The following is a 72,089-nucleotide window of genomic DNA, read 5'->3' as shown; positions in this document are numbered from 1 at the left end:
CATTTGCTCTCCTTGTTTTTCTGTATAGTTTTAGAAGGATTTATTAAAAGATTTAGATGTAGGTGACCGATACTGTCCTATAGATGTCCTGGAGGTTTTTATCTTTTATGTCTTCAGGGATGTTTTTAAAATTGTTTTGAATCTTATTATTTCTTTTTAGAAGTTAGATATCAGGTAAAGTGCCTATATATTGACAGTAAGTCCTCTCTTATTTTTGCTGGCAACTTAAAAATTTTCTCTTTTCCTTCGTTTTCAGCACTTTTGCTATGATGGGCCTTCTATTTCCTCCTGCTTGTGGTTCATGGCGCTTTTCAATTTATGGCTTGATGTCTTTAATCAAACCATAAATATTCTCAACCATTATATTTTTAAATATTGAGGCTGACCCAGTTTCTCTCCGCTCTTCTTTTGCAACTCGAATTACATGTATTTTAGGCCTCTTCTCTATACTCCTTGTCCTCTTCTTAGTATTTTTGTTTCTTTTATCTTCCTTTTTGATATTTTTTCTTTCTAGATATTTTTTCCGATCTGTCTTCATTTTACTATTTCTCTATTCAGAGTGCCTAATGTGCTATTAAACCCATTTATCAAGTTCTTAATTTCGGTTATAGTACTTTCCATGTATAGAGTTTACATATTCTTATATTTTTTAGTTCTTTGCTGAAATTCTCAACATTTTCTTTTCTAGGGTGACCAACCCTCCTGGTTTACCAGGAATGAGGGACTTCCTGGGACACAGGACTTTCAATACCAAAACTCAGAAAATTCCAGACAAATTGGAATGAATTGGTTATCCTACTTTTATCTCCTTAAGCTTATTAAGGAGCATTATGTTAGAATCCGCCTTGTATAACCCCAACATATATAATCTATTTCTATCTTTTTTTTTTTTTAGACGGGGTCTCGCGCTGTCACCAGGCTGGAGTGCAGTGGTATGATCTCAGCTCACTACAACCTCCGCCTCTGAGGTTCAAGCGATTCTCCTGCCTCAGCCACCAGAGTAGCTGGGATTACAGGCGCCCACCACCACCACCCCACCACGCCCGGCTAATTTTTGTATTTTTAGTAGGGATGGGTTTCACCATGTTGGCCAGGATGGCCTCGATCTCTCTTTTTTTTTTTTTTTTTTTTTGAGACAGAGTCTCACTCTGTCATCCAGGCTGGAATGCAGCGGCACGATCTTGGCTCACTGCAACCTCCTTCTCCCAGGTTCAAGCGTTTCACTGTGTTGCCCAAGCTGGTCTCGATCTCCTGAGCTCAAGCAATCCGCCTGCCTCAGCCTCCCAAAGTGCTGGGATTACAGGCATGAGCCACCGCACCCGGCCTTTCTACCATTTTCTTCCTGCTGCCTTTCTTTTTATGATATCTTGTCTCCTGGTATGTTTGGTTACTTTGAACTGTGTTGAAAAATATAGTTTTAAAGTAGTTTATAAAAATAATTTGAAGCCTACCATAAGGTTATTCTTTGCCACAGAGAATTTATGTTTGTCAGATGTGTGAGGCCATCACTCTAGGAAGCCTGATACTTTAGAAAAATGGGATTATCTTAATCTAATGATGATTCCAAGCTGAGACAAATCTTCTGCAAGAAGCTGACTACATCCCTTTATTTTTAATTCTAAGATTAACTCTTTGAGTCCTCAAACAAAGCATTGGGGGTTTGCCAAGGCCATCTCATTTTGTTGAGCCCTAGATTCCAATCTCTGTTTTACTAATTCTGTAAGACTATTAAAAATACTACAGAACTTTTAAGCTGTTCCCTCCACTTTAAGCAAATACATTCTGTTTTAAAAAATTTAAAAATTGTTAATTAAAAAAATCCTTAGCTCTTCTTTCTTCTTTCAGTGTTACATAAGCAAAAGAGAAAGGTAGATAGAGAGTAGGGAAGGAATCATTAAGTCTACATTCCTAGAAACAAATCATTCACAAATTCATCTATTCTTTAGGCTCAGTTTTTCTTTTTCCTATTGCCAGAAAAATCTCCACTTCTCAGAGCCATTACCTTTTGTTCTAGCTAATTCTTAAAGCTTCAAAGAAGTTCATACAGCCAGAAGAGGAGAAATCTGAGCATTGCTTTTCTTGGGCTCGCTCCTGCTTTCTCTTTAGCCTCTCATTGCTATAGGAATTGGGGCAGTCATGAATATCTTAGCTCACTTGCTGGAAGTGCTTCACCTCCCAGTTTCAAGTTGGTCATATTTCCTGTTTATCCCCTACTGTCTAGCTTTGGAAAGTTACATTTCCTTAAGGTAAAAGAGGCAGACTGTGGTCATAGTTTGGTCTGATTAGTGCTGATATCCTTTGCTAAAGAAGGTGATGAATCAACAAAGATTGAGTGAGCAAAGATTAATCCAATAATCAGAACATGTTGGAGAAGCTTTGCCTTTTGGCCAGAGCCTGAGAAGCAACTGAGGTTTTGGCAAGATTAGAATAATGGACATCCCTTGAGGCAGCCACGGATTTCTAAAATATGCAAGAAAGCCTTTCCCTCCTCAGAGGAGTCCTTCCAGTAATCTTCCTATGCCCTCTTTCCAGAATGGGACAGAGGTGCATTTCTTGTGGCACAAGATACTTCAAAGGAGTTGTTTAGACTCGGAAGAATGTGCGTTTGTTTTTATAACCTCCTGGGTTGTAGTTATGAGTTAGAGAGAAGGGAAGCACACGTTGTTTTTAGGTTTTCTGTAAGTAACCACCACAACTCCTCAACAACAAAAGCTTCCCTTGTCACATTGTCCACTTGGGCACACAAAGATCTTTTCCATATGTAGGTAGTTGGATGCCATTCTCATGAATTGATTAGTTGAATTTGAAGAAAAAGGTGTTTTTTGTATCAACGTCCTTCTCAGATTTCTATTGTTGGGTGTTGTCTTAATTAAAATAAAAATTTGATTTGAAGTCCCTTTCTTAGCGATCTCTGGTTTTGTTTTATGTTTGGTTTAGTTTCATTTCCCCCTTTCCCTCTGCTGTTTGAAAATTAAGTTTATTTTAAATGCAGAGAATGCCCTGTTTATTCAACCAAATGGTATCTTTATGTGGAAAAGGAAAAAAAAAAAAATCCAGACTGCTTTCATTGCTGCTTGACTGTCTCAGCTGAATAGTTCTGTGGTTTGTTTTTTCTCTTTTGTGTGCATTTTTGCTTCCAGCTGTGCAGCACACATAAAACTGCGCTGTGGTGAGACTCTTTGATAAACTATGCTACTTGAATGTTCATTGAACAAACAATTGCTCATCATCTCTCAACATCAATGAAATAATATTGCAATGACTTCTTTTTTTTTTTTTTAAAGGACTTGAACAACTGATTTTCCATTCACATAAAATTTGTCTTGGGTGTGTGCTTGTGGGAGTTTTGTTTTTGTTAGGAGTAAGGACTGTAATATTTCTTTTGATTGTTTTACGTGCATTGTGATAGTTTTCATTTTGCTGCGAATTCTATGTGTAAATACTTTTAGAATTCTCAGTATTTGCAAATATTTTCACCCAGTCTGTGGCTTGTCTTTTCATCTGTTGGTAGTCTTTTTCTGAAAAGTTTTTAATTTTAATAAAGTAGAGCATATCAATTCTTTCATGAATCATGCCTTTGATGTTATATCTAAAAAGTCATTGTCACACCCAAGGTCGTGTAGATCTTCTCCTGTGTTATCTTCTAGGAGTTTTGTAGTTTTATATTTTACAGTTAGGTCTGTAAGCCATTTTGCATTAATTTTTGTGAAGGGTGCATGCTCTATATCTAGATTTGCTTTATATTTATGTTTCTTGGCAAAAATTGTATATATTTATGGTGTACAACTTGATGTTTTGATATGTATTTTTTGTAGAATGGCCAAATCAAGCCAATTAACATCTGCATTACCTCACATACTTATTTTTGTGTTTATGGTGAGAACACCTGAAATCTATTCTCCTAGCAATTTTCAAGTATATATAATACATTGGTATTGACTATAGTCACCATGTTGTACAGTGGATCTCTTGAACTTATTCTTCCTGTCTAACTGATATTTTATATCATTTGACTAACATCTCCTCAATCTACCCTCTACTCCCAGCTTCTGGTAATCACCATTCTACTCTCTGCTTCTATGAGTTTGTTTTAGATTCCACATATAAGTAAGATCATATGTTAACTGCCTTTCTGTGCGTGGCTTATTTCACTAAAATAATGTTATCCAGGTTCTTCCAGGTTGTTACAAACTACAGGTTTTTATTTTTTAAAAGGCTAAATAGTATTCCACTGTATATATATACCACATTTTCTTTATCTATTTGTCCACCGATATACACTTAGGTTGATATCATATCTTGGCTATTGTGAATATATTCATTTTTATGCATTTCGATGCCTAGTTGTCTCTGCACTATTTGTTGAAAATACTACATTTGCTCCATTTTATCACCTTTGTTCATGTGTCAAAGATCAATTGACTATATTTATGTGGATTTATTTCTGGGCTCTCTCTTCTGTCCCACTGACCTATCTGTCTGTTATCTTGCTAATACCCTATTGTCTGGATTACTGTAGCTTTATAGTAAGTCTTGAAGTTGAGTAATGTCAGTTCTCCAACTTTATTTTCCTCCTCCAATATTGTGTTGGATATTCTTGACTCTCCATATATACTCTGGAATCAGTTTGTCAAACACAGAAAAATGAAACTGGACACCTATCTCACCATAAACCAAAATCAGCTCAAAACAGATCAAAAACTTATACATAAGACCCAAAACTATAAAAATACTAGAAGAAAACCTAGGGAAAATTCTCCTGGATATTGGTCTAAGCAAAGAATTTATGACTAAATCTTCAGAAGCATGGGCAACAAAAACAATAATAAACAAATAGGATCTAACTAAACTAAAAAGTTTCTGCACAGCAAAAGAAATAACAGAATGAAGAGATAACTGGTTGAATGGGAGAAAATATTCACAAACTCTTAATTCAACTAATATCCCAGCTAATGTCTAGAATACACAAGGAACTCAAGTCAACAGGAAAAAAATCCCAAATAATCCCATTAAAAAGTAGGCAAAGGACATGAATAGACATTTCTCAAAAGCAGACACACAAATAGCTAACAGGTATATGGAAAAATACTCAACATCACAAATTGTCAGAGAAATGCAAACCAAAACACGATGAGATCTTGTTGCAGTCAGAATGACTATTATTAAAAACACAAAAAATAACAGATGTTGGGGAGGATATGGAGAAAGCAGAACTCTTATACACTGTTGGTGCAAATCTAAACTAGTACAGCCACTATGGAAAAAAGTAAGAAGATTTCTTTAAAAACTAAAAACAGAAAATGGAGAGGGGCAAGATGGCCAAATGGAAGCCTTCATAGTCATCCTTCCTGCAGAAACAACAAATTTAAGTTGAATATTTTGGTGATATTTGGTTAGCCATCATAAGAAGCAAAAATCAGGTAAGTGACCGTACTATCTGGTTTTAACTTCATAGCGCTGAAAGAGACGCTAAAGAGGGTAGGAAAGACAGCCTTGAATTGCCAACACTACCCCTCCCCCAACACCCAGCAGCAGCCATGTGCTGTGGAGAGAGAATCTATGCATTTTGGGGAGGGAGAGTGCAGTGATTGTGGGACTTTGCGTTAGAACTCACTGCTGCCAACACTGGGCAGAACACAGCTGATGCTTAAGGAGGGAGCATTTAGACAAGCCCTACTAGAGGAGAATCGCCCATCCTAGCCATTGGAACTTCAGTTTTGCAAGCCTTACCACTGTGGGCTAAAGTGTTCTGGGTTCTAAATAAACTTGAAAGGCGGTCTAAGCCACAAGGACTGCAACTCCTAGGCAAGTCCTAGTGCTGCGCTGGGCTTGGAACCAGTGGACTTGGGGGGCATATTTTCCAAAGTGAGACATGAACTAGGGCAGTTAAGGGAGTGCTTGTGCCACCCTACTCCCAAACCAAGGCGGTGCAGCTCACACCTCTGAAAGAGACTCATTCTTTCTGCTTAAGCAGAGAAGAAGGAAGAGCAAAGAGGACTTTATCTTGCAACTTAGATACAAGCTCAGCCACAGTGGGATAGGGCACCGGGCAGAGTCATGAGGCACCAATTCCAGACCCTAGCTCCTGGATAATATTTCGAGACACACCCTGGGACAGTAGAGAACCTACTGCCTTGAAGGGGAGGACCCAGTCCTGGCAGGATTCATAACCTTGTGACTAAAGAGCCCTTGGGCCCTGAATAATCAGCAGCAGGTAGTACTTGCCATGGGCCTTGAAAGAGACTCTGAGACATGCTGACTTCAAGTGTGACCCAGCACGTTCCCAGCTATGGGGGCTATGGGGAGATAGTCCCACTTGGAAAAAGCAAAGGGAAGAGTAAAGGGGACATTTATCAGTTAATGGATGTTTGGCTTGTTTCCACTTTTTGGCTACTATGAGTAATGCTACTGTGAACATTAATGTGCAATTTTTCCTTGTGAACATATTTCATTTCATTTTGATGTATATGTGAAAATGGAATGGCTGAGTAATATCATAATTCTATGTTTATATTTTTGAGGAGCTGACAAACTGTTTTCCAAAGTGAGTTCACCATTTTACTTCCCTACAAGCAAAGAATGAGGGTCCTTATATTTGTACCTCTTTGCCAACACCTGTTATTGTCTTTTTTATTATAGCCATCCTACTGGTTATGAAGTGTTATCTCCTTATGGCTTGGATTTGCATTTCCTTGAAAACTAATGATGTTGAACATGTTGTCATGGGTTTCTTGGTCATTTGTACAACTTTGGAACAATGCTAAGTCTTTTGTCCTTTTAAAATTGGGTTATTTCTTCCTTTACTTTTTCTAAATTTTCCCTTTTGAAAAGCGTTTTGAGACATCTGCTTGATCTAATGAACATTCTTGTTTACAGTCTTAATGATTTCCTTCATACCAATCATTTCACAATCCTTTCAATCTAACTTTATATAATGGCCCATCTAGCCCTTTGGTCATTTTAATTGCTTTTTCCTGATCTTCCTCTGATTTTGTAAAGTTTTTCCTGAGGTATATGGATAAGAATTTTAGATGAAATTTTATTGCTGTGTACAAAGGAAAGGAAATATTTCTTTTTCCTGAGGATGCCCCAGCATGAGTCATATTGGATTTCAAACTATTAAGGAAGTATTTGAAATGACTCTTGTGTCCTTCGTCAGTCATAATTAAAGCCTCGCATGTGCTAAATTAAGTTTATGTATCCCTTATGCAGGTAGAATGGAGAAGAGAAAGCCTGGAATTTTTAATAATAATCAGGCCTGTTCAAGAAGGCTGATTTTGCTACTTACCATTTTGTGACCTGGGGCAAGTTACTCAACCACTTCATAAGTAAAACTGGGATAATCATAACCACTTCAAAATATTGTTGTGAAGATTAAACTGATGATGACTGAAAAAGAGCTCATAAGGTAACTAACAATAAATCACAAATGCTCAACAAATATTAACAACTTTCCCATGGGCCTACATAAAAATTCTTATTAGCTTCCTTTCTACTTGTTGCTTTTGTGTGCTGTTATGCCATTTCATTTTCCTACCACTTTAAGTCCATTTCTAAAGCTTCAGGTTTTACACTGATTACAGGACATAATAAAATTTACAGGTTAATCTAATGCTAGCACTGATTTCCCAGATACACTTTGCATGTTCTTTTGTTATTCTGAGAAGTGTGCATACATGCACGTGTGCACACACGCACGCACACACACACACGTGCACATACCCACACTCAGATCTTTTCTGTTCGGATAGCAAAACAGTCTCTGCCAGTGAATGTTCACTTATTAAAAATCAACTTTGGCATATCACTTTTTTCTCAGCTTGTTGAATAATATCCACTTTCTTCTTAAAGTGACTTTTTCAGAACCTTTAGTCTTCATTTCCAGTTTTGACTGACTAAACAGCTGTTGCCCTGAGATTTCATTTTCTTTGTAGCATAGTTTCCCTCTTTCTTGGACCTCATGCTTCTTTTTTTCATAGATCCAGTTTCATTCACAGGAATACTTTTCAGAAAGGGTGTATAAAACAAAAATCTGACTGTTGTGCTGGCCATAGAATTTTAGATACAAAACTCATATCTCTTAGAACTTGGCTTATTTCCATCTAGCATTCTCATAAGGACACTAGTAATCTGCTTGCTGTTCATTTGTAAATAAACATGGATACCCCTTCTCTTCTGAAGATTTCAGGATATTTCAAAATTTTTGTTATCCTAAGATGTGTCTAAGAGTGGGATTTGATTGCAGTTTGGAGACTAGCATCTTTCTTTTTTAAATTACTTTTCCAGCTTTATTGAGGTATAATTGACAAATAAAATTATATATACTTAAGGTGTACAATGTGATGTTTTGATAGACATATATAGTAAAATAATTACCACAATCAAGCAAATTAATGTATCTATCACCTAGCATAATATCACTTTTTTTTGGTGATGAAAACACTTAAGATCTACTCTCTTAGAAAATTTCAAGTATATAATACAGTATTATTAATTCCAGTCACCATGCCGTACAGTAGATCACCAGAACTTACTCATTCGGTATAGCTGACATTTTGACCAGCATTTCACCATTTCTCCCACTTCCAGCTCCTGTCAACTACCTTTCTACTCTCTGCTTCCATGAGTTTGATTATTTTAAATTCCACATATAAGTGAGATCATGCATTGCTTAGCATAATATCCTCTAGGTCTATTCATGTTTTCACATATGTCAGGATTTGCTTCTTTTTTGAGGTGGAATAATATTGCATGGAATATATAAGTCACATTTTCTTTAGCCATTCATCCAGTGATGGCCATTTGTGTTGTTTCCGTATTTTGGCTATTGTGAATAATGCTGTAATGAACTTAGGAGTTCAGGTATTTTTTTGAGTCCTGGTTTTAATTCTTTTAGATACATACCCACAAGTAGGATTTCTGGATCATGTTAGTTCTATTTTTAACTTTTTGAGGAAACTGCACATTGTTTTCCGTAATGGTTGTAACAATATACATTCCCACTAACAATGTGTAAGGGTTCCCCCTTTTTCATATTCTCATCAACACTTGTTACCTTTTGTCTTTTTGATTACAATCATTCTAGAAAGTGTGAGTTATTACCTCACTGTGGTTTTGATTTGCATTTCCAAGATGATTGGTGCTGAGCACCTTTTCATATCTGTATATCTTCTTTTGAGAAATGTTTATTCAGGTCCTTTTCTCACTTTTTAACTTTTTTAAAAAAATTTTTACTATTGAGTTGTGGGAGTTCCTCATCTACTTAAGATGGTAAGCCCTTATCAGATACACGGGTTGCAAATATTTTGTCCCATACTGTAGGTTGTCTCACTGTGTTGATTTTTTTCATTTGCTGTGCTTAGCTTTTTATTTTCATGCAGTTCAACTTGTCTATTTTTGCTTCTGTTGCCTGTGCTTTTGGGGTAATATCCAAAAAGTCATTGCCTAAACCAATGTTTTCCTCTTTGTTTCCTTCCAGGAGCTTGACAGTTTGTGGTCTTATGTTTAAGTCTTTAATTCATTTTTTGAGTTGATTTTTTTATACTGTGTGTGAGATAAGGGTGAAATTTCATTAGTCTGCATGTGGATATACAGTTTTACCAGCACATTTATTAAAGAGAGTATCGTTTCCTCATAGCATATTCTTTTACCCTTGTTGAAAATTAGTTGACTGGGTTAATTTCATTCTATTGATCTATGTGTCTGGTTTTATGCCAGTATTGTACCATTTTGATTACTGTAGCTTTATAGTATAATTTAAAATCAGTAAGTGTGATGCCTCTAGTTTTGTTATTTTTGCTCAAAATTGCTTTGGCTACTTGGGGTCTTTCTGGTTCATATGAATTTATGATTGTTGTTTCTATTTCTTTGAAAAATGCCACTGCAATTTTCATAAGAATTGCATTGTATCTGCAGATCTCTTAATGTTTAGCCTATTGGGGATTTTCTGGGCACTAAGACTATGGATGTTCAATTCTATTCTCTGGTTTTGGAAGTTTTCTGTCATTATTTCTTTAAATAAGCTTTCTTTTCCCTTCAGTTTCTCTATTTCTTTTAGGACATCCATAATGTATATATTGGTTCGCTTAATGTTCCCATTAGTCACATAAGCTTTCCTCACCCTTTTTAATCATTTTTCCCTCTAACTTAATAATTTCAAATAACTTGTCTTTGAGTTCAGTCATTGTTTATTTTCCTCCATGACTGAGTCTGCTGTTGAAACTCTCTATTACATTTTTCAGGCCAATCATTTTATTCTCAGCTCTAGGATTTCTATTTGGATCTTTTTAATGTTTATTATTTCTTTGACAGACTTCTTATTTCATTCATGTGTTATTTTTCTAATTTCACTTAGTTGTCTATCTCTGTTCTCTTGTAGCTCATCGAGTTTGTTTAACACATTTATTTTGAATTCTTTGTCAATCAGTTCATGAATTCTTTGTCAATCGGTCCTTTACTTTAGGGTTGGTTACTAAAGCTTTTATTAGTTTCTTTTGGTAGTGTCACATTTGTCTGGTTCTTTGTGATCGATGTAGAGTGGGGCTGGAGTAAAGTCATGAGACTTTCCTAAGACAACACAGTTGGGTCTGAAGTCAGCATGCTTGTGACCTAGAGGCCTGGATACTCCTGGGTCCCTTGGCCAGGGGGATATGACTGCTTCTGGTCTGTAGCCAGAACCACAGATGGCAGGCCTGCTAGTGGTGCATGGACTTGCTTTCTCAAAGCAACCCTCCTTGGTCTTGGTCTCTACTGGGCTTTTGCAACCTTCTACCTAGATTCCAAAGTTTCCAAAAAGACAGTTCATTCCAAGGATAGCAGCCAAATATTTGTTTTTTTTGGTGGGACATGGGCTGGTGACCTCTTATTCTACTATCTTTCTGATGTAAACACTAGCGTCTTTCTTAGGCTTTAAGAAATCTTTTTTTCCTCCCCCCTTTTCTAGTCCTCCCATGTCCTCTTCCTTCTTCTCTTCCTCCTCCCTCTTTATATTTCCTCCTTTCTGTTTTCTTTTTCTGGAACTCCTATAAGACAGATGTTGAACTTTTGGTTTTATCCCTGATGTTTCTTAACTCTTCTTTTATATTTTCTTTTTCTGATATTTTTATTTTAGTTTCAGGGTAGTTTCTTTGGCTTTAATTTTTAGGACTTCGGGATTATACTTGGATTTCCATAAACTCTTTCTGATACTATGATGCTCATTTAAAAAAATGAAATCTCTTTCTATTTTACAGATCCATTATATTTGACATTTCCTGATGATATTAGTTATATTTTCTAAAATGTTTTCATCCTATATTTGAATAATAAATACCTATTTCTCATAGTCAGTAATTGCATATGAATATCTGTCTTTTATTTTGTATTTGATTTTTTTCAAATATTTGGTGATCTTATTGTCCATTTGAAACCTTATGAAAGGTTTCCTATATGACTTTCTACATGGTTTTTTTTTTCCCCAATCACCATCTCCCCTCAATTTTCAACTTCTAATTCTGTGTTTGTGGGCAGGGCTTATCTTTAGTCTTAGCTCTCAGGCAAACATTTGTTCAGCTCCTGTGGAAGCAGTTTGGAGGTTTCTTGAAGAATTAAAAATAGAATTATCATTCAACCTGCAATTCCATTACTGGATATATACCCAAAGGAAAGTAAATCATTCTGCCAAAAGGACAAATGCATTCACATGTTTATTACAGCACTATTCACATAGCAAAGGAATGGAATCCACCTTGGTACCCATCAACAGTAGATTGGATAAAGAAAATTTACCCAATTTAGTACATAAACACCATGGAATACTATGTAACCATAAAAAAAGAACAAAATAATATCCTTTGCAGCAAGCTGGATGCAGCTGGAGGCCATTATCCTAAGTGAATTAACACAGTAACAGAAAACAAAATACTGCATGTTCTCACTTATAATTTGGAGCTAAACATTGGGTACACATGGACATAATGATGCGTACAATAAACACTGGGGACTCCAAAAGAGGGAGAGAGAGGGCAAAGGTTGAATAACTATCTACTGTGTACTATGTTCACTATTTGGGAGATGGGTTCAATTAAAGCCCAAACCTCAGCATCAGTGCAACAAACCTGCACATGTACCTCCTGAATAAAAACCAACCAACCAAACAAACAAAAAACCACAAAAACAACAACAACAACAACAAAAAGCATATTTAAAAACGAACAGATAAGCAAAACTCACTGTCTCAGTCTGAGAGCAAAGGGAGAAAAAAACAGAGAGATTAAAAAAAAACCACTCAGATCCATCGAACGTGCTAACTAGAGATATGCTAGAGAAAAAAGATAGCAACAAACTTAGTTGTTCGAATAAAGTTCCTCCTAAAAAATTGGAGAAATTCACATTGAACACACAGGACTCTACTGCATAAAAAGAGTAACAGAAATTTATGTTACTTCATTACTGTAATATTAAAAACTGAGGTACATGTGGCAGAGATATGTAGTGGTCAACACTAGGCGTTCAGAAGGCAGCCTTCAGAAATGCCAATAGCACCTTCAGTTTAAGAACCTGCTGGGTCGACTGACCCCATGAAGCAAATGTAGGGACCAGTGCAAAATTATCCCAGGAAGTAGGCTTTGTGGATGTAAGTAACTCCAGAGCATAGGAAATAAAATCACTGGATGGAGCCTGCACTCAGGACCAACAATAGAAAACTGTAAATGGAATGAGCATTAACGGTCTTGGATTCAGCAGGTGGGAAAGAAAGACACCTTAAGCTTGTGGGACGCCATTGACACAAAGTTCTGAGTTATGTAAGAAAGCTAAAATATCACAGATGCCCTTCACTGGGAGAGTAGCATAGAAGGATTCACTCTCCCTACCCCCTTCAGATATGCTGAACACAATTCCACAATTAACCTCCTGACTTTCCATTCTGAACCATAGACATCAACTGGCCTCTGCGTGAGACAGAATGTCTTCTCTTTCTCCAGATAACCCAGATGATCTTCTATAGAATTTATGGGAATGAGATCATATGCAGATAAAATCAGCACTGGGAAGTTAGATTGCTCTTTTCCTCTTCTAAGAGGAAGAGTCATATCCGTGGGTGACCACAGTCACTGAGGTTACATCAAATGACTTAAGAGAACAAAAGCTCTGCAGATTGTGATAGTTGGCACTTATCCCCCACTAAGAACGGAGTTTCCATTCTTAGTGACTTCTGCTAGTAACACTCCTGGCCTCTCTCTGTACCCCTCAGTCCCATGTCAATGGTAAATTTGCTAGAAAAAAGTGAGCTCAACAACATCTTTCTCTTTTATATCTTCCAGGAACACATTCTGGTCTGTTCTCTGCCACACAGTAAGGGACCTGACTCTAGCCTGAGGTTATCTGACTCCACGAGTAACTGAGTAGGAAAGTTTGTCTAATTTAGAAAAGAGGTATAGGCTAGCCCATTGAACCATAGAACTAAAGGCATGAACTTCAACCAGTTATCTCATAGACATAGTGCTTTCCTCTTGATACGACTGACTCCTATTACTGTCTTCCACTTGATTGAGCTTGAAAGAAGAGAAGGAGCACTGTATTAGTTTGCCAGCGCAGCCATAACAAAAAGCACCACAGACTGATCACTTAAACAACAGAAATTTATTTTCTTACAAGTCTAGAGGCTAGAAATCTGAGATTAAGGTGTCTGTAGGGTTGATTTATCCTGAGGCCTCTCTCCTTCGCTTGTAGATGGCATCATTTTCCTGAGTCTTCATGTAATCTTTCCTCTGTATCTGTCTGTGTCTTAATCTCTTCTTCTTTTAAGTCACCTGTCACATTGGGTTAAGGGTCACCCTGATGACCTTATTTTAATTTAATTACCTCTTTAAAGACCTTGTCTCCAGAAGCAGTCACATTCTGAGGTACTGAGGGTTAGGAGTTTGACAAATTTTGGGAGGACACAATTCAGTCCACAACAAGTATTGTTTATTGGATTCCTCTAAAACTGCAGCTGGTACAGATGAATGCATTTCTAATTTTGTCAAAGTGTTACATTCCTTAACTTCCCTAGCATTGATTGCAGGTATAACACAGAATGGTTTCTTGGTATAGCTGTTAGTTCTGGATTTTATCGTAAGTTTTAATCGTTTACTTTTAAATATAACTTACCAACATAAGCCTAATAAATAAAATTAATTACACAATCAAATATGCTAAGAAGAACCAGATCATTTCAGCCTGGAGTAGAATGTGACCTCAAGCATTTCAACCACGATTATAAATTACCATTGTATCATTCAAAAATGAGTGATTTTATCAGTCATTTCTCATAATTAATTCTTATACAAAGAAACATGGGCTCAGAATGACAAAGAGAGTTTTTAAATCACAGAAAGTTAAAATAAGACCCTGGAAAGAGACAATAGAAGAACTGACAGGGTGTTAAATCTGTACCTAAAACCTATAGTAAGGAAGCATACAACTTGAATTAAAATGGTTAGAGGAAACTGTATGGATGAAACAGAAAATGCCCTGTGTCCTCAGAGGTTAAAGATTTAAGGCAAGTGAGTAGGACTTATTTGGTAAGACTTCTAGGGAGAAAGTGTCTTAGGTTCTTATTCTGGGATGAGGCCAGAGTAAAGAGGCTGAAAGGAATGGATAGCCTCATCTACAAAGACCCAGGCTGGGAGGGACAAGGCATTTTTATAGTTTGGGGAGCAGAGGGCTCATGGAAAGGAGGAAGGGAGCACAAACTAGAATAGATCGTTGGAAGAAAATCACATCCTCAAATTCCAGAGGGAACTTTGTGTGCAAAGGCAGGCAGTGTTTTGTGACTGCTGTCCCTGGCTTGGGAACCACAGAAGATAGAGAAAGTGTATACCCCAGGTGGTAGGGAATAGGCCAGGGAGGTAGATAAGGACTAGCTTTGAAGGGCTTTGACTCTGATCCTGGGTTGGTTTCTCTCCCTTCTTCACCATGGTATCCTATATTGTTACTTACTGAAAGTCACCACTTCTTCAAAACCAGTTGTTTTAAGTGCTAAACTTGTCCTTCAGATTGATCTTGGAGGTAAATCAAGTGACTGATTTTTCGTTCACCATTTATGTCCTGGAGATTAGGGGAGGGCGTCAGAGGCAAGTAACTGGTAATCGCTGAAACATTTGTAGACGTGTCCTTCTTAATTGACTTTGGCCCACTGGTTTACAAGTCTGAGGAGGTGCCTCTAATACAGCGGAGCACAGATTTTAGACACAGTTTAATTAAATTGTCTGGTGCATTATTTGTTTCCTTCCTCAGCATTTAAAGAATAGCCCATGCATAAGGAACCCTATAAAATATTGTGCCGTTTTATGTATCTTTTAGTTCTTCAGTGCCAGGAAAATAAAATCCCTTTGATCCAAAAGAGTTGTGAAGCAAACTTTTAAAGTTCTCTCCCCACCTTCTCTGGAATCTTTAATCTTTTGAGATCATGAAAGTAAAAAATATTTTTGCAAAATCACCAGTCAAATTTAGACTAAGAAAATGGTGAATTTTTTGGAGTCTGCAGATGTAGGTGGAAAGCATGGACTTTGCCTGCCACAGACCCTATCTTTGCCTCATAGGGTTTTTCAAGCTCTTATCCTGCTTATTGCTCTTGGCTCTGCAATATCCATTTTTTTTTGCCTAATCTCCTTTCCATACAAAAGCAAGGATCTAATTATTTTAGGATCTGGTTCTTGAGTAGGCCAAAAGAAGGTAAAAAAGTTGTCTAAGGAAATCTAGGGAGGTACAGGAGGGCAGTCCATTGAACTAAAATCAGCCTCTCCTACTTTCATTTATCTCCTTAATAAATAGATATTAATCATCTTTTATGTGCCAGGCATTTGCTAGAAGTGTGATTTTTATCAAATTACTTAACTTCTTTATATTTCTGATTCCTCACAATGTTGTTGATAAGATGGACTGACATAACATGTCAAATATTGACTAATATGTGGCATAACGGGGCCTCAACAAGTATAGACTCTTCTTTACCTTCTTCATTGGTTTTTGCAGATTAATGTTGAAATGTGTGTGATGTTTTTGAAGACTATGAAGTAAAAAATTCCTGGTTCTTATCTTATATCCACCATTTACTGAACTTTTCCAAGTTTATACAACTTTTTAAGCAATAGCGTCCCTATTTGAGAACAGTATTAAGAATACCAACCTAGGCTGTGTACTTGTGAGGATCCGTGAGATAATCTGACACAAGGCCTGTACTGAGGGAGACAGGAGATGCTGTTGCTCTTCTCTTCCCAGAGTGGGGTTCTCCCTCCATGCATCACCATATCTTAATCCTGGGACTCTAAGCTACCAAATGAATGAGAAATTCAAGCCCTAGAAAGATTAAAAAGAGAGAGCCTTTTAGGTAGGAAGGCTTTAAAGTAGGTGTTTCATATATCTTTTTTTAAGAAAGCTATAATGTTCCATATATGAGATTTTCATAGCAAACTTAATGTTATATTTTAAAGTTACAATTTTACAAGGGCATCTTACTCATTAGTGTTTAACACACAAAAAAAGGGTAAAATATGCTTTCATAGAATGAAAGTAAAATCATCCCAGAGAAGTTTTGTGAGGGTAAAATAATGCCAACAAATCAATTAATTAATCAAACCAGCATTAGTGTTATTAAGTGAAGAACCTGATTAAAAGCCAAGATCAAATTCTACATTTCACATAGCAGATTTGATATAATAAAGAAAATGAAGATGACAACAAAAGTCCACTGGATCCTGGACCTTAGATGTGGCAAATAAAATAATCTGGATCAAGCTTATCTACAAAGGGCACAACTATTAATTAATTATAATTAACACCTCTATTACCAGATTCTCTTCTCCTTTCACATTTGGTATTTATAATTTCTTAATAATAAATTAATATTGAAATTAGATTATCAGATATCTGAGTTAATATAGTTATACTATGTTTGCATTTATTTACTTATTACTATTAATCTCACAAAATATTTGAGAAGTCATAATGAATCAGGTCCATTTTAAGATTATAAATATAGAAATGTGCTCTCTAAACCCAAAGGGGACCACAGGAAGACCTACCAATATAAAGTCCATTAAAAGGCATTTAAGTTTTCAGTTATTCAACAAACATGATAGTGTAATACATATAATCAAAGAGAAATCTTTCCCCTTCCTTCCTTCCTTCCTTCCTTTCTTCCTTCCTTCTTTCCTTCCTTCCTTCCTTCCTTTCTTCCTTCCTTCCTTCCTTCTTTCCTTCCTTCCTTCTTTCTTTCTTTCTCTCTCTCTCTTTCTTTCTTCTTTCTTTCTCTCTCTTTCTTTCTTCTTTCTTTCTCTCTCTCTTTCTCTCTCTTTCTTCCTCTCCCTCCCTTCCTTCCTTTCTTCCCCTCCCTCCCTTCCTTCCTTTCTTTTCTTTTTTTTATTTTGAGATGGAGTCTCACTCTCTCACCTAGGCTGGAGTGCAGTGGTGCAATCTTGGCTCCCTGCAACCTCTGCCTTCCAGGTTCAAGCGATTCTCATGCCTCAGCCTCCTGAGTAGCTGGGATTACAGGCACCCACCACAATGCCTGGCTACTTTTTTTTTTTTTTTTTTGTATTTTTAGTAGAGACAGGGTTTCACCATGTCTGCCAGGCTGGTCTCGAAATCCTGGCCTCAAGTGATCTGCCTGCCTCAGCCTCCCAAAGTGCAGGGATTACAGGCATGAGCCACCATGCCCAGGCTGAAAGAGAAATGTTTCACAAGTCTGTGAAAAAATATTGTATTTATTTATTTATTTATTTTGCTTTTTGAGACGGAGTCTCGAGCTGTTGCTCAGGCTGGAGAGCAATGGCGCAATCTTGGTTCACTGCAACCTCTGCCTCCCGGGTTCAAGCGATTCTCCTGCCTCAGCCTCCCAAGTAGCTGGGATTACAGACGCACTCCCCTATGCCAGGCTAATTTTTGTATTTTCAGTAGAGACGGGGTTTCACCATGTTGGTCAGGCTGGTCTCAAACTCCTGACCTTGTGATTTGCTGGCCTCAGCCTCCCAAAGTGCTGGGATGATAGGTGTGAGTCATCGTGCCCAGCCAAAATATTCTATTTTTAAAGCAAATATGCCCAAAGGGCTTTATGATTTAAGAATGACCTCGTGGTTGTCAGGAAAAATGGTGGAAGAAAAACATCTGAAAAGCCTCTTCTCTATAAAAGCAATGAGAACGCTGGAAAAACATGGTCGAAATTAACTTTTTAAAAACACTGGGGCCAGGCGCAGTGGCTCACACCTGTAATCCCAGCACTTTGGGAGGCTGAGGCAGGCGGATCACGAGGTTAGGAGTTCAAGACCATCTGGCCAACGTGGTGAAACCCCGTCTCTACTAAAAATGCAAAAATCAGCTGGGTGTGGTGGTGTGTGATTGTAATCCCAGCCCTTTGGGAGGCTGAGGCAGGCGGATCACGAGGTTAGGAGTTCAAGACCATCTGGCCAACGTGGTGAAACCCCGTCTCTACTAAAAATGCAAAAATCAGCTGGGTGTGGTGGTGTGTGCTTGTAATCCCAGCCACTTGGGAGGCTGAGGCAGGAGAATCACTTGAGCCAAGGAGTCGGAGGTTGCAGTGAGTTGAGATTGACCCACTGCACTGCAGCCTGGCAACAGAGCAAGACTCCGTCTCCAAACAAACAAACGAACAAACAACCACTGGAAAACCAGCAGTCTAGCAGATACTGGAGTGGTCAGAAAAGTGTTAGGGATCTTTCAAAGCTCCATTTCAGAGCAGTATCATTATTTGACCTGTATGATAGTTCCCTGGAAACCCCACTTTTACAGTTTGTCTTCTCTTGACCTGACTTAAAACTCACCCACTAGAATAACCTTCTCTATGGGGGCATTTATCAGAAACAATTAATAGTGATTGTTTATCATCAGAGCTACCTGAGGTGATATTTGGGGTAAACAACAAGCTATTCAGAAAATTTAAAAGGAAAGACTGGGTAGTGAATTCTACAGGAGGCTTTAAAAAGTTCTGACATATTCTTGGGAATTTAGAAAGCTACATGCATGTGTAAGGCTGTGTGCATGCTCTGAAAATATCTGAAAAAACTCTAAGTTCTGACCTCTGGCTAACCTTCAGGTTCTGCCTAGCAGGAAGTGAAAGCTAAGGCACAATTCTAAACTGCCTAGCTAAGTAGTGAAGGCTTACTCCAACATACATACAGAGGTCCTTGACAAAGACTGGGAGACTTATTAGTTCCAGGCATTTAAGGAAATCCTCTTTCCAATAACTATCTAACTACTAAACCAACCAAGCAGAGATTTCAGTGGCATACATGAGAAAGAATGCAGAATTTACAGAATTAGTTCAGGGAATTCACCAGAAAACAGGAGAGCAAAACCAACAACAATAAACAGCAATACAGACAGCAACAAACCCTGGAGAGGAAGAAAGATCTGATTTTCTGATTTAAAATGTCCAATTTTTCCAACAAAAATTGTGATATGGAAAGAAAAAATATGGCTCATATGCAAGAAAAGAAAAAGAGTCAATACAACCAGTTAATTCCTCAAGGAATCCTAGACATTGGGCTTACTTGACAAAGACCTTATTATTTATTTATTTTTATTTTTTAGAGACTGGGTCCCACTTTGTCACCCAGGCTGGAGTACAGTGGTGCAATCATGGCTCACTGCAGCCTCAAACTCCTGGGAGTACAAGCACACACCACCATGTCTGGCTAATTTTTTAATTAAAAAAAGGTGTTTTTTGGTAGAGATGAAGTCTTGCTATATTTCCCAGGCCTGTCATGAACTGATGGCCTCAAGTGATCCTCCTGCCTCGGACCCCCAAAGTGCTGGAATTACACTGTACCTGGCCAACAAAGACTTTAAATCAGTTATTTTAAATATGTCCAAAGAACTAAAGTAAACCACATCTAAAGAACTAATAGAAAGTGTAATAATGATGTCTCACCACATAGAGAATGTCAATAAAATTTATAAATGATAAAAAAAGAATTAAAAATAATCTGCAGTTGAAAGGTAAAATAATGAAAATAAAAAATTCACTAGAGGGTCTCAGCAGTATCTTTGAACAGATGGAGAAAAGAATCAGCAGATCTGAAAACAGGTCAATGGAGAATACGCTGTCTGAAGAAAAATAAAAGAATGAAGGAAAAAACCCCGATAGGGCTGCAAGACACTATAAAGAGTCCCAATATATGCACAATATAAGTCCCAAAAGGAGAGGATATAGGAAAAGGGACAAAAGAATAAGTAAAGAAATAATGGCCCCAAACTTACCAAATTTGATGAAAAACATTAATCTACATATCCAAGAAGTTCAATGAACTCCAGGTAGGACTAAATCAGAGATCTGCGGCCAGACACATCATAAACTGTCAAAGGCAAGAGACAAAGAAAGAATTTTAAAAGCAGCAAGAGAGAAGCATCATGTACAAGGAAGCCTTAATAAAATTAATAGCTGATTTCTTATCAAAAATCATGGAGGCCAGAAGAAATGGAATGATGTATTTAGTGTTGAAAGAAAAAGACTGTTAACCAAGAATTCTATATGCAGCAAAACTATCCTTCAAAATGAAGGGGAGGAAAATGACAAGGATATCTGCTCTTATCATTTTCACTCAACATTGTACTGGAATTTCTAGCCGAGGTAATTAAGCAAAGAAAAAAATGCATTCAGATGGAAATGAAGCAGTAAAAATACTTCCATTTTCAGACTATGTTATCTTTTTATAAACAAAATCCTAAGGAATCCATTACACAACTATTAGAGCTAGCTAATAAACAAGCTTAGCAATGTTGCAGGATACAAGATCTAAATCTTGAAATAAATTATATTTCTATACACTATCAATGGACAATCCAAAATATAATTTAAATATTCATTAAAAATAGCATCACAAAGGATAAAATAATTAGTAATAAATTTAACAAAAGAAATGCAGGTTTGCACACTGTACACTATAAAACATTGTTGAAAGAAATTAAATAAGACCTAATAGGAAGACATTTCATGTTCATGAAAGATTTAATATTGTTAAGATGGTTACATTCCCCAGATTTATATACAAAGTTAATGAATTCCCTATAAAAATCCAGTTGCCTTTTTTTGCAGACATTAATAGCTGATTCCAAACTTCACAGAGAAATGTAGGGAACCCAGAATAGCTAAAACAGTCTTTAAAAGGAACAGAGAAAATGCACACTTCCTGATTTCAAATTTTACTTCTAAGCCATGATAGCTTCATAAGAAGAGAGTGTGGTACTGGCATAAGAATAGATTTATAGAACAATGAAATAGGATTAAGAATCAAGAAACAAAGATCTTATATTTATGGTCAGTTGGTTTACTTTAAGGGTATCAACATAATTTAATGGGGAAAAAACAGTCCAGTCCTTTCAACAAATAGTGCTGGGCAACTATTGATAGTCATATGCAAAAAAAAAAAAAAAGTTAAATTGTTACTGCACATCATATATAAAAATTAATTCAAAATTAATCAAAGACCTAAATATAAGAACAAAAACTATAAAATTCTTAAGAAGACATAGGTGTGAATCTCTGTGACCTTGGATTAGGCGATTTTTTTTTTCTGGATATGATTCCAAAAGCAAAGCAACCAAAGAAAAAAAATTTGACTTCATCAAAATTAAAAAATGTTGCACATCAATGGACACTGTCAAGGTGAAAAGAACACAGAGAGTGAGAAACATATTTGTAAATTATATATCTGATAAAGGGGCATGTATCCAGACTATGTAAAGAATGTTTATAATAAAAATACAAATAATTTAATTTTAAAATGGGAAAAAGTTGAATGGAGATTTCTCCACAGAAGACATGCAATTGGCCAATAAGAACATGAAAATATGCTTAACATATTTAATCATTAGGAAAATGCAAATCAAAAATCACAATGAGACAGCACTTCACACTCATTAGTGTAGCTATACTTTTTTAAATGGACAATAACGTGTTGGCATGGATGTGGTAAAATTGGAACCCTTACACACAGCTTAAGAGAAGTAAAATGGTTTAACTGCTATGGAGTACAGTTTGGCAGTTTCTTGAAATGCTAAACATGGAGTTGTCATTAACCTAGAAAGTGCAATCCTAACTATATCATGAAGAGAAATAAATACATATGTACACACAAAAACTTGTTCATGAATGTTTATATCAGCTTATTTGTAATGGCCCCAAAGAGGAAACAACCCAAATATCTATCACCTAATGAATGGATAAACACAATATGGTATATCTAGTATATCTAATGTTCCAATGGAATATTATTCAGCTATAACAAAAAAAGAAGTATGCTACAACATGGATGAATCTTGAAAACATGCTGAGTAAAAAAAGCCAGACAGAAAAGGCCACATAATATATTATTCTATTTATATGAAATGTTCAGAATATGCACATCCATAGAGATAGAAAGTAGATTAGTAGTACCTAGGGATAGGGTGCTGGAGAAATTGATTAATAGATAAAGGGTGATTGTTAATAGGTAAAGGGTTTCTTTTTGTGGTAATGAAAGGGTTTTAAAATTGACTGTGGTAATGGTTGCACAATTTTGTCAATGTACTATAAACCATTAAATGGTACACTTTAAATGGGTGAATTATGGTATGTAAATATAAATGTGCCATGATAATCATATCTCTTTGTGAGCTCCATAGGCATACTATCCAATTGCTTACCTGAAATCTTCTTTGGATACCTCAATGGTATCTCAACAACAGTATATTCCATTTGGATTCATTATCTACCTCTTTTCCACTCATACGTCTTTCAGAATTCCTTATCTCAATTGCAAAAATCAGTCCGTCATTCAGTTGCATACTGTAGAAACCTGACAGCCATTCTTTAAACTTCCTTCCTTTTAACTACTTGTTCATCTTACTTCCCAGGCATCTCTTTTATCCACTTTTATACATCTCTACCTCACCACCATAGTAAGTCTGGACCATTTTAATAGTATCCTAACTAATCTTCCCATATCCATTCACAGCTTTTTCAAATCTCCACGTTCTCCACTTTAAATCAGGGTGCATTTTCAGAATGCTAATCCAATCATGTCACCCTCAACTGAACCCGTAGACTCAAATTGTAGAGGATCCCACATATTCTGGCCCCTTTCTGCTTGTTCAACCTTTCACACCTGATTTCTGCTAAAAAAAAAAAAAAAAAAAAAGTCAACAAATATAGCAAAAGTCAATAAAGATAGCAAAAAATTATTAAACCGATTATGTATTTTAATGTCTCTTACAAATATCTATACATGAAGCACAACATTTTTCAAGATTTCATGAATAAGTAGGTAATTTAGAATTATTGTGTTTGAAATAAATTCTTCAATATATTTTCAGTGATAATTCTTGATGGTATTCTTGTAATGACTGATTATAAACTTATATTTCAATTAAACAGATAGAGCAATCTTTCGTTTTATTATTTTCCCCCACAGTTTGAAAGCAGAGGTAGCCTTTCTTCAAATGGAATCTTATTAGAAAACTAAATGTGAAACAAGAAAAATTAGTTGCTCTGGTGAGGGGTAGCGGAAACCGGTCTTCTGTCAGCTTGATCCCTTTCTTAGTATCTGATCTAGATTCCCAATTATATAGGAGACACAACTGAAATTCACTGGCCTAACCTATTAAACACTGTTTATAAAAAAGAGTGATGTCATGCTTTGATTTTTTCATTTGCATTAATATTTGTTCTAAAAAACTTACTTTTGAAATCTTCCACGGACCTCTTTTTAATATCATGGGTAGTACCTCCATTCCTCTTTTTTTCTTGTAGTTCCTGCATGTTGATTTATATTATTTTTTTCCTTTCCTGGCCACCTGTACTGTATTCATATCTCCTGTGAGAATCACCTCAAGGGTTCTCCATGATAGTTTACAGAAAAATCCATCATTTGAGATGCATTTATTTCTTCATTTGGTAAGATTAATGGTGCTTTCGGAAGCATTGACAATTTACCCTTTTGCTGACCCTGCGAATGATGCTGATGTGGCCATGGAGCACTCAGAGATGAGCATATAAATGCCAGTCCTCTCAGAAAGTCTTACTGCACTCCTCCCCTCAGATAGTATCTTTTCAAATGTCTGGCTTCTACTTCTTCAACTTTTTCCATGCCTCAAAGTGCTACTGTCTCCAGTGATGTATCGGCAAATGTTTAATAATTGGCTCTCTTGAGGGTCAGGTTGGGGAGAAAGCCCTGATTTATAGTGTTTCCCTATTTCAGGATATTTACACGCTGGCTAATTTCAAACTACCAGCGCTGCCACTGGGTGTGGACTGAAGAACAGCCATGTGGTGGCAGAGGGTTGAATAGTATTTCCAGCAGACAGAGACGGGAGATGTAAACAACCCCAAGGCATAAATGATAGTAAGATAATTAGGAAGGAGTGAGTTTTGAGTCTTTGAAATGCTTCAGCACAGGGTGACTGTCTCACTCATGGGTAGCCACTAACTGGAAGTGGTAAGGATGCGTGGGCTATTTTCCTAAACGTCAAAGAACAGAGGAAGCAGAGATGGCAAATTGGTTTAACTTGGGAGCCATATCTTGTCAGTTGCTTGTGATTTAGTTGGCTGTGTTAAAAAGAATTCTGAAACTCTGTTCTGAGAGTTCTGTAGTCTATTATTAATGTTCACTAAGGGCTAAGAAGGAAGGCATATTATATTTTATTCCACACACTTTTCATCCCCTTTATAAGCATATTTACATTGTAAAGCATCCCCTTTATAACCATCTAAGCAGTAGAGGAATATACAGGATCTATTTCACTCTCCTTTGACCTCTATGCACATCTGCCCATGCCCCACATATGATTCTGTGGTGCCTGCAGGTCCAGAGATACCTTCCCACCCAGCTTTCTGTGCTCGCCACTGCCTCCCAGACACTGCCCTCTGTGCCCCCCCAGCCCTCAGCCCTGGTGGCCATGGCGGCAGCCTGGAGGGCATCATAAGAGCTCTGGCTTCCCTTCTGGAGCGCTCTGGCACTCGATTCCATGACCTTGTCTCCTTGGCTTTCTGCTCCTTGGTTGCACACCCCACCCCATGATATCTGCTATGTCCCCTCCGTTTGCTGGTTCGATGGGCAACCCTTCCATGCTTCACAGACACCAGCTTCTTGTTTTTCTCTCAGCTCAGCCTGTGTCGAATTCCTTAGGCCATAGGGAAGAGATATTCTCTCACCTGACCTGAGGCTCAGGGAGTCCTTCCTGACCAGGTGACGCTTCCTGTTGCCTCCCCCTCATAATTCCCTCTCTGCTCCCAGCTCCAGCAAAGGGTTTTGGTGTCATTCAGGATTCCAATTAGATATTTGCACTGTGTTCACCTACACAGGGTTGGGTACACAGCGTGTGATAGAGTCTTCGTTCTGTCAAATTCTTTTCAGTCTATGTACTTTCTCCCTAAGAGGGTTAAAACTTGAGGGCAAAAAAAAAAAAATCAATCAGTCAATCAATTGTATGTTATGTAATTCCCACAACCCTTAGAAAATACACTTTTTTATTGCTAGAAAGTGGTGACCAGAAATATTAGAAACCGAGGTGACCTTCTGATGGCTTTTAAAGGTTAAATATATTTGAGAGAAACTTGTTGGCATTTTCATTACAACTAGAGGTTCAATGATTTCCCCTTATTATGCTAACAATTGGCTTTAAAAAATAACCAGAAGTTGTCTTGTACTCACCAGTTAGATGACAAACTGTCCTTCACCCTGAAATGGGCTGAAATGCTGTTAACACACTTCTGACGGGGAGGCTTCTGGACTCTCAGGAAGATGAAAAGCTAACAGAGACAGAAAGAGAAAGCAGCTGCCAGAGCTGTTGCGGTGGAATGAAGGGGCAGGGCTGCACATTTTTGGGTTTTAGTTTTTAATTTTTCAAACACCATTGAGTGTGTGAGGGTTTTGGCTTGTGAACAGCAATCTTTCCCTCATGGGCCTATCCTAGTTTGTGGTCACAAGGAGACACTTGGAGAGCACAGGTCAGAATAAGTGAACAGGCAGCAGAGGTCATACAAGAAAAACACTAGAGAAAGGATGCTTTAAAAACAATGCTATAAAATGATAGCAGGCAAAGAGGTCTTTAAAATGTCACTTGAGTAAGCACCAAAACATTGAAATTCCCCAAAGTCTGTGGAAAGAATGAATGGTGATTTGCAAAGTTTTATGTATAAATACAAGCTCTCTTTTAACTAAGATCTAAGTTCTCAGCCTTTGCGTGCTGGAGGAGGGGCGGAGAGTATGAGATATAAAGTTTCCTAAAGAAAATGAGAACAAAGGTAAAGAAATGAAATGAGACTGCCTCACAAACATGGCATGCAGGAAATGCCCAGAATAGAGACAGAATAGGAGTCACTGCTGCTTCTTAGATGCTATTTACTTGAAGTGTGTTTTATCTTAAACATATCCTTCTGTGTGCTGTTTTCATTATCCTCATTAGGAGATTAGGGGAACATTTACTCAGTTTAAAATTCTTGCCTTTCATTCCCTCAAGACTCATCGAACGCTGGAGTAATGTAGAAGAATAAATAATATTGTAAAAGAATTTTTTCTTTACTGAATCACAGGGAACATTACTTTTAAATATGTTCTTAAGAGAGAAAAGGTCTTTTCACAGTGGTAACGCTTCATATTTTAGAAGAAAATGTGCATTTAATTAAAATTCCATATGACAATCATAGCATATTATTTAAATACCAAATGACTATTAAAATCACATTTAATTGTGGTCTAAAAAATATAACAGATATGTACCCACAAAACAGCTGTTAAACATCACCAAAATTTCCTTGATCAGCTTTCTTTTTTTCCTTAAGCATTTCCCAATTACAATTAGCCCGGTTTTGAGAAACGTTTCTTATGCACACACGCACACATACACACATGCAGACACACCAGACACACACACTCATCTTATGAATGTTATAACAAGAAATTTTGTTGAACTGAATGACAATTTTGTGAGGATTATCAGTGATTCAAAAATAATAGCAGAAAAACCCTGAATTTTCCATGTCTGCATGGATGTCTTCACTATGACGTGCTGTATAGAATCAAAGAGCACCTGGAGAATATCAAATATATGCCACACTGAAGACAGAGAAGAGGAGAGAGCTGTCGCTCTCAGATGACTATTAATACAGTTACTACAACTGCATAGTTCAGTATATTCCAAAGGGCTTTGTGATACCAACTCTGGCACTAAAAAACTGTGGTTGTATTCTGTCAAATCCACACATGACTTTGAAAGCATGTGACTATTCAATATTCACTTTTGAAATAGCCAACTAAATTAAACTCTCCATGAGGAAATGGTTTTTGTGTAGCCAAACATCTCAGTGCAATTCATCAAGGTAAACATTTGATTCAGGGATTGCAAATAAGGCAGTTGCTGTCACCAAATTTGTAGGCAAAATTGCACAGAGTACAAAATCAATTAGACTTTTCCTCCTATTCTACTTTTTGGTTCATTTCACTCCCTTTTGGCTTCTCAGGATGCCAGTTATCTTGACTGCAGATTCTAGAAGTCCTTAGGCAGGCCAGGCCCGTTCCTGTACTATAGTATCACACTTAAATTTCTTCTTCCCCCAGAAATCTGCTATTTTACAGTAATTTTCCTTCCTACCCCCAATTCCATTCCCACAAAATCCTCATTCATTAAGACTCAGACAAATGGCAAAGTGTTTAAAATAATTCACACTAGAAGACAAACTTGCAGGGAGTTATCTACAATTACGGAGGGGCGCTTCACAAACGGATCTTTCCCTCCCCTGGGCCCTCTCTCTCCCACCTTACTCCTTGCCTTTCTCTGCCTCTGATTTTCTTTTGTTTTAAAAAAGCAACCTAGGACTTCTGGGTAAGAATGTGATGTCAGCACAAGTGTCTAATTCCTCTCCTTCCAGATCCCCATTAAAATGACCGATAGGTATAAAAATAAGAGAAAAAACTGCTCCAGTGCTGACACTTGGGAAGCCTGAAACTGGCACACCGAATCTCCAACAATTTCTGTTAGATGAGAATGAATCGAAAGAAAAGGCGGACTCATGACTCACCCTAAGTGTAAGAGGGGCAGTGTGCAGACAAAGCGAGTGCAGAGACACAGATGGAACCCTGTTAATAGCCCTTAGGTTAAAGGAGCAAGGGCTGGACATGAGGTTAGACCATCAGGAGGTCAGGAGAACATCTGGAATCCTTCATCCTGTTTGAAAAGTGTGAGCTGCTCCGGGGGGAAGCTATTGCAGTGGGGCTTACCCACAGCCCAACTACCTAACCCGAAACCTAACCCTAACCCAGCCGTGCCACAGGACGGGGACGCGGGTAGGGGCAGCGGGTGATGAATGTTTTTGTGCTCAGAGCCTCAAATGCATCTCAGCTTATTTCCTAAGGATACACTCTTGAAAAGAGAATGATCAGGCCCCAAACTGTGAACATTTTTCTGATTACTAATTAGAAAATTGCTCCACAAAAAGATTGTAACAGTTTACACCTCCACTAAACAGCAAACTGCAGTCCCCTTTTCACCACCCCTCACCAGTGTCAGACATTAATAACAGATGAAAAATGACAACTTATAGTTGTTTAATTTATACTGAGTATTAAGAAAGTTGAATTCTTCTCTCTTTTAATGTGCTTTAGACATTTGCATATATTTCTTTTTTGAATTTCCCTTGCCCATTTTTCTTTTTCATTTTGGGGCCCGTCCATTTCATATTGATTTGTGAGACTCTTGTCTATAAGGGAAGGTAACACTTTCAGAGAAAGAATGCGATCCCAGTTCTTCCTTTCAATGTTTTAAGGCAGAGAAAACTTGGTTTCTAGGGGTTGAGCAATAAAAATGCACCCATGTAAACAAGTCCCACGGTATAAACTTACCAGTATAATTCGCAGCCTTCTTCCTTATCCTTTTTCTGGGTCTGATTGTTTTAAGAGATGCTCTGATTTCATGCTATTTTGTGTTTAGCTTTTGTTGTTGTTATTTTTTGATTTTTTTTTTAGAATGAGTATCTGGGTATATGTACAGGGGTCGTATTTTGTGAACTTCACATCAAATCACCTTGTCTGATAAATGAGAAGAACAAGACACTTAAAAAAAAAAAAGGAAGCAACAGAAATTTATTTTCCTACAGTTCTGGAGGCTGGCAGTCTGGCATCAAGGTATCAGGGCAGGGTTAATTTGACTTGTAGATGGTTGTCTTCTGTTTTCATGTGGTGGGCACTTTTCTTTTAGGCAATACCTCCAAAAGAATAGGATGATGCTTGTCGTATGTTCATTTTAATTTTTCCAACAATATTAGCAAACCCCGGCCTAGCAAGGTGTCACAAATAGGTGCTTGTTATGTAAGAGATTATTGGGTAAGTGTTAAGAGACTGAGGAGCATGTCCTAAGCAATGAGGACAAATGAGCAGGGGACAGAGGGCCCCCAAAAGGGAAGTATTCTGCCTGTAAGAAACTACAGGTATGGGGCACATATACACCATGGAATACTATGCAGCCATAAAAAAGAATGAGTTCATGTCCTTTGCAGGGACATGGATGAAGCTGGAAACCATAATTCTCAGCAAACTACTACAGGAACAGAAAACCAAATACCGCATGTTCTCACTTATAAGTGGGAGCTGAACGATGAAAACACGTGGACACAGGGAGGGGAACATCACACACTGGGGCCTGTTGGGGAGCGGGGAGCACAGGGAGGGAGAGCATTAAGATGAATACCTAATGCATGCAGGGCTTAAAACCTAGATGACAGGTTGATTGGTGCAGCAAACCACCATGGCACATGTATACCTATGTAACAAACCTGCACATTCTGCACATGTATCCTAGAACTTAAAGTTAAAAAAACACAGGTAAACATTGCCTAATTTATAGCTTTACTTCAGGAGACTTAAGTTTCAGGGCAGGTAGAGTGAATTCCACACTTAAATATATTCTGTATGGTTCACTAGGAGTTTTCACAGTCATCGCTTGCAGCTGAACACTACTCAAGTTCCTATTAATAGCCATGCTCAAAATGGTCCTACAACTCAGCCTCTTGGAGCCTATGACTTTAAAATGCCTGAGGCCAGCTGAGCAGAAGGCTGTGGCTGCTGTGTCCAGTGAAATCCTTATGGCTCTTAAGTTTGGCTGGCATTTTAAAAAGTAAGCTGAGAGTTTCTGTGATTTCCTTCTGAAAAATGCAAAAGAAGTGGCTTCTGTGGGACACCTGGATATCTTATTCTTTACTTATTACTGCTGCAAATGCTTTACAGATCTTCCATTGTGAGGCTGCAGAGAAGGGGGAGAGCTCCTGCCCTGGAGGTATTTCTCTCATCCCATTTGAAGACCCTAATGAAATGTGCTGGTTTCAGAGCTGTAGCAGCTTGCAGTTTTCCACAATGGAATTCCACTCTCTAATGAGTTCCCCTAAATCTGCCATCAGATGATTTTATTGACTTCAGATCGTAATTAACCAACATTCACTTTTTGCAGTTATTTTGATTTTTTCCCCCATTCTGTGTTTGAATGTCTGGATCCAACCTAAGTCATATTTTCCGACAGATACTTAATGATCCAACACCAACAAGGGATGCTGTCTCTTCTCGTCACTTCTGAAAGAAATATTACGGGAGTGGGAAGTGGGGAAGCAGCCTGGAGTATTTTCCAGAACCACTTGATGTCTGAAAAAGTAAGTAGTAGGAAAGAGACCCTTCAATGGGTAATTGACACTGTTTGTGATGTTTTTATTACTTTTCAATTAGGGGAGGTGATAGAACATTCTGTGAGCAGAAAGGCTTGGCTTCATTAGAAGCACATGCTGGCTAAAGTTGTAGATGGACAAGGCTAACTCAGTTGCCACCTTTTCCTTTTTACTTGTTAGCAGACTGAGATAAAGTCTGTGATAAATAAGCAGTTAGAAAAAGATCTCCTTGTTTGTTCTAAAGAGATGCATTCTCTTCAGCTTCCCCATCATTTGTTTAAATTTGGCTTCCAGACTATCCAGCACAATGCCTGAGTTGGAAAATGCTCATTAAACAGACATTGCATTTTAACCCATGTGCGCAGGCATGCCACACAGCCTGCATGCCTTTTGTAAAGTGTTCTTTGTAATGTGGAGCAGATAGATTTAAGTGCTTCACAATTAAGAGTCGGAACCTAGCACCTAGGGGATATAGATGAGTCAATTAATTAGTGAGGCAGTCTTTATTGGGCAGAGCAATGAGTCCCATTTTCCTGATGGGAGATTTGTGGCCCAGAGGAAATTAAGATCAGTTCAGCATACAGGCTAATTGCACAGATGTCACTTAAAAGTAATTAACATCCTTTCCTCTAAAGCCAGGTTTCTGCTCTCCAGCCCTTATTCCTAATAATCCCAACATGTCGTTAGTAATCCCTGTCCCACCTCTCACCACCGTGTATCCTGGGACAATTTGACTTCTCTGAACCTCAGTCTCCTAATTTGTACAGTGACAGATGAAGAAACCTAACCTTCCAAGGTTTTCGTGAAGGCTAAATGAGGTACTATTGGTAAAGTCTTAGGACATTGCTTGCTGGCACAGATTAATTATTTAGCACAGGAATGCAAATAATAAACAGTAATATTAAGAATGATAATCAGAATTTCATGCTTGCAGATGAGAAACCCACTGGGTTCAGGGGTCCTAGAACTACGTTGGTCCCAGTAAGGACCCAGTGGGAGTGCCCACCTCTATAACCAGAGTTACAGGGCAAACCAAAGAGTAAGGATGGTACTTCTCAAGTTCAAGCACCAGTCTGTACATAACATCTCAGTCAGTAAGACAGGGCTCAGGGGCCTGGCCAACACACTCATGAACTTGGCCACTGCCATTCTGGTTTAGATTATCTCAGATGGCTTCTCTGGGCAACTTCCACTCTAAATTTGAAGCACACCTTGAGGATGCTCATGTTGGAGTTCAAAGGAGTCTGGTAACTGATTAAAAATGTATTTCCCAGTTTGCAGCTCCTTCTGTTCTCTCTCTAAACAAGGAAATGGCCAGAAGCAGAGGGCCTCAGGAAGGTGACAGGAAAGGGCAGCCCAGGAGCAGGGTGGGGGTGGGGATGGGCAGTGTGTATTTTAGCTCAATTTGAGCCCTGTCTTGCCGACTCAGATGTTATGCACAGACTGGTGCTTGAACTTGAGGAGCACCATCCTTATTCTTTGGTTGTAGATCTTGTGGGCCCAGAGCCCAACAGCTCTTGGCCATACCTGGCCTGGGTCAGTGCATGAGGCTGGGCATTGGAGGTTCGAAGATGTGCATGTGTTGGCTATGATTGAATGGATCCACTGCTTGCAGTTATCATTTAAATGATGATTGTTTAAATTATTCCTTGATCAGCATCTGACTGACTGGAGTCTTCAGTCTGGAACTGGTCTCCTAGAGTCACATTGCAGCCACGTAGAGCCCCTGGAGGCTGGAAGGGTTGAGCAGGAGTCTAGCAAGGCTTGCTGGAGTATAACTGCTCAGGGACACTGCCTGAATAAGTTCGCTCTTTGGAATTAAGAAAGAATAAAGCTGCATGGGCATATTATTAAAAAAAAGTTGTGTTCTTTCAAAACAGAGTCCTGTGTGCAGGCCTTCAACAGACTGAGACTGTGAATGATAATTCTTCATTGTTCAAATTTTTCCCAAAAACTCTGCTGAAATGTGGATCAGCAGCCACATCACAAAGATTCTCATTTGCTCCATTTGGAGAAACATAGAGTAGAGAGGTTGCCAGACAGCCTTGCAGCTTTGCAGCCTTGGTCAAGTTCTGGGCTTCTAGATGGGCATGGGATCTTGGGAAAGTTACTTCACTTTTCCAAGCCTCTGCTTTCTCTTCTACAAAATGGGGAAAATAATGCTTATTTCAGGGGTTTGCGAGGTGGATGAAAATAGGTACTGCAATTGTCCTTGGCACAGGGACAATGAACTCAGTAAGTGCTCAGTATAAGGCAGTTATTGATGGTGTTGATAGTAACATTTTATTAAATAATATAGTTGTGATAAAGAAGAAAAGTGATAGAGCCTTGAGGGGCATCAGGAACAGCAGTGTTCTGGGCTTACTAAACCATAGCTCCTTCAATCCTCACCCCATCCTGCCAGGTGGGTATTGTTAGGCATATGTGAAGTGGGTTGCATATGTGAAGTGGCTTACATATTCAACGGCTAGGAAGCAAAGGAGCCAGGATTCAGACCCAGGGCTGTCTCACATGACAGCTCTTGCTGTTTCCTATAACAGTGCAGCACCCATCCCTTTCCCAAGTCACATAGAAAATTAGTCCATCAGCTGAGGTGTGGCTTGTTCTACTGGCCCCCCTCTGGGGAAAGCACAACCTCCCTTCTGGTTTAAGCTGCTTTTGCTCTTGTTTTCCAAGCATGTTCTTCAATCTCCCTGTATTCCTTCTTTACCTAATTAAGATGTACTCATTCTTTTCTAAGTGAGTTGAACTGTGACTTTTCTGATCTTCAGAGCTGGGCTAATGGACCTTCTTGAATTCCCAAACCAATTGCTAAACACAGCTCTTTCATCACACCTGCCTCTCTGGCTTGGAATAATCTATTTATAGATCTGTCTTCCTACTAGACTGTAAGCTCTTGGAGGGTTATGTTTATCCTTTTCCTCCAGTACCTAACATAGGGCCTGACCACTATAGAAGCTCCATATGTGTTTATTAAATTAAGCTAAACTTAAGTCGACTTGGAGATGTACTTTTGAAGTTCATGTTTTTCCTTTCCTTTATCTATAAATGTGAAAAAAAAACAGTGAGAATGATTTTGCTTTGATTATGGAACAGTGTTCATGTGAATGAATTTCATAATATTTTAATTAAATATTTCATAACTTGATTCCTAAAGGCATGTACACTAACAGGACACACTGACCAAATGTGGCCCCAAAATATATTTAGTTAAAAGATTTCCAGCCAATACTTCAAGTTTTCCATGTTAAAAAAAAGTAAATCACACTCTGAAAAAAAAAAAACTGAAGAAACACAAACTAAAAAAACCAGTAACTCCCTTTCTACTACCCTTTGATCTCAATTTCTAGTGACAGCTACTACTGTTAATCTCAGTTATATCCTTTTAGACCAATATCATCCAACAGAACTCTCTGGGATGATGAAAATGTTCTGTAGCTATGCTAATTTCTACTAGCCGTTTGTAACTATTGAACTCTTGAAATGTGGCTAGTGTGATTGAAGAATTGAACTGTTAGTATAATGTAATTGCAATTAGATTTATATGCAAAAAGCTACATGATGTTGTGGTCGGCATATTAGGAAGCACAGGTCTATCTCTTTGAATATGCAAGCCTATATTTTCAATATATACATATAGAATTTTTAAAACCACATTTATATTGGTCAAAAGCAATACCTGAAAACTGTTAGTGCCAGGAACTTAGTGGCTTTGCTCACCAGAGTTTATTTGTAATACCTAGCAGTAGTTTTGTCATTTTGTTCTAGGACCACAAGGGAATATGCTAAGAAAGATATGCACTAACAGGTGTGATGCTGGAAGTGGGATTCATGGTAGCTGGATTGCGACCTTTTGTTTCCTTTTTTCTTTTTAAGCTCTTAGTACAAAGAAATGCAGTCAGGTGGCAGAAGAATTTCCTTACTGTGAATGCTTTTAACTTTAAGGGATATTCTTTAAGAAGGTTAGAGAATTCTTTTCTCTAATGCTTATTAAAAATATCCTAAAAAGTCTTAATAATCTGGGGTGTTTAAGTATTAGTCATGCCCATACCAGGGGGAATGGGCCACGTGGTCTGTTCTACCAGCTTGATTCTGATAAATCACAGATTCCATTTATAAATCCTAGTGAGCTTTTTGGGAAAGAATCATTTTTCCTCTTTATGATGACAGTGAAAAAGCTGCTGAACAAATATGTATTAAATGTTGACTGTTTTTTAAAAATACCATGGTAAGGGGGATAACACAGTCTGTGTATTATCACAGCAGGAGGAGGGAAAGGCCCAGGTAGGCTCATAAACGCCACTGCCACGGTTCCACACTTTCAGAAATGGGTTGAGCAGTTGTGTGTCATATTTTGGTAGTGTTAAACACCAGGTTTTCAGCCCAGGGATCTGAGGCCCTGCTTCAACTGAGTTGGCTCTCCCTGTCAGTCACTTCTATTCAATAGGTCTGCTTTACCGTCGCTGATCTCATGCATCCCAGTCATGGGTTTAAGCCCTGTCTGGGCTTGTGAGCACAGGCAGCTGTCCTAACCTGAGGCAGCCCCCTTGAAAACACACACCCTTTGTCACAAGCAGATCTGAGCACAGAATATGGCAGAGACACGGAGCTGAATACTCACCCAGTTCCCACTAAAATCTAATTTCATTTGAATGTAAAAAGCGTGACAGTGACTATGTTGCTGATTCCAAACTCTGCTTCCTCAACCCCTACAAACCAATTGAGAGACTGTGAATTAAACATTGCATAAGAAACAGACACCATTTTTATTCCTCACTTGGAATCATCTCAGCATCACCTTCACTTAATCACAATTGCAAAACACCCCAGAGTCTACAAGAGAAGTTATCTAGGGGTCTCATCAGAAAGAGAGGGAGACAGGATATAAAATTACTTCACATCTCAATGGATAAGAGGTCAGTGTCCCCTGGATGACCCGATGAGGGTCAAGTTTCTCTTGTGCCTTAAAGTCCTTATGGCTTCTGGTGCAGCCCTGCCCTGACCAGAGCTGATAATTCACCTACGGAGCTCAGCTCAGAGGCCCACGGCAGTACAGGATCTTGCTACCCAAAAACATGGCCTTTGGACCTGCAGCATTAGGGTTATCTGGGACACTTTTAGAAATGCAGAGTCTCAGGCCCCCCCACTGAATTAGAATCTGTATTTTTAGGAGGCTGCACGTGGTTTGTATGCATATTAAAATCTGAAGAACACTATCTCCGAGTGTCTGAACTTTATCTCCTGAGGGGATCCTGATGTGCAAATCCTGTTTGGCCTCTAAGGTCCTTGATTACAGACTGTATCTTTTAATCTTTCTGATCTAAATCAAGTTTTCTTTCTGTGCACCTATAATAACTGGCATTTACAAAGCTTTCCATTTCTCGCTTTTCTCAGTTTTCTGCCCAGAGATTTGCTAAAATGCTGCTGGGTTTGCTTTGGAAAGCCAGGTGGCTGTATTTGAGTCAAAGACTTGCTGTAAGTTGATTACCATCTATGGTTCTGAAAAATTAAGTGGAAACATCTGTTCTGAGGTCAAGATGAATTTAGTTGACACTCAGGATAGATCCCTGAAATTGCACACAACACGGGGCCAGAGCCTTCTTGTTTAGGGCTGCTGTTAAGGAGGGCCTCTGCCAAGCCAGCAACGGATATTAATCACATCCCAGTCACTGGGATTTCAAACACTGAGAGGGAAAATCTCTGAGAACATGCAATGGTGTGAAGGGCTACACAATTTTGCATATGGAACATAATACCATGGGAGGGACATGTTCTCTGGATTTGGATTCTCTTCTTTGTTTTATCGGAACAAATACAGTTTGTTGGAGCTTTCAGAAATCTTCATTTCTACATGGCTGTCACCTGGAATTTAACTGCGTTCCTACCTCTGGTTCATAAGAATCACTTTACAGTGCTCAGACACAACCTCAGGTCTACAGAATCAAGTCTCCAAATTTGAGACATCTATATTTATCTCCAGCTCTACAGGTAATCTTGGTGCATGGGCACAGTCCATGATTTAGGAATGTCCTGGAAGTGTCTTATGGGAGCTCAGTAAAATTCTGCAGGAGATAAACATGCCAATGTACACTGTAACATTAGACCAGCTCAAAAACAGGAGCTGGTGTTTTCTAACTTCTTGAGGCTCAGTGTTTGAACCCTCAGCCAAAATGCTTGTGCAGATAACTGATTCAACCTGCGAAAAGAGACGCTGAGGTCAGAAATGTTTTGCTAGGCACTCTGGAAAAAGAAAACCCAAAAACTCCAAACCAACAACGTTAGACTGAATGGGGTTCCAGAAACATCCTCAGGCCAAAAAGCCATTTGGCATTGATTACTGGGGAAAGTGATAAAGGGAGAAGGTTGATGGGGTATATTGGATGTGAAGAGCCTTGAATGCATTATTCTGTTCAAGTATGTAATTTCAGATATTTATTGATCACTTACCGTATTCATGGCACTGTGCCTCAGAACATGCTGGAAAGATGATAATTCGACAAGACTTTCATTTGTATTGTGTATGTGAATGAAAAGGGCCATTCAGGAGTGAACTTCAGAAATACAAAGAGTGTGCAGATGGTCCCAGACTTACAATGGTTCAACTTATAATGATTCAACTTTACAATGGTGCAAAAGCAATATGCATTCAGTAGAAACTGTCCTTTAAGAACCTGCACAACCATTCTATTTTTCACCTTTAGTATTTAATAAATTACATGATAGTCAACACTTTATTATAAAATAGGCTTCGTGTTAGGTGATTTTGTCCAACTGTAAGCTAATGTAAGTACTCTGAGTACATTTAAGGTAGGCTAGGCTAAGCTATGATGTTCAGTAGGTTATTTTCAATGTATGATGGGTTATCATAACATAACCCCAAAATAAGTCAAGGAGCATCTGCATTAGGATGGGCCTTTTAGGCACCACCTGGAGCTTGGTTGAGCTGACTAGGCTGAGATATTGACCACAATCTTGCTGCCTGCTTGTCTGCTCTAATTTTGGACTTTAATTCTGATGGCTAGATTGGGGCCAATAGTAGTGGTGTGTGGAGGTTGCCTGAGTGTGTGTGTTTGCGTGTATGTGAGAAGGGTGTTAGTCCCTTTTCTTCCATAACTACTGCATTCTTTTACATAAAAAACTGCTATCTTATCAACCATAGGCAAAGTTCTGTGTCAGCGTGGTTTCATTCTTGCCCTGCCACCCATACTGCCTTCTCCAAATATTCTTTATATAGAAATTCTGGAATCATGAATTACCTCTGGCTTGGGCCCGTTTGCTGAACCATGTCTTTTCCAATCGACTTTTTGCCTCTTATCCCAGTCCCTGGCTGGCAAGTGCTAATCTTCCTTCTGTAGAGTAAAAATCTGAGCTTGAGTCCCATGTTGATAGCCACAGTCCTTGCTGAAGGATATCCATGGTGGCTCTTGCCTGCTTGGACATCCATGTATCTGCCATTCCTAAGTTTTTTTCTTCTGTTGTTCTACCCCATGAGGACACTTCTTGTTAGACCGTCTGAAATTGACAATTGGCCTGTTCTCTTGCATCTCTCTTGGCTATTAAACTCTGCCTGTTGGCCTGGACTTCCTCCAAGCATCAGCAGCTGGGTCAAGCTGCCTACCACCTGTCCCACCCCAGGAGGGAAGGGCTGGTTTTAAGGTCTTGGCCCCTCCTCAGTCCCACTGTCTTCAAGTTCCTCAGTCTACTCAATTAATTGAGTCATGCCTGGCTGTATTCCAAGATATAGCCCAGACAGGGGGAGAAGTTGCATTTAGTTTGCACAAGGATGGCTCTGTGACTAGCCTTGCATTTCAAGAACCCTTGTAACAATCAAGCTACCATTCCAAGAGGATTATCCGACACCTCAAAAGGACTTCTTATAAATTGATTCATACACGTTATTGCCATTATACCCTCCCCCAGTCTTGATGATGTAATAATAATCAGTGTTCCCATCTTATAGGTAGGGAAATGATCTGAAGTTTTTCCACTATTAATCATTGCCTGAAGTTTATTTTACTGCATTTCAGTTCTCAGATTAATCTTGTCCATGCAAAGAGGTAGTAATTTTTAATAGTGGGAGACACCCAAAAGGAGATCTTTTTCCAACTCTAGGCATACATCGTGTAATTAATAACAAACTCTTTGGGTATGCATGGTTCTTTTCATTCCAAAGATTCCCAAAGCACTTTTATAAGCTTAACTTGGGCTAAATATCCCCATTACCTCATCCAGCTCTGAAATGTAGCAACCTCTGGGGGAAACTGTGGCAGCTGCTTAACAATGCACAGACATACTGTACCGCAGCGTGAACACAGGAGGCTGCTGGGCTAACAGCTCTCTTTTATTTTGCATGGCAAGAGATGCAGATCAGGAGAACTGAATCAGGAAATTGCCCAGGAGCACTACCCCACTCCACATGAGTGTGCTCTTCACAGAATCTTAGAGGTATAAGGCACTTTCACCCAAGGCATACATTCCAGCAGCCAGGCAACTCTTCTGATGCTTGTAGATCAGGAAGGGAAAGGACTGAACAAAAAGATGGTTCTGGGAGGTGGCTTAGAAGGGTAGCACTTCGTAAAGTTTCCTGCATGTTGAGAATTTAACCTTATGCTTTTGGTTTGTGTGTTACGGGAGCTAGACCATTTCCATGTTCTCCTATCTTCCACTCTGCTCTGTTCCTTGAGAGGCTGAGTTTTGTGGGGTGCCTCCCTGGGATTCCCCTGCCCTCTGGCTTCTGGGATCAGCCAATGGTTAGAGAACAATGGTATCGGGGTACTCATCTCCTCTGTGCAGCGTTCCTCCACCAAAGCTGCAGTGCCTGTGAAAGAACCTTCTCCTCCAGCTACAGCCACTTCTGCATTACCTACATGCAGAGAAACCTCTCCTTACCCCTTAGACCAACAGGTCCCTAGTGTTGTTAGTCCCAGGGGCATCATCTTCCCTTAACCCCACTCCACTCCACCCCAAGTTACCTTTTGTAAAGAATCCATTTATTCATCTCCTCAAATACGCTGTTTGAGTGTAGACATCTGCTGGGACCTGATGAGTCATGATAGGAACATGTACGAGAAAGCCCAATGAAGAATATGTGTTTATATTAAGACTTAATCTGAATGAACATCTACCTTGGGCTAGACAGGGTTTACATGCTTTACCTGTACAATCTCATTTAGTTTATTCTTCATTCAACATACGATTTGATCATATCTCCATATCAGCCGTAATTCTAGGTTTTGCAAAACTAGTGGTCAAGGCAGAAGACAACTTTGAATTTTTGGAGCTGAAATTGTATTGGAGGGGTTCAAAAAGTAAACTAGGAATTGATACTCTATCTGAGTGTCATAGAAAAAGCCTGGGTAAGGTGAACAGGGAGTAAGGGGCTCAGGGGAGGGCTATGATTTCATGGGGTGATAATGGAAGTCTTCTGTGAGAGGAAGCCGTGAAGTAGGACTGAAAGGAGGGAGGGAATGAGCCCTGTGGGAAAGGCAAGTGAAATTATTTCTGTTTGATGGATTTTAAAAATGAGGCATTGATGAGTTACGTGACTTGCTAAAAGTCATGTAGGTAAAAACTGGCAGAGCCAAGACTGTCTTATGAGAAAGCTAAGCATAGATTTCCTTAGTTACCCAATACAGGAGAATAGCAGGTCTCTATAAATACTTGTTGAAGGAATGAATAAATGAACTTCGAAGTCTGTGTCATAACTAATCATAACTAATAACAACTGATTATGTGTTTATAACTAATATGAATGCTCTCTCCCTGGGAACAAAGGATAGGACTTTCAGGTTAAGCAAAAGGCTGGCAATGTCTGATATGCAAGATTGGTTCAATGTTAGAAAACTAAGAAGTATAATTCACCATTATTAGCAGACTGTAAGGAAGAAAAACATATAATCATCTCAATAAATTCATAAAAGGCAGAATTCAAGAGCCATGATAAAACTCTCAGGAAACTGAGAATGAACAAGAACTTCTATAACCTGATGAAAGACATGTAGTACAAGCTTGTAGCTGATATTTCTGATTATGTATTAATGAATGAATGTTTTTATTTTAAGATTGTAAACAAAGCAAAGTTGTTTGCTGTTACCACACCTATTCAACCTTTTTAGTGAAGTTATTAGCCAACAAAATAGGGAAAGAAAAAGTAAAAAAAAAAAGGCATACATATTAGAAAGGAAGAAATAAATTTGTCTTTATTTTTAGATTACACGATGGCCTATGTCGAGAATCCCAAAGTATCTACAAAAAAGCTTCTAAAAGTAGGTAAATTTAGTGAGATGATAGGATACAAAGCAAACATCAAAAGATCAAAATATTGAAAATTTAAAAATGTTGAAGTACCGTATTTATATAACAAAACATAAAATTCTTAAAACTCAAATACTCAATACTTTATATGAAATATGTGCAAGATACGTACGCCAAAATTACAAAGCATTCATGAAATAAATAATAGTAGATTTAAATAAAATGGGGGCTATATCATGTTAATGGATTGCAAATCTTAATATTGTAAAGATGCTAGTTTACCCCAAATTGATCTGTAGATTCAAGGTAATATCAATCAACATCCTTTTTTTTTTGGTAGAAATTGATAAGCTGATTCTACACGGAAAAACAAAGGAGTCAATGTGTCCAAAACAATATTGAAAGAATGAAGTTGAAGGATTCACTCTAGATGATTTCAATATTTAGTATAAAGTTACCATAATTAAGATAGTATAGTATCAATGAAATAATAGACAAATAGATCAATGGAATAGAATGTAAATCCTAGAAATAGACCCACACTTATAGAGTGAGTTGATTTTTGACAAAGATTCCAAGATAATTAAATGGAGAAGAAACAATCTTTTCTGAAATGGTTGTAGGACAAGCAATACCCACGTTATTTTATACTAATGTCTTCCATCGTACAAAAACAAGATAAGTTTAATATAAAGAATTATTGATGCTAACAGGAGGTTAAAATAACAATGGTTTGGCTTGTAAAAAATAAAATACCTGAAGAGTAGAGGAATACCAGACATAAGGAACAGCCGCTACTCTTAAGGCTAAGACAGAGTGTCCCAAAAGAGGCCCCTGTCCCCAGGGCTGAGAGCTAGACCTCGCTGGACAGGGCATGCCTGTGGCTTCCTGGATGGCAGAGAAGTCAGTGAGGTGCTGTGCCAGTGAAACATGCTGGAATCTTTCTCTAGAACTTATTCATGGGAGGACGTCTCACTTGAGGCACTGTCCTACACAACTGCCCCGGGTGTGCCAGGGGACAATGTTGGCTGCTGGGAGCTCTGACCAATGAGCACTTAAGGGGCCAGCACTGAGGAGCCTGTTGAGCAGGCACTCTAGAACCAGAAAGCAAAAGCGTTTTCCTCCCGCAATGTCTCTTGAGCACCCTCTCCTGACAAGGCTCCAGTGTCATCAGGCAGAGGAAAATATCAAATGGTCTCAGATCCATTTTCACAGAGCAGGCAAACAGTATGAATTTGAAGCTGAGAGGTAACAAATTGTTAACTGGCACAGACATATCATTTTATCATTTTAAGAAGAAAACATGAAAGAAACTTGTGTGACTTTGGGTTAACCAAATATTTCTTAGCTTAGGACCCAGAAAGCACAAATTATAAAAGAAAAAAATTGATAAATGGGACCTTATTACAATCGAAATTCTTTGCTCTTTGAATGACACTATTAAGAAAATGAAAAGACAGTTTTTGTTTGTTTGTTTGTTTAACAAAACACATATCTGAAAAAGGGTTTATAGTCTACAGCCATACCATTCTGAACATGTCTGATCTCATCTGATCTCGGAAGCTGAAAAAGTTTATTTACAAAAATATGTAAGACCATTTATGTATTATTTGTTAGAAATCAAACAACTCAATAAATAATAGGCAAAAGATTGGAACAGTCACTTCCAAAAAAATTTACAGACAGCAAATAAGTGAAATGAAATAATGTTTAATATCGTTACTTTTAGGTAAAGCCAACTTAAAATCAAACTGGTACTACCTATCTTCGGAATAGCTAAAATTAAAATAAACTGACAACCCCAGGTGCTAGGCAGGATGCAGAGCAACTGGGACTCTCATTCACTGCTGGTGGCAGTGAAAGATGCTACAGCCTCTTTAGAAAATTGTTTGGCAGTTTCTTATAAAGTTCAACATCCTCTTAACTTATGATCCAGCAATCTTACTCCTAGGTATTTATCCAAGAGAAATGAAAACATATGTCCACACATATGTCATATGTAAATATTTATGGCAATTTTGTGTAAATCTTAATGGCAATTTTACTTATAATTGTCCCAATTTGGAAACAACTCTAATATCTATCAACTGGTGAATGGATAAACAATGTGTCCTAAATCCACACAATGGAATATTATACAACAATAGAAAAGGAACAAAATATTAAAATACATTCCTTTTTACAATGCAATACTATACAACAATACAATGGAATACTATATAACAATAACAAGGAACAAATTATTAAAATATGCAACATGAATGAATCTGAAAAGCCATTATGTTGAGTGAAAGAAGACAGACACAAAAGTCTATATAAAGCATGGTATTGTTTATATGACATCCTGGGAAAGACAAAATTATAGAAATAGAAATCTGATCAGTGGTTGCCAAGAGTGTGGAAGAAGTGAATTGTCTACAAAGAGCCATGAGAAAACTTTTTAGGGTGATAGAAATATATTATATTTTGATTGTAGTGGTGTACACGTTTGTCAAAATGCATGGAACTGAACAAAAGGGAAAAGTTCTAGTATATATAAATTGTTTCTCAATAGGCCTGACTTTTAAAAATTCTCATCTAAAAACATTTAGATACAGTAAAATGCACAAATCTTCAGTGTAGTTACCACCCCACTCACAAGTAGTTTGTCCATTCTCTTACTAATGGAGATTGTTTTAACCTCAGGTTTTGCTATAATAAATATAGTGCTGTGAAAACTCAGGCACAAGGCTTGTTGTGAATATAGGTCCTTGAATATTTTGGAATTGGAATCCACTCAATTCTGAGGCTAGGAATTGCTGTTACAGTCTAGATACATATTTGGTACAAATTGCCAAAATATTTTCCAAAGTGGTTGCAGTATTTTATTATCCCATGAACATATATGAGAATTCCAATTGCTCTACATCCTCTCCAACACTTGGTATTTTGAGTCTTTAAAAAATAATAATATAAGCACCAATTTGGGCATGGTGCATGCCTATAGTCCAGCTACTCCAGAGGCTGAGGTGGGAGGATCGCTTGAGAGCAAAAGTTTGAGTCCAGCCTGGGCAACATAGGGAGACATTTGTCTAAAAACGACAATTCAAAACAACAGTTAAAATTTAACTTTAGGCTTTCTGGGGAGGTCTATGGTAGTATCTCATTTTGGTTTTAATTTAGATTTCCCTGATAAGAAATGATGTTGGTTACATTTCCATACACTTGTTTGATATTTGGATATTTTCTATGAAATATCTTTTCAAATCTTTTGAAGATTAGAAAAATGAGTTTTCTTTTTTCTTACTGATTTTAGGAGTTATTAATATATTCAGGATAAAATTCCTTGTAAGCTATATGTGCTAACATTGTTTTCTCATGGGAAATTTTGACCAATTACAGTTTAGATAAGGATATGCTGAGAAATACAATCAGTGACTAATGTACACTAATATCCTAAACCACAATAGCTAATTTGATGGGAAGTAGGAAGTAATAGAGTTTGGCCAGCTGCTACTGTCTACTCTTATCTCGGTATAAGGGAAACTGATTAGATGTTTATCAAAGCCATTTTTTTCTCTTTCCATCAATATTAAAACTACATTCTCCAACTTCCCTTTTCGTTAGCTGTGACCGTGTGACTGAATTCTAACTTAAAGAACATGGATGGAAATAATACATCAACTTCCAAGTTTAGCCTGTTAAAACCTCTTGCATGATTCTCTACTTTCTTTTCCCAGTCCCTCCAATTTGCTCACTGAGTGGAGAGGACTCTTAGTCTCTAGAGGATGTTGGAACCACAAGATGAGGATGCCTGGGTCCCTGAATGGCTGTGTGGAGCAGAACTTTCCTCCTCACTCCCTTCCTCACTTAACTGTCAAATGGATTTGTGAATGAGATTCTAATGTGTTAAACATCCGATATTTTGAGTTTATCTCTTGTGGCAGCTGATATTACTCTAGTTAATATACTTGGATATTTAAGTCTAAACTTCTATATAAACAGTACCTGTTACTTCCTGTGAAAATTCTACTTTCCAAAGCAATGGGAGTCATTTTATCTCTTTATTCCCAAGCCAAAGCTATGATCAACACCTCTACAGTTATTCTGAGGCTTTGTTTTTCATCAGAGAAATCAGCTGAGGGAGGAAGAAGGGCAAATAAAAAAATAGATGATGGATTGAATCTATCCACACTACCTCATTGTAGCCACCAATCCCATCTAGTGAAGCTGAAGGAGATGAAGGGGTGGAATCCACCTGTACTTATTTCTGATTTCTGCCTGCTAAAGAAGCCCACTTTCAGGTGGGAGAATTGTGTAGGTACTGTGGCAAGACATGTATTTTGATCACTTCCACTTGAGGACATTACTAGCCAGGCTGGCAAATTCCGCATCTGTTAAAAGATCATCTTACACAGTGGCTTCCTGTGGCATAGAAAATTCCAACTATAGAATTAAAATTGGTGGGTATCTGCCTTCAGGTAGAGCCTATATTCAACTCAAGATTTGCACCAGAAGGCATAGTAGCCTTAGGAAAATTGTTCTAAGAAAGAAAACACAGAAAAAAAAAATAAAGCCAACTATTGATATAGTAAACAAATAGTTTAAAATGTATATCAAAAAAATCATACTCTGAATGATAAAACAAGTATTTGAGTTTCAGTTTCCAGTTTGGCATGCAAGGAGGCTGAAAACTGTCACTCCATCCTATCAAGTAAAAAGCTGAACAGACCGAAAATCAATAGCTCTTTTTAGATTCATCAGTGAATTGAGGTCACAGGGAAAAACACTGCCCCCAAATTGGAGGTACAGACAGGCAGATACAGAGAATTGCAACTGACTGGAGTGGAGACCCCTGAGCATAAACCTCCATGCGAACCAGTATGAGGATGGGAAAACTTGAGCTGTGATTGACAGATAGCTGGGAGCTCAGTGTAGACAAATACAGGAGTTAAGAACTCTAGAGGGGCCCAGTCTTAGGGGACACAGTCATACTTTTGTTCTAGATTTTCAAGTCCTCACTGTGAAGATCAGAGAAAATTTCCCTAGTGCTTCCATCAGGAGGAGGGGATAAGTAACCCCTGTTAAAATACATCACAGTATTGTGCTCTTAACACGGCCTTCCGTCAAGAGAAACTGTTTTACCAAAGCCTAACCTTTTCAGGTTTTATTAGAGCCCAGCAGACATGGGAGAATGGAAACACCCAACTCAAGCCTTCTCTCACCATCCTGCCCCACCTAAGGTTGGGGTGGGGAACTGAGAAGCACTTGTGAAGTTCACAGTCTAGGGACACAGATTTACTAAAAGACTTGAGACCTAATTAGAGGACTACAAAATGCCTTCCCTGCCCCAAATCCTTTCACAGCATAACTACTTACCACAGTTTCTGTCATCCACTACATCAGTGGTCCCCAGCCCTTTTGGCACAAGAGACTGGTTTCATGGGAGAAATTTTCCTACAGACCAGTGGATGAGTATGGTTTCAGGATGATTCAAGTGCATTACATTTATTGAACACTTTATTTCTGTTATTATTACATTGTAATATATAATGAAATAATCATACAACTCACCATAATGTAAAATCAGTGGTAGCCCTGAGCTTGTTTTCCTGCAACTGTAGGGTCCCATCTGGGGGTGATGGTAGACAGTGACAGATCATCAGGCATTAGATTTTCATAAGAAACATGCAACCTAGATCCCTCACGTGTGCAGTTCACAACAGGGTTCGTGCTCCTATGAGAATTTAATGCTGCCACTGATCTGACAGGAGGTGGAGCTCAGGCGGTAATGCGACTGGTGGAAAGTGGCTGTAAATACAGATGAAGCTTCACTTGCTCCCTGCCGCTCACCTCTTGCTGTGCAGCATGGTTCCTAACAGGTCATGGACCAGTACTGGTTGGGGACCCCTGCACTACATCATGTCTGGTTTTCAGCAAAAAATTACAAGGCATATGAAAAGGCAAAACACAGTTTCAGGAGACAGAGCAAGCATCAGACCCAGAGTCAAATATGGCAGGGATGGGAAATTATCAGACTAGAAATTTAAAATAGCTGTGATTAATATGCTAAGGACTGTAATGGAAAAAGTAGAACAGGTGCATAATATAAGCAGAAAGATGGAAATTCTATGAGAGAATAAAAAGAGAGGCTAGAAATTAAAAACAGTATAACAGAAATGAAGATTCTCTTTGATAGGCTTTTTAGGAGACTGCACACAGCTGAGAAAAGAATGTCTGAGCTGAAGAATCTGTTAATAGAAACTTCCAAAACTGGGAAAAAAAGAAAAAAATCTGAAAATAATACAAGTGGGAATTCTCTATCTCTCTTTCTATAGTTTTTCTTTTCCTCATTTTTCTTTATTTCTGATTTCTTTTTAATTTATTCATTTTTCTCATTATTTTTTTCATTTGTTAACATTGTTAATTAGTGTTGTTAGCAGTAAATCCAACATGCTGTAGGGCCGTCTTTGCTGAGGAGGAGATCCGTACTGACAAGTACCAACATCTCAAGACCATTGCCAAGGTTACCTTCATCAAGGTGAAGTTGGCCTAGCACATCCTGACTGGGACAGAGATGGCTGTGAATGTCATTAACTAGACTCAGTTGAACTCAAGCCTCCAGAGACTATCCTGTGAAGGCCATATCATGAAGGTCTTGAATCACCCCAACAATGTGAAATTACTCGATGGAGATCAATGAAACACTTTACCTAGTCATGGAGTAGGCTAGTGAGAGACAGAGAGGTGTTTGAGTACCTAGTGGCTCGTGGCAGCCTGAAAGAGCAAAAGGCCTGAATCAAGTTCCACCAGATAGTGCGGGCTGTGCTATAAGATAGTATTGCCACCAGAAAGTATTGCCCATAAGGAGCTGGAGGCAGAATAACTGCTTTTGGATGATGACATGAACATCAAGATTGTAGACTTGGGCTTCTTTGGCAACAAGCTGGCTGGGTACCTTCTGTGGCAATGACCCTTGTGCTGCCTAGAACTCTTCTAGGGCCAAAGTATAATGGCCCCAGGTGGGAGGTGTGGAGCCTAGGGGCAGCCTGTATATCTAGTCATTGCATACCAGCCTTTTGATGGACAGAACTCCAAGGAGCTGCAGGAGTAGTGGGAACTGAGGGGAACATTTGATATTCCCCTCTACCTCTCCATGGAGTATGAAAACCTGTTCAAGAGAATCTTCATCCTCAGTCCAGCAAGAGGGGCTCTTTAGAGGAATGTGTGAGGAATCCATGGATGAATGTGGGCCATAAGGAGAAACTGAAGCCTTGCGTTGAGTCACTTCCTGACTACAAAGACCCTAAGAAGGCAGAATTGATGGTGTCCATGGGTTGTGCATAGGAAGAGATCCAGGACTAGTTGCAGTGCCAGAAGTACAATGAAGGGCTGGCCACCAATCTGCTCTTGAACTATAAGAGATCTGAGCTAGAGGGCTATACCACTCCCCTGAAGCATCCACCTTCAGCTGATCCCACCACCAGCTGCCCTCCTTCTCCATCCGCAAGGTACAGCATATCATCTCTACCAACCCAAAGCAGCAGAGGTTCAGTGAGCCTGCTATTCCCACCTTTAATTCCTACTCTGAGAATAGTTTATGGACACAGGAGTCAGAGGCCTGAGGAGGGTGAGAAGCCAGAGCAGAAGCCAGCAGCACAGCGAACGAGCCTGCCGGTCCACTATCCGGCTTGGAGAGAGGATCACCCACCCCTGCACAGCCCCACAGTGAGGCCCTAGAACCTGCCCCTCCACTCGCAAGCCTGCAGCAGTGATGGAGCCCCAAATGGAGCCAACTTTTCCCAGGGTGTCTCCTCCAAAGGAAACCAAGACATGCTGAGCAGCTCGGACAGGTGCAGGACCAGCAGCATTTGCCCAAGATGTGACCCCAGTCTCTCCTTCTGGAAACAGCCAGAGCTGGCAAGTGGCCACAGGGAGGTTGTCCACCTTCCTCTGCAGAGGCCTATGTTCCAGGTCAGCCAGAAAGAAGCAGCATGAGGCTGAAAGCAGAGTGGAGACTGTGAAAACTCAGATGGTAGGCAGCAAGGCAGCAATGAACACAGGAAAGCGTGAGGGGAGGTGAAGCCAGCTCCTTGCACTTTACATGGAGCAGGGAGGTCCTGAGCTCCAGAGAGCCCAAAATGGTGTAGGAGATGGGCTTGTGCTGGATGCAAACATTTGCAGGTGGGATCCAGCAGGGAGCACATGCTGCTGTGCACAGTCTGCCTGGTTCAGAGGACATCCTGCACTGGACATGCAGGTGTGCAAAATGCCAGGCTTTGCCCAATAGAATCAGATTAGGAGGAAATCCCATACCTCCAAGGCCTTTGAAAGCATTGTTCCCAAGGTAGGTACTAAGCTGAAAGCCTGGCCAGAAGCCACCTTGGGGACAAGCATGGAGGGAAGATTCTCTGCCCCAGCTACGGGAACTTCAGAGACTGGACTGCTTCCCCTGGGGCTCTTCTCCTCTCCCCTGCTCCTTTCTGTCTTCTGTTTTTATTGGGAAAGGGAGAAGTTTCTATAGAAATAAACAAACATAATCAATAAATGGAAATATTTGCTGATTTATTAGTTTTAAATATAATAGTTAAAGAAAGGCCTTGCTATAGTTGTCACAAGCAGTTTCTGTAACTTTGCAAGAGAAGGACCCTAAGTCTTTCACAAGTCTTTTGTGACCCTCTGAAAAAAAATTCTAAAACGCATCCTTCAAGGGAAATCAAAGCCAGGGGAGAGCATCCTGAGAGTAGATAACTGTCAATGGCTGTAAAGGGGCCTTCTCTGGAGCTGTGGTGATGGCTCTTCTTGCTGGGAAACAAGGCCTGAGGGCTATATCTCTATGGTAAATACTGCTGTGAGACAGCCACTCCGATGTGAATAAGCCTCAAACAATCCTGGTGTATACTCTCTCATATCCTGTGTATGGCTGGGCTCAGTTAGGTGGTTGTCCCACTCCTTGTGGTCTCTGCTGGGCTCACTCCTGTGAGGACTTCCAGCTGGGGGCCAAACTGGGCTGCAAGATCCCAGAGGATTCTCTCACACTCTGTGGCCTTGGTGCTGACTGAGGGCTTGGGTACCTCAGTTCTTGTTCCTGTGGCCTCTCAATCACAGCAGGAGAGTCAATACTTCCCAACAGTGTGACAGCTGGGTTCCAGCAGGGAACATTTCAGGAGGAATGGATGAGTGCTTGTCATCCTTCTGCTTGCCTAATTCTCACAAATCACATGGCCAACTCCAGAGTCAATGTAGGGAGGGATCACACAGGCAGGAGAGTGAGGGGAGGCTGGACCCACTGGGCACCCATGTACAGTCTGTCACACACTGCTACACAGCAGATCACTGGACTCCTTTAGAGAAGTGGAAGAAAATGCTCCTGGTGGTGGGATTCCCGGCTGAGTGTACACAGGAGTAAAAGAGAAAGCAGAATTCCATGCCTGTGTGTGGAGGCTGAAGGTTTGTCTCTTCATTACCACTGTCCATGGTGCCTGTCTGTGGTCATTCTGCGCCATCCTCTGCCACAACTTCCAATGAACCGGGATTTGATTTAGAATGTGCAAGTGGACTGCCAATGCCTGGAGATTCATCAATTTGGGAACATGAGGAGCGAGCCTTCTTTGGAAGAGGGTGATAGCTCTCTCTTGAGGTAACACCAATAGGAGATGTTGCTTTATCACACTTATATTCAGGACAACATCCAGCTTGACCAACGCACCAATGTTCAAGGTCACTGTCAGCAGCCTGACTGAATCTCATTAGGTAAATGGGGCATTACTTGATAAGGATTGAAGAATTGGGCATTAGGGCATCATTTCCTATTCACCTTTCAAATCTCATCCTAACCTTCATTTCCAAAGTGGTTATATAATCTTCTGAGAGTTTCAGTTCATCTGTGTCCTTGCCAACACTTGAAGTATAGTCAGTCACTTTAAATTTAGCCATCTCGTGGTAGGCCTTTTCTCTTAAATGCAGAGTGGCTTCATTTCTTCAAAAGGAGATCAGATGCTCAGATTTACGGGAACCAAACCAACTTATGCCTGTCATCCTGGTGAAATTATTAATAGGGATCCTCTGACCCTCCAAAGTGTCCTGGTCTGGATAATAAAATATATAATCCCTCCACTTCTAGCCCTGTTGGCCAAGCCCCAGGCTGTCCTTCCAACTCACAATGGCCCATCAAGGGTTCTGTTCAACAAAGACTTTACTCTGAAAGGGGTATTACAGGAGGAAAGGACTGGCATAAGGTAGCCTAGTGCTACCCTAGGGGCCATTCTTGCTATCAAGTGGGAAGAGCTTGGCTGACCGTGAAACCAACAAAGAGAAAACTAGAGCTGAGAGACAGGAGTCAGCCCATGTCCTGATGACATCATTTGACCTTGGCATCTCTGTACTTTCCACCATTTTGCTGTGAACCTAAAACTGCTCAAAAAAATAAACTCTATTAAAAACGAGCAAACAAGCCTTTGCATACAGGTAATGAGTCTGAGATAGTTGATCTGGCTGACTCATAGAAAATCTATCCTGTTGGGCCTTAAGTATCTTATATGTCTTTGGAAATGCCATCAGTGAAAATAACCACAACCAAATCCAGGCTAGTGTGGAAGTCCTGTCTCAATTCTGATTGAATGAGATGTTAATTGGCTTTATATTGAGTAATTTGTTCTTTCTTCCACTTATTAACTCTGTCTGCAGTGATCACAATTGGATCCACAGTTAGCTGCAGAGAAACTCTCGATCTTCCCGTATTTAACCTTTTGAGTTTTGCTTTTGCTTTTGTTAATATTAGCATTACCATATTAATATGAATGTTCTCTTTTTTCTGTTAGTGATTTAAAATATTTACTTCATCAGAAATTGATATTGATATTTTTAAAAGCCAATATGAACAAATTATTTATACAAGTATATACAGCTTTCATTTTCTCTTTGACCCAGTAGTTTTGTAGAAGACCATTGTAAAATTTCTAACTTGTGGAATTCTATATCTAAACATTTACTGTTACTTCTCATTTTATTTTATTGAAGGCAGAGATTCTGTTTTTTCCCATATAAATTGGGATTTAATTTGTGGCTTAAAATAAGATTATTTTCTAAAAGCTACTAATAAACACTGCAAACAAAATAATAATTTATATTTGTAAGGTAAAAAGTTAAAAATGTGTATTTTATTTATTTATTTATTTTTTTTGAGACACAGTTTCACTCTGTTGCTCAGGCTGAAGTGCCATGGCGTGATCTCAGCTCACTGCAATCTCTGCCTGCTGGGTTCAAGCAATTCTCATGCCTCAGCCTCTTGAGTAGCTGGGATTACAGGCATCCGCCACCATGCCAGGCTAATTTTTTTTCTGTATTGTTAGTAGAGACAGGGTTTCCCCATGTTGACCAGTCTGGTCCCAAACTCCTGACCTCAAGTGATGTGTCCGCCTCGGCCTCCCAAAGTGCTGGGATTACAGGCATGAGCCACTGCACCTGGCCAAAAACAGGTATTTTAAATAACTGTTATTCATTACATTGGGAGCCAGTCATATCCCAAAAGACAATCCTGAATGCCATGACCCTCAATGTTGATGTCTCAAAAGATCAAAAATCCCTACAGTCTAAATCTCAAAAATCACAATCTCAAAAGATTAAAATTCTGAATATATAACTACGGAAAAAAGTTAAAAACTCTTCAACAGATATTTATTTACATTTTAAAAGGGGATTTTTTTGAGAAACATATAAAAACACAAATGACCACTTCATGGGCCACTTTACACAATAACATAGGCAATAAAACCGTACATACATTTTTTTTTTTTTTTTGAGATGGAGTCTTGCTCGGTCGCCCAGGCTGCAGTGCAGTGGCGCGATTTCCGCTCACTGCAAGCTCCGCCTCCCGGGTTCACGCCATTTTCCTGCCTCAGCCTACCGAGTAGCGGGGACTGCAGGTGCCCGCCACCACGCCCTGGCTAATTTTTTGTATTTTTTAGTAGAGACGGGGTTTCACCGTGTTAGCCAGGATGGTCTGGATCTCCTGACCTCGTGATCTTCCCGCCTCAGCCTCCCAAAGTGCTGGGATTACAGGCGTGAGCCACCGCGCCTGGCCTAAAACCATACATATTTTTGCAGGCATCGACATTCAGGTATACTAACAGATAAAACAGCTATGAGCGAATGAACCCTATTTATAATAAAAAAATAGGTTGAAGAGCAAAATGTATATATGCATATCACTATGGTTGGTAATTGTGTGCACCCAGATTTATAATGCAGTCATTTGAAATACTGTGATGAACAACCCAAATCTTTACACAAAATTGAACAAAAACCTGAGAGGTCACCACCACACCAGTTGCTCAAAGACCTGAGATCTCGAGAAATTTCATCTTTCACAACTGCAGATGTACATAAAGGACATCTCTTCATTTATTGAGAAAGTTTCAACACTTTTACATATACACACAATGCTTACTCACAAAGTCAATGATGTGATAATGCACTTCCATAGAGTCACATTTGCATAAAGTCAATTGGAACTTTCTCAAAGTCTTTACACAATTTATACCTCAAGTATTGGAAATGATGAGATGAAATATACAGCATAGCGAATTGTAAAAGAAAATGCTGACAGTTTAAAATAGTAAAAAAAAAAAAACAACTAAAAAAAGATAAAGAAAAAAAAACAAAAACTAAATAGAAAATCCTGCACATGAAAAAGTGTATTAAAGGGATAGATAATGGGCATAGAGATAGTTCAAAAGAACTATCTTCCTCATAGGAACTATCTTTCTTCATAAGAAAGTCATAAGACTTTCACTATCATTAACTTGCATATTTTGAAGTCTGGTATCATGATGAATAGGGGCTTTTTTTCTTTTAGGACATGGCTTTCCTGGGAGAATATGTTCACATTCATTTTCTATGTAGTGCTGCTCCTTTTTTTTTTTTTTTTTTTTTTTTTTTTTTGAGAGAGTCTTGCTCTGTCACCCAGGCTAGAGTGCAGTGGCGCTATCTTGGCTCACTGCAAGCTCCACCTCCCGAGTTCACGCCATTCTCCTGCCTCAGCCTCCCGAGTAGCTGGGACTACAGGCGCCTGCCACCACACCCGGCTAATTTTTTGTATTTTTAGTAGAAACGGGGTTTCATCGTGTTAGCCAGGATGGTCTCAATCTCCTGACCTCGTGATCTGCCCACCTTGGCCTCCCAAAGTGCTGGGATTACAGGCGTGAGACACCGTGCCCGGCCTCCTTTTTAAAATTGTTCTGTGATTCAACATACACCAACATGAGCATTTTCTAGTACGTTTTCCCATTTTGTATGCCATGCTTCTATGTTGTCTCAGGTATGTGGGAATCCATTCATCAGGAAAGATAATGGGACTTCAACAGAGAAGGTCTGAGTGGGTGGGGTCAGCAGAGAACTAGGAGGCAAAAAGAAGGGTGTAAGAAGCCATTTGAAGATGCACGTCCCATACCCATGTCAGGGAACTCATTTCTGTGAGACCTCTTGGAAGCATCCACATGTCACCTCTCAGGGAAAAGAGCCACTTGAAACATGTCCAGAAGCCAACGCCAGTGAATCCATTCCTTCTGGGTACACTCATTGTAGACCACGGATTTGGTGGAAACAATACAGGTGATAGTACAGCAACAATGTTGTGTGTCTTCTTATCTTACCATGCACATAATTATTTTTGAATCACTCAGTTACTTCGCTGGCCTTTTCGGGTAAATACAGCTTTAATTCATTAAAAGCTCCTGGAATGTCATCAGCTGGAAGGAATGCGATGCAGGCAAATGACACATTTTTAAACTGAAGTTTTTGTCGTTGCCATATGGCATGGCCAATGTACTCATTTGAATTTTCTGCCAAATGCGTTGGAGTGAATGGAAAAAAACCAACTTTATAGGTAACACCTTGACGTTTACTTTTAGAAGCCTTGATCACACCTAATTCCAAATCTGTCATTATGGTTTGGGGATTCCATTGAAATCCATTTTCTTCTGCATGAAGACAATAATGAGGTGATAGTTCCACCCAATATGATGCAACTATCCTGTGATTATGATTTTGGGGATTTTAGCTGTTAGGGATTTTAGACTTTAGGGATTTTGATCTTTCAGGATTTCAACATTCTGGATTGTGTCTTTTAGGATTATGATCCAAACCCCTTATGTTAATAAAATTAATATTTAAAAATATTTGCCTACTTCCTTGACAAAGGCTGAGAGATGTGTTCATTTGTTCTACAACTGTGTTTTTGTCATTTTTTTATTTCCATGTTTAATTTTAATACTTTGACATAAGATTATTTGTCACATAAACCTTTATGATGAATATATTGTACTTTTGCCAATATAAAATGACCCCTGTGTCTCATTACTACCTGTAACATAAATTATACATTGTCTGGAATTATCTTGGCCTCAGATGTTTATATTACTATTTGTCTTGTATAAGTGCTTGACTCTATTTTTGGCTTATTTTGTTTACTTGTTGTAGGTACAGTGTTGGGTTTTATTTTATTTCTCTATAGATCCACCCAAGAGCATTTATCCTTTAGTAAGTAATCTAGACCACTTATGATCAGTGACGTATTTGGTAAATTTGGTCTGGTTTCTATTTTTTTTTTTTTTTTTTTTTGCTATTTACATTTTGGTTTCCTTGTTTTGTGTTTTGCTACATGAACTATGTTTTATTTGCATTTATGTCCTTCAGTGTTTTGGAGTATATATATGGTAGACAACTCTTGGGATACCTTCTCAGGCCATGCCCCTTTGCCTAAGAATGCTCTCACACCTGTCTGAGTGAGTCCTTGGCAGCCATATTTGTATAATATAATCTATAACACTGGCACTGGTTGAGTGAAACTGGGTAGACACCTGACTCTGGGCTGATCAAAATCTCTCTCTCAGGTATTTGGACTGGGACCTTTTATGTGCTGGTCAGTTTGAGGTTCTTTGAAGAAATAAGAAAATATATACATAGGAGCTGTGTTTGAGCCTTCACACCATTCATAGTGGAAACTGAGGAGAAAGAAAAGAATAAAAGCCAAGGTGCAAATATATTCAAAAGTATCCCCAGAAGCTAGAGAGAGAGTATGGGTGGGGGGTGGGGCCAGCAGGCAAGTAGAATGCCAAAGAGAGGGAGAGGGAGTGAGGAGAGAGACCTGCCTGATCGCCTAGCTTGCCCATGGTTCTCATTTCTAAATCAACCCTCCAATGGGTTCTGCTATGCTTCCTGTCCTTAGATGCCATGAGCAATTCCAGTCGTATTCCGATGGCACCAACCTGGTGTTGGCTTCTGGACATGTTTCAAGTGGCTCTTTTCCCTAAGAGGTGAGATGTGGGTGCTTCCAAGAGGTCTCATAGAAATGAGTTCCCTGGCATGGGCCATTCATCCCCAAATGGCTTCCTATACCCTTCCTTTTGCCTCCTGGTCCTCTGCTGACCCCACCCAGTCAGACCTTCTCTGTTGAAGTCCCATTACCTCCCCTGTGACCCACTTGGGTTCATCCTTTACAAAGATGCCAGGCTGGCTCTTTCCCTCACATACTCCTGGCACACATCTGGTCCATAGGAAACATGTGCATTTTACTCTTTGTAGGTTGGAGTTTAGTTATTTACCAACCATAGCCCTCTATTGCCCAAGGCTGCTGGAGGAAGCCCTGAGCTCTCTCCATGGGTTTTCTTTCAGCTTCTCTCACTAGGCTTGAGGTTAGGGGACGCATCTTGCCCCATAGGAGGAGCATAAATCACAGCACTTCTGACAAGTCTCTGTACAGTAATATTCTCTAGAATTTCCAACTTCAGACTTTTACAAGCATCAGGAGGCTGTTGAGCAAATGGTCACAAAGTTAGTTATTGGCCACCTCCTTTCCAGCCCTATGGTGATGCTTAGATGATCAGCCCTTTACTTTGGAATGGGTAAGTAGAAGGCAACTATTATTCTGGGGTTACACACTAACTAACCAGATTTCCATTTCTACAAATACAATGTACACATAGACAGAATATTTTCTAATACTTATGCACTCACACAGGATAAGGGGCCATTATTTCTCCAAAATACATTTCATAAATAGGTTCAGTTGGTAATCTTTCACAACTCATAATAATTTGAGTAGTTAAAAGAATGATTCATTTTTTGATTGTTTATCCTCTTATTTGGCTTAATATTTCTTTTATGATTAAAATAAATAATACTTTACACTGTTGGTGGGAGCGTAAATTAGTTCAACCATTGTGGAAGACAGTGTGGTGATTCCTCAAGGATCTAGAACTAGAAATACCATTTGACCCAGCAATCCTATTACTGGTTATATACCCAAAAGATTATAAATCATTCTACTATAAGGACACATGCACATGTATGTTTATTGCAGCACTATTCACAATAGCAAAGTCTTGGACCAACCCAAATGCTCATCAATGATAGACTGGATAAAGAAAATGTGGCACATATACACCATGGAATACTATGCAGCCATAAAAAGGATGAGTTCATGTCCTTTGCAGGGACATGGATGAAACTGGAAACCATCATTCTCAGCAAAGTAACACAAGAGAAAAGTAAACACCATATGTTCTCACTTATAAGTGGGAATTGAACAATGAGAACACATGGACACAGGGAGGGGAACATCACACCAGGGCCTATCGGGAGAGATAGCATTAGGAGAAATACCTAATGTAAATGACGAGTTGATGGGTGCAGCAAACCAACATAGCACATATATACGTATGTAACAAACCTGCACGTTGTGCACATGTACGCTAGAACTTAAAATGTAATAATAAAAATAAAAAAAGAGGTACCCTGCTTACATATCTCCCCATAGCAAGTCTCATAACCCAGCCTCTAAATAAATAAATAAATAAATGGATAAAAATTAAAAAATAAAAAAAATTTGTAAAAAAATACTTAATAACAACATTTTCTACTTGCTTATACTTTAGCATTTACAGCATGATTTCAGAAAAATGATTTTATTTCATCTTTACAGCAATCCTTTAGGATTCATCTCATCCTACAAAGCTGGCACAGAGAGACATTAATCCACATCCATTGGCTTGAAGTCCAGTGTCCCTTATTTTATGTTGCTACTACAGCTTAAATAAATACATAAATAGAAGTTAAGATAACAACAACAACAACAACAACCGTGGCAATGGGACCCTTACTGGAAGAAAGATTTTGATTCCTGGTCACATCTCTTGAGGAGTGGACTATAACTCACAGTTCCATCTCAGCCACAAGCGTTGTGGCTGATGGCAGGCAGCAGGGAGGACGGGAGCTGAACAGATCAAATGACCCTCTTTATGCCAATGGGTCACACCATAATCCTAGTGAGGTAGGAGTGGGAGTAGGAGCATGTAAGAATTTTCTTTCCTGAGACCCCAAAACAAAAGCATCTCTCTTTATAAAGATTTCCAATGCTCTGCAGGCCTGTGAAGTTGTGAAGACCATGCGTAAGCTCAAGTCAAGATAAATAAGATATGAAACTACAAACATGAGCATCTTGACTCCCCTGCACTTCTCACCCGTGGTGCCCCTCCTGAGCAGCGATTCCCACCCTGGTCCAGCTTTGATCCTACAGGAATGAACGTGCTTCCGACATTCAGTGAGCTTCTCCTTTTGCTCCATCACTTCCAGCTGGAGTTTCCCATCCAACCTGTTTTGAACTAAGATTAATAAATGTATTTGAAATTGAAATCGTCTTTTCCCCTTGGCCTTATCCCTGGCTGTAAATTCTCACCCCAGTCTCAAGGCATGATAAATACATACATAATTCATGTATAGAATAAACCTATCTTCTCTGTTCACTGTATTTTTGCCATTTGCAACTTCCCAGTGCCTTCCAGCTTTGAGAGAATTTCCTGCCTACTCTCACTCCCACCCAAGTCACTTAACAGTATGTTCTGTAAGTTCCTCCAAGTATGCTGACAGAGGTTGAACCTACTCCTTTTATTGGTTGTGTAAGATTCTATTATGCTGATATTCCAAAATTTGTTCAAACCTTCCCTGCAATAGTTCATGCTGCTTCCAATCTTTTTTCATAACAGATCTGTAATCAGTATATTTATCCCATATTTTTTTCCGTATTTATGCTTACATATCTATGGGCTGGATCTCCAGGAGCCAATGCTGGGTCAAAGGCTTTGTCTACTTTTAATTTTCATGGATGTTGTCAAATTGCTTTCCAAAATGGGCTAAAACAATTTATATTTCCAACTGCAATTAATAAAAATTCTCTTTTCTCCTACATCCTTGCCAGTAGTAGGTATTATTTCTTACTGATTTTTACCAATTTGATGGTTGTTAAGTGATATCAGGTTGTTAGCTTAATTTGTAATTTCTTTCACTGTGAGGGAGGTGGAGAATATTTCCACCTGTTTACTGGATTTATTCTTTCAATTATTTATTTGAATTTACTGTTCTGTGAAGTATCTGTTCATATTCTTTGTCCATTTTAAATGAGAGTTTTGTCTATTCATTATCAATATTCCTTTCTAATATGAAGATTTAACCTGCCATCCACATCACAAATATTACCAATATTTAATATTAATATATAGACTTAATGTATCCTTTCTATCAAACATTTTTATTAAAATATGTTCTTCTCTCTTTGATAGTATATATACATATTTTAACATTCCTTTATTTAGTCAATTGCTATTCATTTTTTGTATGAGTAGTAAGGTAGAGAGTTACTTTTTTTGAAAATATTAATTTCTTACAACACTAACTGAATCATCTTTTTGTTGCTACTAATTTATAATAGCACTATCATTATATTCAAAAATTGTATGTGGCCGGGGGTGGTGGCTCATGCCTGTAATCCTAGCACTTTGGGAGGCCGAGGCGGGCAGATCACTGGAGGTCAGGAGTTCGAGACCAGCCTGACCAACCTGGTGAAACACCATTGTATTAGTCCATTTTCACACTGCTGATAAAGATGTATCTGAGACTGGGCAATTTACAAAAGAAAGAGGTTTATTGGACTTACAGTTCCACGTGGCTGGGGAGGCCTCACAATCATGGCAGAAGGTGAAAGGCACATCCCACATGGCAGCAGACAAGAGAAGAGAGTTTGTGCAGGGAAACTCCCATTTTTAAAACCATCAGATCTCGTGAGACTTATTCACTATCACAAGAACAGCACGGGAAAGACCTGCCCCCGTGATTCAACCTCTCTCACCAGATACCTCCCACAATATGTGGGAATTATGGGAGCTACAAGATGAGACTTGGGTGTAGACACAGAGCCAAACCATATCATTCTGCCCTTGGCCTCTCCCAAATCTCATGTCTTCACATTTCAAAACCAATTATGCCTTCTCAACAGTTTTCCAATGTCTTAACTCATTTGAGCATTAACTCAAAAGTCCACAGTACAAAGTCTCATCTGACAAAAGGCAAGTGCCTTCCACCTATCAGCCTGTAAAATCAAAAGCAAGTTAGTTACTTCGTAGGTACAATGGGGGTACAGGTATTGGGTAAATACAGCCATTCCAAATGGGAGAAATTGGCCAAAACAAAGGGGCTACATGCCCAATGCAAGCCCGAAATCCAGCAGGGCAGTCAAATCTTAAATCTCCAAAATGATCTCCTTTGACTCCATGTCTCACATCCAGGTCACACTGATGCAAGAGGTGGGTTCCCATGGTCTTGGGCAGCTCTGGCCCTGTGGCTTTGCAGGGTGCAGCTTCCCTCCTGGCTGCTTTTATGGGCTGTCATTGAGTCTGCAGCTTTTCCAGATGCACAGTGCAAGCTGTTGGTGGATCTACCATTCTGGGGTCTGGAGGATGATGGCTCTCTTCTCTCAGCTCCACTAGTTGGTGCCTCAGTAGGGACTCTGTGTGGAGGCTCCAACCCCACATTTTCCTTCCGCACTGCCCTAGCAGAGATTCTCCATGAGGGCCCTTCCCCTGCAGCAAACTTCTGCCTGGGCATCCAGGTGTTTCCCTACATCTTCTGAAATGAAGGTGGAGGTTCCCAAACCCCAGTACTTGACTTCTGTGCACTTGCAGGCTCAACACCATGTGGAAGCTGCCAAGCCTTGGGGCTTGCACCCTCTGAAGCCATGGCCCAAGCTCTACATTGGCTCCTTTAAGCCACAGCATGCAGGGCACCAAGACCCTATGCTGCACAGAGCATGGAGATCCTGTGTCTGACCCATGAAACCATATTTTCCTTCTAGGTCTCCAGGCCTGCGATGGGAGGGGCTGCCACAAAGGTCTCTAACATGCCCTGGAGACATTTTTCCCCTTGTCTTGGGGATTAATATTCAGCTCCTCATTACTTATGCAGATTTCTGGAGCCAGCTTGAATTTCTCCTCAGAAAATGGGATTTTCTTTTCTGTTACATTGTTAGGATGCAAATTTTCCAAACTTTTATGCTCTGCTTCCCTTATAAAACTGAATGCCTTTAACAGCACCCAAGTCACCTCTTGAATGCTTTGCTGCTTAGAAATTTCTTCTCCCAGATACCCTAAATCATCTCTCAAGTTCAAAGTTCCAGAAATCTCTAGGAAAGGGGCAAAATGCCACCACTCTCTTTGCTAAAATATAACAAAAGTCACCTTTGCTCCAGTTCCCAACAAGTTCCTCATCTCCATCTGAGACCACCTCTGCCTGGACCTTGTTGTCCATATTGCTATCACCATTTTGGGCAAAGCCATTCAACAAGTCTCTAGGGAGTTCCAAACTTTCCCACATTTTCTTATCTTCTTCTGAGCCCTCCAAACTGTTCCAACTTTTGCCTGTTACCCAGTTCCAAAGTTGCTTCCACATTTTCAGGTATCTTTTTAGCAGCACTCCACTCTACTGGTACCAATTTACTGTATTAGTCCCTTTTCATGCTGCTAATAAAGACATACCCGAGACTGGGTAATTTACAAAAGAAAGAGGTTTATTGGACTTACAGTGCCACGTGGCTGGGGAGGCCTCACAATCATGGCAGAAGGTGGAAGGCATGTCTCACATGGCAGCAGACAAGAGAAGAGAGTGAGTGCAGGGAAACTTCCATTTATTTTTATTTAAATTTTTATTATACTTTAGGTTCCAGGGTACAGGCACACAACATGCAGGTTTGTTACACAGGTATACATGTACCATATTGGTTTGCTGCACCCATCAACTCGACATTTACATTAGGTATTTCTGCTAATGCCATCCTTACCCCCACTCCCCACCCCATGACAGGCCCCAGTGTGTGATGTTCCCCACCCTGTGTTCATGTGTTCTCATTGTTCAACCCCCACCTATGAGTGAGAACATGTGGTGTTTGGTTTTCTGTCCTTGTGATAGTTTGCAGAGGATGATGGTTTCCAGCTTCATCCACATCCCTGCAAAGGACATGAACTCATCCTTTCTTGTGGCTGCGTAGTATTCCATAGTGTATATGTGCCACATTTTCTTAATCCAGTCTATCATTGATGGACATTTGGGTTGGTTCCAAGTCTTTGCTATTGTGAATATTGCTGCAGTAAACATACGTGTGCATGTGTCTATAGGAGAATGATTTATAATGCTTTGGGTATATACCCAGTAATGGGATTGCTGGGTCAAATTGTATTTCTAGTTCTAAACATTTGAGGAATCACCACACTGTCTTCCACAATGGTTGAACTAATTTACACTCCCACTAACAGTGTAAAAGTATTCCTATTTCTCCACATCCTCTCCATCACCATTCTAACTGGCATGAGATGATATCTCATTGTGGTTTTGATTTGCATTTCTCTGATGACCAGTGATGATGAGCATTTTTTCATGTGTCTGTTGGCTGCATAAATGTCTTCTTTTGAGAAGTGTCTCTTCATATTCTTCACCCACTTTTTGATGAGGTTGTGTTTTTTTTTCTTGTAAATTTGTATAAGTTCTTTGTAGATTCTGGATATTAGCCCTTTGTCAGATGGGTAGATTGCAAAAATTTTCTCCCATTCTTAGGTTGCCTGTTCACTCAGATGATAGTCTCTTTTGCTGTGCAAAAGCTCTTTAGTTTAATTAGATCTCATTTGTTTATTTTGGCTATTGTTGCCATTGCTTTTGATGTTGTAGTCATGAAGTCTTTGCCCATGCCTATGTGTGAATGGTATTGCCTAGGTTTTCTTCTAGGGTTTTTATGGTTTTAGATCTTACATTTAAGCCTTTAATCCGTCTTGAATTAATTTTTGCATAAGGTGTCAGGAAGCGATCCAGTTTCAGCTTTCTACATATGGCTAGCCAGTTTTCCCAGCACCATTTATTAAATAGGGAATCCTTTCCCCATTGCTTATTTTTCTCAGGTTTGTCAAAGATCAGATGGTTGTAGATGTGTGGTGTTATTTCTGAGGGCTCTGTTCTGTTCCATTGGTCTATATATCTGTTTTGGGACCAGTACCATGCTGTTTTGGTTACTGTAGCCTTGTAGTATAGTTTGAAGTCAGGTAGCACGATGCCTCCAACTTTGTTCTTTTTGCTTAGGATTGTTTTGGCTATGTGGGCTCTTTTTTGGTTCCATATAAACTTTAAAGTAGTTTATTCCAATTCTGTGAAGAAAGTCGTTGGTAGCTTGATGGGGATGGCATTGAATCTATAAATTAACTTGGGCAGTATGGCCATTTTCATGATATTGATTCTTCCTATCCATGAGCATGGAATGTTCTTTCATTTGTTTCTGTCGTCTTTTATTTCCTTGGGCAGTGGTTTCTAGTTCTCCTTGAAGAGGCCCTTCACATACCTTGTATATTGGATTCCTAGGTATTTTGTTATCTTTGTAGCAATTGTGAATGGGAATTCACTCATGATTTGGCTCTCTGTTTGTCTGTTATTGGAGTATAGGAATGCTTGTGATTTTTGCACAGTGATTTTGTATCCTGAGACTTTGCTGAAGTTGCTTATCAGCTTAAGCAGATTTTGGGCTGAGATGATGGGTTTTCTAGATATACAATCATGTCATCTGCAACAGGGACAATTTGACCTTCTCTTTTCCTAGTTGAATACCCTTTATTTCTTTCTCTTGCCTGATTGCCCTGGCCAGAACTTCCAACACTATGTTGAATAGGAGTGGTGAGAGAGGGCATCCTTGTCTTGTGCCACTTTTCAAAGGGAATGCTTCAAGTTTTTGCCCATTCAGTATGATATTGGCTGTGGGTTTGTCATAAATAGCTCTTATTATTTTGAGATATGTTCCATCAATACCTAGTTTATTGAGAGCTTTTAGCATGAAGCATTGTTGAATTTTGTTGAAGGCCTTTTCTACATCTATTGAGATAATCATGTGGTTTTTGTCATTGGTTCTGTTTATGTGATAAATGATGTTTATTGATTTGCATATGTTGAACCAGCCTTGCATTCCAGGGATGAAGCCAACTTGATCGTGGTGGATAAGTTTTTTGATGTGCTGCTGGATTCAGTTTGCCAGTGTTTTATTGAGGATTTTCACATCAATGTTCATCAGGGATATTGGTCTAAAATTCTCTTTTTTTTATTATGTCTCTGCCTGGCTTTGGTATCAGGATGATGCTGGCCTCATAAAATGAGTTAGAGAGGATTCCCTCTTTCTCCTTTGTTTGGAAGAGTTTCAGAAGGAATGGTACCAGCTACTTTTTGTACCTCTGGTAGAATTCAGCTGTGAATCCGTCTGGTCTTGGACTGTTTTATGGTTGGTAGGCTATTAATTATTGCCTCAATTTCAGAATCTGTTATTGGTTTATTCAGAGACTCAACTTCTCCCTGATTTAGCCTTGGGAGGGTGTATGTGTCCAGGAGTTTATTGATTTCTTGCAGATTTTCTAGTTTATTTGCATAGAGGTGTTTATAGTATTCTCTGATGGTAGTTTGTATTCCTGTGGGATCTGTGGTGATATCTCCTTTATCATTTTTATTGTGTCAATTTGATTCTCCTCTCTTTTCTTTTCTTCTTTATTAGTCTTGCTAGTGGTCTATCTAATTTGTTGATCTTTTCAAAAAACCAGCTCCTGGGTTCATTGATTTTTTGAAGGTTTTTTTTGTGTCTCTATCTCCTTCGGTTCTGCTCTAATCCTAGTTATTTCTTGCCTTCTGCTAGCTTTTGAATGTGTTTGCTCTTGCTTCTCTAGTTCTTTTAATTGTGATGTTAGGGTGTCAATTTTAGATCTTTCTTGCTTTCTCTTGCGGGAACTTAGTGATATAAATTTCCCTCTACACACTGCTGTAAATGTGTCCCAGAGATTCTGGTACGGAGAGTCTCTGTTCTCATTGATTTCAAAGAACACCTTTATTTCTGCCTTCATTTCGTTATTTACCCAGTAGTCATTCAGGAACAGGTTGTTTAGTTTCCATGTAGTTGTGCGGTTTTAATTGAGTTTCTTAATTCTGAGTTCTAATTTGATTGCATTGTGGTCTGAGAGATAATTTGTTATGATTTCTGTTCTTTTACATTTGCTGGGGAGTGTTTTACTTCCAATTATGTGGTCAATTTTAGAATAAGTGTGATGTGATGCTGAGAAGAATGTTTATTCTATTGATTTGGGGTGGAGAGTTACGTAGAAGTCTATCAGGTCCACTTGGTGCAGAGCTGAGTTCAAGTCCTGGATATCCTTATTAACCTTCTGTCTCATTGATCTGTCTAATATTGACATTAGGGTGTTAAAGTCTCCCATTATTATTGTATGGGAGTCTAAGGCTCTTTGCAATTCTCTAAGGATTTGCTTTATGAATCTAGGTGCTCCTGTATTGGGTGCATATATATTTAGGATAGTTAGCTCTTGTTGTTGAATTGATCCCTTTACTATTATGTAATGGCCTTCTTTGTCTCTTTTAATCTTTGTTGGTTTAAAGTCTGTTTTATCAGAGACTAGGATTGCAACCCCTGCTTTTTTTGCTTTCCACTTGCTTGATAGATCTTCCTTCATCCCTTTATTTTGAGCCTCTGTGTGTCTCTGAACATGAGATGGGTCTTCCAAATACAGCACACTGATGGGTCTTGACTCTTTATCCGATTTGCCAGTCTGTGTCTTTTAATTGGGGCATTTAGCCTATTAACATTTAAGGTTAATATTTTTATGTGTGAATTTGATCCTGTCATTATGATGTTAGCTGGTTATTTTGCCCATTAATTGATACAGTTTCTTCATAGTGTTGATGGTCTTTACAATTTGGCAAGTTTTTGCAGTGGCTGGTACCAGTTGTTTCTTTCCATGTTTAGTACTTCCTTCAGGAGCTCTTGTAAGGCAGGCCTGGTGGTGACAAAATCTCTCAGCATTTGCTTGTCTGTAAAGTATTTTATTTTTCCTTCACTTATGAAACTTTGTTTGGCTGGATATGAAATTCTGGGTTGAAAATTCTTTTCTTTAAGAATGCTGAATATTGGCCCCCACTCTCTTCTGGCTTTTAGATCTCTCTGCCGAGAGATCTGCTGTTAGTCTGATGGGCTTCCCTTTGTTGGTAACTCAACCTTTTTCTCTGGCTGCCCTTAACATTTTTTCCTTCATTTCAACCTTGGTGAATCTGATAATTATGTGTCTTTGGATTGCTCTTCTCAAAGAGTATCTTTGTGGTGTTCTCTGTATTTCCTGAATTTGAATGTTGGCCTGCCTTTCTATGTTGGGGAAGCTCTCCTGGATAATATCCTGAAGAGTGTTTTCTAACTTGGTCTCATTCTCCCCATCACTTTCAGGTGCACCAATCAAATGTAGATTTGGTCTTTTCACATAATCCCATATTTCTTGGAGGCCTTGTTCGTTTCTTTTTACTCTTTTTTCTCTAATCTTGTCTTCTCACTTTATTTCATTAATTTGATTTTCAATCACTGATATCCTTTCTTCCACTTGATCAAATCGGCTATTGAAGCTTATGCATGCATCATGAAGTTCTTATGCCATGGTTTTCAGCTCCATCTGGTCATTTAAGATCTTCTCTACACTGTTTATTCTAGTTAGCCATTCATCTAACCTTTTCCCAGGGTTTTTAGCTTCCTTTTGATGGGTTAGAACATGCTCCTTTAGCTTGGAGAAGTTTGTTGTTACCAACCTTCTAAAGCCTACTTCTGTCAACTTGTCAAAGTCATTCTCTGTTTATTTTGTTCTGTTGCTGGTAAGGAGCTACAAACCTTTGGAGGAGAAGAGGTGCTCTGGTTTTCGGAATTTTCAGCTCTTCTGCTCTGGTTTCTCTGCATCTTTGTGGTTTTATCTACCTTTGGTCTTTGATGTTGGTGACCTACAGATGGGGTTTTGGTGTGGATGTCCTTTTTGTTGACGTTGATGCTATTCCTTTCTGTTTGTTCATTTTCCTTCTAACAGGTCCCTCAGCTGCAGGTCTGTTGGAGTTTGCTGGAGGTCCACTCCAGACCCTGTTTGCCTGAGTATCATCAGCAGAGGCTGCAGAATAGCAAATATTGCAGAACAGCTAATATTGCTGCCTGATCTTTCCTCTGGAAGCTCCATCCCAGAGGGGCACCCGCCTGCATGAGATGTCTGTCAACCCCTATTGGGACGTGTCTCCCAGTCAGGCTACATGCGGGTCAGGGACCCACTTGAGGAGGCAGTCTGTCCATTCTCAGACCTTGAATGCTGTGCTGGGAGAACGACTGCTCTCTTCAGATCTGTCAGATAGGGACGTTTATGTCTGCAGAAGTTGTCTGCTGCCTTTTGTTCAGCTACGCCCTGCCCACAGAGGTGGAGTCTAGAGAGGCGGTAGGCCTTGCTGAGCTGTGGTGGGCTCCACCAGTTTGAGTTTTCTGGCCGGCTTGTTTACCTACTCAAACTTCAGCAATGGCAGATGCCCCTCCCCCAGCCAGGCTGCAGCCTTGCAGGTCAATCTCAGACTGCTTCACTAGCAGTGAGCAAGGATCCATGGGCATGGGACCCACTGAGCCAGGCTAGGGAGGGAATCTCCTGGCCTACCAGTTGCTAAGACCATGGGAAAAGTGCAGTATTTGGACGGAAGTATACATTCCTCCAGGTACAGTCTGTCATGGCTTCCCTTGGCTAGGAAAGGGAAATCCCCTGACCCCTTGTGCTTTCCAGGTGAGGCGATGCCCTGCCCTGCTTTGGCTCACCCTCCATGGACTGCACCCAATGTCCAACCAGTCCCAGTGAGATCAAGCAGGTACGTCAGTTGGAAATGCAGAAATCACCAGTCTTTTGCGTCGATCTCGCAGAGAGCCGCAGACCAGAGCTGTTCCTATTTGGCCATCTTGGAAGCAACTCCAAAACTTCCATTTTTTAAACCATGAGATCTCATGGGACTCATTCACTGGCATGAGAATAGCACAGGAAAGACCCACCCCCATGATTCAAACATCTCCACTGGGTCCCTCCCTCAACACATGGGAATTATGGGAGCTACAAAATGAGATTTAGGTGGGGACACAGAGCCAAACCATATTAGCCTTCTCTACTAAAAATACAAAAATTAGCCCAGTGTGGGGACACAGGCCTGTGATTCCCAGCTACTCAGGAGGCTGAGGTACAAGAATAGCTTGAACCCAGGAAGTGGACATTGCAGTGAGCCAAGATCATGCCACTGCACTCCAACCTGGGTGACAGAGCAAGAAAAAAAATCATATGTGTTTTAGGGTCTGTTCATGGGCCATTATGACTCAGTGAGTCAGCTATTTTTATAACAAATCATATTTCAAATTTGGTAAGATAAATTCTTCCTCTCCTCTCCCAACTCATCTTTTAAAAAACATGTGAGATATTTAATTGTGTTAATTCAGGTAAATTTTGAAATAACATTTTAAAATTTCACTAGGATTTTGATTAGAATTGCATTACTCATTTATACTGTAATTTAGGGACTGACAGCATTTTAGCTGTTAGGAACAAGGCTAATGTATTTAGAAAAGTCTGTATTCAGGACTTAGTTATTTTTATTTACTTGTCTTTATATTTTTTATTAGCTACTCTTACATGTTTTAGTTATCTTCTGTCTTTTAATCAAACCCCCTCACTTTTAAAGGTATATAAACGTATTTTAAATTTCAGAAAAATTTTAAATAAAAAGTTATCAATGATTCTGTGCTATGAGGCTGTGGAAAAAACTATAACTGAGAAAGGTTTGGGAAGATTTGAAAAATGAAGTCCTCTAAAATAATAAAGGATTCCAATGAGACATCTGTTTGAATAGGCAACTGGCTAGCAGCCTGCAGTGTATTCTCCCTTGATGGGTCCCTAAAATATCTATGAAGACACAGGAAAGCTAAGACAGTTAGCTGACCTAATGTTAGATTCTGAGAGGAATTGACACTAATTACATGTCAGATGACACAGGACTGAGAAAAAGGCAAGCAGGGCTTATCTCATGGAAAATCTTGGCTTTGTTTAATGAAGCAGAAACTGTCTGAGCAAAGAGTGGAGGGTGCTTTGCATCTGCTCCACCATGCATACCAGGAAGCAAGGATTTAGGGCTTGTGCTAAAAAGGGAAATGGCGCATTCATTCTTCTGCCTCTAAGATGCTGATTGCGGGGTTGACAAGCATGCTATCTGCCCCGTTGCTTCTTTCTCTCTCATCTTTGTTTATCTACTTATTCAAAGACCTAGAAAAAGATTCAACCAAACAGCAGGGCCTAGTGTTGGCCCTGTGTAGAGAAGAACTTCATGTAACTCTCAGTAATAAGGCAGCCATTTCTTGCTAATCTTCAGGTGCTACTTTGTAAAGCAAGTAGACTGCTATTTTAGCACACCTCCAATCTATTACTGCCATCCCGATTCTTATGGCCATCTTTCCATGTTCCAGCAGAGACACCTTTTATGTGCAATAGATGTGGAGGGATGAATTTGTGGCACACTCACATTGTTGTCCAGGAAAGCCCTCTGTCTTGACTGTTTACTTATTTATCCATCCCCTTCCATTCCTTATTCACATTCCTACTCCCTAGTAATCCTCTTGTTTTGAATGGAAATTATAAAATTTTAGATAATGAAACACATCAAAATTTTCCAGTTGTTAATGCTTTTGGCATTGTGTCTGAGAAGGCCTTTCCAGATACCTGTTATCTGGACCTGCTATCCACAGCTGTATAAACTGTAAAAAATCAGAAACTGCTCACCAGTGTTGGACAGCAACCAACACAGTGCTATATTTTTGGAGAAATGAGAAGCATGGGAGGTGAGCTCCATATTTACTCAGACTTACTCCCTAAGGGCATTTTCCAAACCATGGCACAGAAAAATAGAGTCCCCGCATACAGCAGTAATTTCATACAATAAAATAAACAAAGATGGGAGTTTGGATTGCTAGGGTGGCTGGGATTTGTGTGGTTGGGCACTGGATGAGAGGAAGCTGCAGAAAGGAAGCTCAAAAAAATCTGTTTGAAAATATTGCTTGTTTCCTCAGCCAACTCCAAAGCTGTGCATGCCCAAGATGGGACTGTAGAAGGCAGAACTTAACAGCACTGAGAGGCCAAAAGCTGAATAGATATTTTAGAGGTCAGAGTGGAATATGTTAAAATTCTGGCTAGTCAGAGTGGAAGGACTTTGGTAAACACTTCGGAGAACCCAGGAAGGCCATACCCTAGGAGGAAGGATAGGCTCCAGAAATAAAACAAGTTTCTGAAAGATTAGGACTGGGGGGGAAAGTGCCTGGGGTGCAAACTTGCATGACTCAGAATGAAGACCTCGTTTGATGATGTGTTCTGGGTGCCTCATGTGCTGCATCTTAGTGTTGGTCCTGTAGAGAAGGACTTCATGTAACTCTCGGTAATATGCTAAAGCAAACTCAGGAAAAGATGGATAAATGGGTGAACCAAAAAGTATTTTAATACAGAATTAAAATAATCAAATTGACATCTAATAATTGAAATATTGGAAATAAATGAAACAGTGAATGAATTAACCTCGGGCTAGAGAGACAGAGTAGAAATCAGAAATAATGAGTTCAAAGAGAGATTGGTATAGCTAAATGGAAGCATAGAGAGAAAAAAAATGAAAAACAAAACACCATAATCCTAGAGATAGAGGGTAAAAGCCATGTAGGACATAGAAGGTTTAACAGAAGTGTAAGTGGGGTCCCCCCAGAAAGAGGAGAGAGAGACTGAGGAATTATATTATAATTCAAAAACAGGAAGATAAATTGAAAATCTCTCAGAATTTTGTTTAAAAACACACTTGTAAATGACTCATAGATCAAAGAAGCAATTGTAATAGAATTTAGTAATTACTCTGAGCTGAAAGGGAATAATTAAAATAAGAGTAAATGAAAAAGAAAACAGACATATAATAGAGAAAATCAACCAGGTCAAAAGTTGGTTCTTTTAAAAAACATTGATACATCACTGGTAAGATGCTACAAGAAAAAAAAAAGAGAGAAGGAAAACACAAATTACCATCTTATGTTTAAAAGAGAACAATTACTACAGATTTGACAACATTTAAAGAATGATACAAGAATATTCTAAAGAACTTTATGCTATTAAAATTGAAAATCTAAATGAAATGAACAAATTCCTTGGGGAAAAAAACTTATCAAAAGGAACACAAGGAGAAGCACAAAAATTTAAGTATTTAATATCTTCATAAAATGAATCAAATATCATCCCACAAATAAAACTTCTGGACCAGATGGCTTTACTGGTGACCTCTCCTGTACTTTTAATACAAAATTTATTAATCTTACATAAATTCTTTCAGTGACCTCTCCTGTATATTTAATACAAAATTTATTAATCTTACATAAATTCTTTCTGAGAATAAAAAGGAAAACATCTTTTCATTGTTTTACAGAGTGAATATAATATTGATACTACAACCACATAAGGACATAAGAACAAAGGAAAATAAAAGCTGATGTCTCTCAGCAACCAATTATTAGCAGCCAAAATTTGGCAACATAAAAAAGAGATAATAAATCATGTTCAAGTAGAGCTCATTCTGCGGATGAAAATTTATTTTAACATTCTGAACTCAATAATAATTCACCACATTTACAGATCAAATGAGAAAAATTATGTAATCTGATTCGATGAAGAAAAAGCAGTTGATAAAACGTAACACTGATTCATTGTGAAACCCTCAGCAAACTAGGAAGAGAGAACTTTCTAATTTTAAAAAGAATATCTATAAATATTACTGATAGTGATATACTTAATGGAGAAATATTGAACACTTTCTCCCTGATTTTAGGAATGCAACAAAGATGCCCCATATTCCCACTTACATTCAGTATTATAGTAGATGTTCTAATCAGCTCAGTGAAGTGAGAAAAGAAGCAAAATATGTAAAGACTGGAAAACAGTACAACAGTCTT

General features: G+C 39.1%; 1 long non-coding RNA gene across 3 annotated transcripts; it reads right to left on the bottom strand.

Annotated features, from left to right (window-relative positions):
- Positions 1-13,925: 13,925 nt before the first annotated feature.
- Positions 13,926-25,815, bottom strand: LOC134758915 (uncharacterized). Of its 3 annotated transcripts, XR_010134663.1 has the most exons (5): positions 25,668-25,815; positions 23,698-25,401; positions 20,239-23,133; positions 16,151-16,320; positions 13,926-15,184 (listed from the first exon to the last, which is right to left on the bottom strand). It is a non-coding gene; the product is annotated as an uncharacterized lncRNA (long non-coding RNA). The 3 variants fall into 3 exon arrangements; XR_010134664.1 differs by having other exon boundaries at positions 13,926-15,419; positions 20,239-25,401; XR_010134662.1 differs by having other exon boundaries at positions 20,239-25,401.
- Positions 25,816-72,089: the final 46,274 nt, after the last annotated feature.

Source organism: Gorilla gorilla, chromosome 6 (genome assembly GCF_029281585.2).
Source record: "Gorilla gorilla gorilla isolate KB3781 chromosome 6, NHGRI_mGorGor1-v2.1_pri, whole genome shotgun sequence".
In the NCBI taxonomy this organism is placed as follows: domain Eukaryota; kingdom Metazoa; phylum Chordata; class Mammalia; order Primates; family Hominidae; genus Gorilla; species Gorilla gorilla.
Note: the sequence above shows the minus strand (reverse complement) of the source record. Positions and strands in the feature narration are given on the sequence as shown.